At 39.5% G+C, this 72,089-nt stretch overlaps 1 pseudogene across 1 annotated transcript; it reads left to right on the top strand.

Moving 5' to 3' along the window:
* The first annotated feature begins 33,472 nt into the window (after positions 1-33,472).
* Positions 33,473-53,759, top strand: LOC309619548 (transcription factor Spi-C pseudogene; annotated as a pseudogene). Its single transcript has one exon. The product of its transcript is annotated as a transcription factor Spi-C pseudogene (transcript).
* The last annotated feature ends 18,330 nt before the right edge of the window (positions 53,760-72,089 follow it).

Genomic DNA, 72,089 nt, shown 5'->3' with positions numbered 1-72,089 from the left:
TCCAACTTTCCCTAAATACTTGTGGCTGAATATTCTTTCAGTTCTAGGAATGGAAAAAAACGTTGGGAGAAGGAAGAGCCCTTTGACAGAGGACAGGCTTCAGGTGATTGCATTGCTTTAAGGCAGTTTGCAGGTTGCCTTCCTAGGTGAAATATCTAAACTGGAGCCCTTTAAAAGGTGGAGTTGCTAAAACCGTATATAATAATAATAATAAACAAAAAGGAAGGTCAATTAACAAATTACTGAACTGAATGCTAGACAAGGTACTAATCAGACCTTTAATCTCCAGATATAGTTGCTGTCAAAAGTTTCTGATAAATTCCTTGATAAAGCTGTTGGTACCTACAAGTGTATTTGCTGGGCATGGTTCCCCATTATGAAATATTAATATCTTGAAAAATCGAACATGCATGTGAAAATGCACCTATGGTCCCATTTTCAAAAGAGTATGTTAGTGAGGAATAAATATAAAAATCCTTAAACAACTGGAAATTGGGGCTGAATAGAAATAGAAATAGACTGCATTACTGTCTGTACATGTTCTATTTGTGCAAAAGCATCTATTCTTCCATGTTTCCTTTTATAAAGTGTAAAGTGCTGCAGGATAGTAAGTTGCATTTTTATCTCCATGTTGAGTGAAGTATCTGTAAAGTCTAATGCCCAGTGGCCATTCAAGAGTGATGGAAAGAAAAGAGCTTCAGAGAAGAATCTCCTGTTTTACTGAACCTCTCGTTACGTCAATTTCCATGTTGATTATTTGTGCAAACCCGTGGCTAGTTTTAGTTCATTTCTTCTAAGGCTAGTACACTAATATGTGAAAAAGCATTTAAAATCCCCAAGAGAAAGACATGAAATAAAAGATGTGTGGTATTTATATTAATGCCTCTGTGGTTATTGCTATTATTGTCTCATTCCCATGGCTGTGGGAGGATTGAATATAAATGTTGATAAAGCACATACTAGCGTCCTGTGCAATAGGAATATTATACAATGATAATTATTTCCTTCCTTGTGATCATTACTGAGGTTGTCACTAGTCAGGAACGGTGAACTCTAAACTTTTTTTCTGCAGCTATCTTATTAAAAGAGCTTTTGGATTTTTTTCCCAGGCTGGAAACAAAGAAACCCACAGAAGGCCGCTGAAAGGGAAATTTTTTAAAAGCATAGTTTTGTTTTGTTTTTTTAGAATAATCAACTCTACGTTGAATAATAAATAAGATTCACATTAAAATCCCCTTTTGGGCTAATTATCTGGATGTTTTCGCTAACTGGCCTGCAGCCATTACATTCTTGTTTTAGCAAGTCAAGAATTGCTCCCTCATTTTTGAGAGGAAATAAAGATAAGGGAAGAGAAGCATAAAGGACTGCTATGGAAGATTTATTGTATAATGTGCACTATGTTCCCCTCTTTCCTGTGTGTGGTTTCCATGATAACCTTGTGAGGTAGATATTACGATTCCCAACTGAAGGGTAAGAAAAAGTTTCAGGTTAAGCGCCTGACTTTCCAATGTCATACAGCTATTGAAAGAGGCAGGATTTTAACCCGACATTTGAACTGCCTAGTTCCTAAGGCTAAGTTCTTTTCCATACATCATGCTAATTACTAAAAAGGTGTGAGATTGACATGTGGAAGTTACACGGGTATGTAAATGCAAATGCAACAAGGCAGAGACTAGAATGTCCTCTGGCCCTGGCAAGGGGCAGGAAACACAAAGTGATGGATCTACTCTGGTCCTAGACTTAAGTGCTGCTGTAATTTAAAAATAACTATTTAGGTTTGCTTTTTTGTTTCCTATTTACTAAGTCCCTTCCCCATTCTCTGGCTAAGGGGTGTGCAGAAGTGGCTCTTTGTGATATATTATTGTGTTTGTGTGTGAATGGATGAAAGGCCACATCAGTGATAATGTAGTGTTTACTGCTTTGCTATTAGCACAATGGGCTGTCTTTATGGAGTGTAATATTCAAATCTATGCACCAGTGCTCTTTCAAATACAGAATCCGCTTCCTATTTTCACTTAAAACTATCTTTTATTTTAATTAACAGGGATGCAGTTTAATCATCTGTCTTTACAGCTAAGGGAGTTTTACAACTTATAATACTGTCAGATTCTGGGGTATATAAATGAGAAATAGAGAGACCATTTTAGGGAAGAAATGGATCTTTCTCGCTTCCTCCTTCCTTCTCCCTCTGTCTCCTCCCTCCCTCCCTTCTTTCTCTATGAATAAACCATTCTACAGGCTGGCAGGTCTCATAGATAGTGTGTGATTTCACAAGCTGGATTCCATCTCAGAACATCTGTCAGATTCAGATCTTTCTGAAGCTTCATTCCAATGTCATTACCCCAGCGACCCAGTGATGTGTGCACATGTCTTTAAAATGGTAGGAGAAAGGATTTGTACATGTATCTGTGGATTGGAATCAGTGGTGTGCTGGTTTAATGACCAGCTCTTCAGTTGGAGTTGGGGAAACAGAAGAGTGGGTGGGAGGCAAACCTTGATTTCTAATGTTTGACAAATTCTGTGGTGTCAGTACTTCTACCATGGCCAACTTCAAGGTTATTTTTTCCCATTACATTTCAGTAAGGCCATATAAGATGTTATAAGGAAGATAGCAGTGATAGGAACCCGTGTAGTTTAACTGATACTCACTTCTGACTTGAGACTTTATGCAATTCAAATAGCTATTGGTTTAAATACCCTAGTGTTGTTTCTTCCAAGAAATATTTTCCTTCTTTCCTAAAGAGATAATAAACATTCATGACATAATTTAGGAGATATCACTTTTTCTTCTATCATTCACCTCATCATTAATGCTTTGTATAAAACTAGATTTGTGAAAAGACGCAGAGACTTTATATTTATTATATCCTGTTGGTTTGAAAATGAGATGCTTATTTTGCTAATATGTTGTCCTGGTTAAGAAATTGAGGCAGCAGGCTATTAAGAGTTTTGCTCAAGGTAATACAATGGTAGACCAGAAGTTTTCAAATTAAATAGTGGTAATTTCTTAGATCTGTTCATAGGCTATTCAAAAACAAGATAAAGCACAGGTTTTTAATTTTTCATGAGTCCAAAACACAATTACTCAAGGGATTATTTTACAAATATACACATTTTTTGAAAAACATAGATTAGCTAATGAATGTAACTTTGTCAATTTAAGAATTAGAAAACAGGATAAAAGAGTTTCATATTCTGCCAAGGAACTGTGACCAGCTATAGGTGGTTTCTTCTGCATCTCACATCTTATTACTTATAGGTTCTCCGAGAGAGGAGTCTTTTTTTCTACCCTGCTCACTGTCACAATCTCGGTCTCTACATGGTCACTATACATAGAAGAGACTACAAAGTTTTTATAAGCAAATTAATTTAAAAGAAAAGGTAGCACAGTCAGGTCTTATGCATTATTTCTATAACACTGGTTAATTTTAAGTATAATTATTAAGTAGGAAGTTTAGGAACTATGTTTACTGGAAGTGATTTAAAAGCTCTCTATAGGCAAAAAATATAAGTTGAAGTAGTTCATCTTCAAGTTAAAGGCCTCCAGATGTCTGAATGCCTTCTGTATATGTGGACCAGGCTGTGCCAGAAGATGATAAAAGGATCTCATTGTTTTGATTAGTTGAGTTGTTCTTCAAGGAACCCCTACCCCTGCCAGTTCTTACACGTGGTATTTTATTCATTCATCCATCCATCCATCCATCCATTTATTTAAGAAATATTTTTTGTTCCAAGTCCTGTTTAAGTAGTGGAGATATCAGAGCAACCAAGACATCTACAAGAAACCCTCATTACCGAGGAGCTTACATTCATGAGAGATTAAAATTGTACATGAAAGAAAAAACAGTGTTAATAAGTATGATGCCGACAATTAAAATAGGATGTGTGACCTGAGAATAACTAGAGGATGATTTTAGATGGTGAATTTGAGAATGTAATGCACTGAAAATGATATCTGAATGACAAGAAAGAACAACCCTTGCAAAAATTGGGGGATGTGGGAAAGGGTGGAATTTCAAGGGGGGCAAGCATCTAACATGATGACCCTAAGGCTGGCTTGACTTTCTTTCTGTTTCTGAATAGACAGCTTGGAGGATAACGAGTAAGGAGAAAGCTGGTATAAGGTGAGGTTGGAGAGGGAAACAGGGACAGATCATGGGGCTTTGTAGCTTGGCTAAGGAGTTTGCATTTAATTCTAAATGGAACAGAACACATTTTGGCAAGTAATGTGACTTGATTTGAAATATTAAAGCATCATCTAATGGCTATGTGGGAAATGGATAGAAACTAGTTAGGAGACGAGTTAAAAGACTGTTACAGAAGTCCTTGTGGAAGGTGATGGTGGCCTGGTGTTGGGTGATGGTAGTGGAGATGCCAAGGAGATTCTGAACAAGTTTTGAAGTCAGAGGAGGCAAGATTTACTGATGGTTTATGGTACTGGAGCAAAGGAATTGAAGAGTAACTCCAAATTTTTCAGCCCGAGCAACTGAGTAGATGGTATTAGCATTTACTAAGATGGCCAAAATTGAGAGAAGAGTGTAATTGGAAAGCAAAATTATTAGTTCTACTGTGGCCATGTTCATAATTTTTAAAATATTTTTGTTTTATTTTGTTTTTTTTTGGCCGCACCGTGCAGCATGTGGGATCTTAGTTCCCAGACCAGGAATGGAACCTGTGCCCCCTGCACTGGGAGTGTGGGGTGTCAACCACTGGACCACCAGGGAAGTCCTGCCATGTTCATGTTTTGAGATGTCTATTAAATATCTAAGTGGAAATGTCAGATGGGTAGTTTGTGATACAAGTCCCTAAGCACATGTTTTCTCTCTCGTAATGCAGCCTACCTGCATGTGCAGATGTCACCTGGCCCTTTACACGTTGCCTCTCAAGAACTGGAGGTCAGGGAACCAGAACCAATGCTGACAACCTGACTGGTGCTCTTGTTATAATAAAAGTCCCCGGTCTCTGACCCAGAATCTTTTTTTTTTTTTTTCTTTTTTTCCCGCACCTTTATTGGAGTACAATTGCTTTACAATGTTGTGTTAGTTTCTGCTGTATAACAAAGTGAATCAGCTGTATGTATACATATATCCCCATATCTCCTCCCTCTTGTGTCTCCTTCCCACCCTCCCTATCCCACCCCTCTAGGTGGTCGATCACAAAGCACAGAGCTGATCTCCCTGTGCTATGCGGCTGCTTCCCACTAGCTATCTGTTTTACATTTGGTAGTGTATATATGTCCATGCCACTCTCTCACTTCGTCCCAGCTTCCCCTCCCTGCCACCCCATGCCTTCAAGCCTATTCTCTATGTCTCCATCTGACCCCGAATCTTATGTCTCCTGCCAGCATCCTAGAGACAGTGACAGGTTAACTTGGCAAGAAGGGGAGGGTGACTTCTCAGATCCTTCCTGGAGGTAGGTGGTAGACAGTTTTGACTGTCCACGTGAGATCTGTGGTTATGGTGGCATATTTTCACCAGCCCAGCCATATTCAGTGCCTCTGGTGCAGGCACGGTATGTATGGATGGTTTTATATCTCAGGTTTAATATGAGTGGCTTGTCACAAAATCACATAGCTCCTTTCGGCTACTGAGAGTCCCACACTACTGGGCTGTGCAGACCAGTAGTTGAACACTACCAGCTAAATAGCTGGCCAGTGTTCCAGCATATTTAGATATTTCAAAGAGGCACTAAAATGGTAAATACTTTACTCAATCATTGGTCACAGTCAAACTGTATATTCTTCTGCATAGGTGACAATTCATATAAAAGAATTGGACCTCATGTGTTACCCTTGTATTAGTTGTACTTGACTAACTCACAGACTGTGAACTGCCTTTAATTAATAATAATTAGTTAATACATCATACATTCTCAGGACATATAAAGAGGTAATTTCATATTACAGAGACATGTAATCTATCTCTGCTTTATTAGGTTGAGAATCAATAAACATTTTTTTATGTGATTTCTATCATGAATTTTTAATTGAATTGAGGGAAGTTCTTTTACCACTTGGTTGCCACTTTCTCTCTTTGTAGTATGAGGATATCATCCTACAGAGCAGTTAACTACATATTTGTCTGTAAAGAAATTTAGTGGAAATGATATTGTCTGTGCGTGTATACGCACTTGCATGCATATATAATGTAATGAGGGATTCCAAATATTTGACAGTCTGTTTCATCTACAGGCAGTTGTACAAAGGGAGAGCCATCTGCAGATCCAGTCTCTGGTTCTAGATTTTACCTCCTCTCCTCCACCTCCTCTTTCCATGATAGCCCCTGATGTACACAGGCATCCTCATCTCTCAAGTGCCGGTTGCCTGTCTCCGTTTGGGTACCGGAAAATTGCTTTCCCTGCCTTCTGAGTGACTCTCTGCTGCCGCAGGCCAGTCAGTGTTTATTCAATTCTAGTCTGAAACCTCTTGCTCATTCCTAAATGTGTGTTTTGTACGTAGTTCTTTTGCCAGAAGCAGCTTTACATTACAATCGTCTTCTTAGGTTTGCTAGAAACCCAAAATGTATCCTGTGTTTGCTGGAATGCTTTTGAGGTTGAAGGATCTGGAAGCAGACAGTAGAGGCTTTTAATATTGTGGAAGGATGTCCACTGTCCTGTTGGAGGGAGAGGAGGGGCAGAAACCCCCTTTAAAGCCCTCCTGTCACCCCCATCCCTTACTTCTCCCCTCTGCTACCTATTCAACAACTATGCCTGACTTGGTAGAGCCTGACAGCAGCCACTCAGCATAGTTATGACAATAGTGAGTGGACTTAGGGAGGACCTTCAAGATGGCGGAGGAGTAAGGCGTGGAGATCACCTTCCTCCCCACAAATATATCAAGAATACATCTACATGTGGAACAACTCCTACAGAACACCTACTGAGTGCTGGCAGAAGACCTCAGACTTCCCAAAAGGCAAGAAACTCCCCACGTACCTGGGCTTGTGGCTGACAGGGTCTTGGTGCTCCGGGCAGGTGTCAGGCCTGAGCCTCTGAGGTGGGAGAGCTGAGTTCAGGACACTGCACCACCAGAGACCTCCCAGCCCCACGTAATATCAATCGACGAGAGCTCTCCCAGAGATCCCCATTTCAATGCTAAGACCCAGCTCCACTCAACGACCAGCAAGCTACAGTGCAGGACACCCTATGCTGAACAATGAGCAAGACAGGAACACAACCCCACCCATTAGCAGAGAGGCTGCCTAAAATCATACTAAGTTCACAGAGACCCCAAAACACACCACCGGACACAGTCCTGCCCACCAGAAAGACAAGATCCAGCCTAATCCACCAGAACATAGGCACCAGTCACCTCCAAGAGGAAGCCTACACAACCCACTGAAGCAACCTTACCCACTGGGGGCAGATACCAAAAACAACGGGAAGGGGACTTCCCTGGTGGTGCAGTGGTTAAGAATCCACCTGCCAGTGCAGGGAACACAGGTTTGAGCCCTGGTCTGGGAAGATCCCACATGCCACAGAGCAACTAACCCCGTGTGCCACAGCTACTGAGCCTGCGCTCTAGAGCCCACGAGCCACAGCTACTGAAGCCCGTGCTCCTAGAGCCTGTTCTCTGCAACAAGAGAATCCACCACAATGAGAAGCCTGCGCACCGCAATGAAGAGTAGCTCCCACTCGCCACAACTAGAGAAAGCCCACACAGCAATGAAGACCCAGTGCAGCCAAAAATAAAATTAAATAAATAAATAAAATAAAAACAAAACAAACAAAAAAACAATGGGAACTACGAATCTGCAACCTGCGAAAAGGAGAACCCAAGCACAGTAAGTTAAGCAAACTGAGAAGACAGAGAAATACGCAGCAGATGAAGGAGCAAGGTAAAAACCCACCAGACCTAACAAATGAAGAGGAAATAGGCAGTCTACCTGAAAAAGAATTCAGAGTAATGATAGTAAACATGATCCAAAATCTAGGAAATAGAACGGAGAAAATACAAAAAAACATTTAACAAGGACCTAGAACTAAAGAGCAAACAAACAATGATGAACAACACAATGAATGAAATGAAAAATTCTCTAGAAGGAATCAATAGCAGAATAACTGAGGCAGAAGAACGGATAAGTGACCTGGAAGATAAAATAGTGGAAATAACTGCCAAGGAGCAGACTAAAGAAAAAAGAATGAAAAGAATTGAAGACAGTCTCAGAGACCTCTGGGACAACATTAAATGCACCAACATTCGAATTATAGGGGTCCCAGAAGAGGAAGAGAAAAAGAAAGGGTCTGAGAAAATATTTGAAGAGATTATAGTTGAAAACTTCCCTAATATGGGAAAGGAAATAGTCAATCAAGTCCAGGAAGCACAGAGAGTCCCATACAGGATAAATCCAAGGAGAAGCACACCAAGACACATATTAATCAAATTTTCCAAAATTAAATACAAAGAAAAAATATTGAAAGCAACAAATAACATACAAGGTAATCCCCATAAGGTTAACAGCTGATCTTTCAGCAGAAACTCTGCAAGCCAGAAGGGAGTGGCAGGGCATATTTAAAGTGATGAAAGGGAAAAACCTACAAGGAAGATTACTCTACCCAGCAAGGAACTCATTCAGATTCGACAGAGAAATTAAAACCTTTACAGACAAGCAAAAGCTAAGAGAATTCAGCACCACCAAACCAGCTTTACAACAAATGCTAAAGGAACTTCTCTAGGCAGGAAACACAAGAGAAGGAAAAGACCTACAATAACAAACCCAAAACAATTAAGAAAATGGTAATAGGAACATACATATCAATAATTACCTTAAATGTAGACGGATTAAATGCTCCAACCAAAAGACATAGACTGGCTGAATGGATACAAAAACAAGACCTGTATATATGCTGTCTACAAGCGACCCACTTCAGAACTAGGGATACACACAGACTGAAAATGAGGGGATGGAAAAAGATATTCCATGCAAATGGAAATCAAAAGAAAGCTGGAGTAGCAATTCTCATATCAGACAAAATAGACTTTAAAATAAAGACTATTACAAGAGACAAAGAAGGACACTACATAATGATCAAGGGATCAATCCAAGAAGAAGATATAACGACTGTAAATATTTATGCACCCAACATAGGAGCACCTCAATACATAAGGCAAATGCTAACAGCCATAAAAGGGGAAATCAACAGTAACACAATAGTAGTAGGGGATTTTAACACCCCACTTTCACCAATGGACAGATCAACCAAAATGAAAATAAATAATGAAACACAAGCTTTAAATGACACATTAAACAAGAAGGACTTAATTGATATTTATAGGACATTCCATCCAAAAAACAACAGCATACACTTTGTTCTCAAGTGCTCATGGAACATTCTCCAGGACAGATCATATCTTGGGTCACAAATCAAGCCTTGGTAAATTTAAGAAAATTGAAATCATATCAAGTATCTTTTCCAACCACACACTATGAGACTAGATAGCAATTACAGGAAAAAATCTGTAAAAAATACAAACACATGGAGGCTAAACAGTACGCTACTAAATAACCAAGAGATCACTGAAGAAATCAAAGAGGAAATCAAAAAATACCTACAAATAAATGACAATGAAAACACGATGACCGAAAACCTATGGGATGCAGCAAAAGTAGTCCTAAGCAGGAAGTTTATAGCAATACAATCCTACCTCAAGAAACAAGGAAGATCTCAAACAACCTAACCTTACACCTAAAGCAATTAGAGAAAGAAGAACAAAAAAATCCCAAGGTCAGCGGAAGTAAAGAAATCATAAAGATCAGATCAGAAATAAATGAAAAAGAAATGAAGGAAGTGATAGCAAAGATCAATAAAACTAAAAGCTGGTTCTTTGAGAAGATAAACAAAATTGCTAAAGCATTAGCCAGACTCATCAAGGAAAAAAGGAGAAGTCTCAAATCAAAAGAATTAGAAATGAAAAAGGAGAAGTAACAACTGACAGTGCAGAAATACAAAGGATCATGAGAGGGTACTACAAGCAACTGTATGCCAAAAAAATGGACAACCTGGAAGAAATGGACAAATTCTTAGAAAAGCACAACCTTCCGAGACTGAGCCAGGAAGAAATAGAAAATATAAACAGACCAATCACAAGCACTGAAATTGAAACTGTGGTTAAAAATCTTCCAACAGGGCTTCCCCGGTGGCGCAGTGGTTGGGAGTCTGCCTGCTAATGCAGGGGACATGGGTTCGAGCCCTGGTCTGGGAGGATCCCACGTGCCGTGGAGCGGCTGGGCCCGTGAGCCACAATTGCTGAGCCTGCGCGTCTGGAGCCTGTGCTCCGCAGCAAGAGAGGCTGCGATAGTGAGAGGCCCGCGCACCGCGATGAGGAGTGACCCCCGCTTGCCACAACTGGAGAGAGCCCTCGCACAGAAACGAGGACCTAACACAGCCATAAATAAATAAATTAATTAATTAATTAAAAAAAAAAAAATCTTCCAACAAACAAAAGCCCAGGACCAGATGGCTACACAGGTGAATTCTATCAGACATTTAGAGAAGACCTAACACCTATCCTTCTCAAACTCTTCCAAAATATAGCAGAGGGAGGAGCACTCCCAAACTCATTCTACAAGACCACCATCACTCTGATACCAAAACCAGACAAAGATGTCACAAAAAAAGAAAACTACAGGCCAGTATCATTGATGAACATAGAAGCAAAAATCCTCAACAAAATACTAGCAAACAGAATCCAACAGCACATTAAAAGTATCATACACCATGATCAAGTGGGGTTTATCCCAGGAATGCAAGGATTCTTCAATATATGCAAATCAAAAAAAACTAAAACACTAAAAATAGAATTACCATATGACACAGCAATCCCACTACTGGGCATATACCCAGAGAAAACCAAAATTTAAAAAGACACATGCACCAAAGTATTCATTGCAGCACTGTTTACAATAGCCAGGTCATGGAAGCAACCTAAATGCCCATTGACAGACGAATGGATAAAGAAGATGTGATACATATATACAATGGAATATTACTCAGCCATAAAAAGCAACAAAATTGGGTCATTTGTAGAGACGTGGATGGACCTGGAGACTGTCATACAGAGTGAAGTAAGTCAGAAAGAGAAAAACAAACATCGTATATTAATGTATATATGTGGAACCTAGAAACATGGTACAGATGAACTGGTTTGCAGGGCAGAAATAGAGACACAGATGAAGAGAACAAATGTATCACACCAAGGGGGGAAGGTGGGGGTGGTGGTGGTGGTGTGATGAATTGGGAGATTGGGATTGACACATATACAGTAATATGTATAAAATAGATAACTAATAAAAACCTGCTGTATAAAAAATATATACAGTAAAATTCAAAAATTCAAAAAAAAAAAAAGGATCATACACCATGATCAAATGGTGTTTATCCCAGGGATGCAAGGATTCTTCAGTATACCCAAATCAATCAATGTGATGCACCGTATTAACAAATTGAAGGATAAAACCATATGATAATTTCAGTAGATGCAGAAAAAGCTTTTGACAAAATTCAACACCCATTTATGATAAAAACTCTCCAGAAAGTAGGCAAAGAGGGAACTTACCTCAACATAATAAAGGCCATATATGACAAACCCACAGCCAACATCATCCTCAATGGTGAAAAACTGAAACCATTTCCACTAAGATCAGGAACAAGACAAGGTTGCCCACTCTCACCACTATCATTCAATGTAGTTTTGGAAGTTTTAGCCACAGCAATCAGAGAAGAGAAAGAAATAAAAGGAATCCAAATTGGAAGAAGAGGAAGTAAAACTGTCACTGTTTGCAGATGACATGATACTATACGTAGAGAATCCTAAAGATGCTACCAGAAAGCTACTAGAGCTAATCAATGAATTTGGTAAAGTAGCAGGATACTAAATTAATGCACAGAAATCTCTTGCATTCCTATACACTAATGATGAAAAATCTGAAAGAGAAATTAAGGAAACACTCCCATTTACCACTGCAACAAAAAGAATAAAATACCTAGGAATGAATCTACCTAAGGAGACAAAAGACCTGTATGCAGAAAACTATAAGACACTGATGAAAGAAATTAAAGATGGTACAAACAGATGGAGAGATATACCATGTTCTTGGATTGGAAGAATCAACATTGTGAAAATGACTCTACTATCCAAAACAATCTACAGATTCACTGCAATCCCTATCAAACTACCACTGGCATTTTCCACAGAACTAGAACAAAAAATTTCACATTTTGCATGGAAACACAAAAGACCCCGAATAGCCAAAGCAATCTTGAGAAAGAAAAATGGAGCTGGAGGAATCAGGCTCCCTGGCTTTAGACTGTACTACAAAGCTACAGTAATCAAGACAGTATGGTACTGGCACAAAAACAGAAATGTAGATCAATGGAAAAGGATAGAAAGCCCAGAGATAAACCCATGCATATATGGTCACCTTATCTTTGATAAAGGAGGCAAGAATATACAGTGGAGAAAAGCCTCTTCAATAAGTGGTGCTGGGAAAACTGGACAGCTACATGTAAAAGTATGAAATTAGAACACTCCCTAACACCATACACAAAAATAAACTCAAAATGGATTAAAGACCTAAATGTACAGCCAGACACTATAAAATTCTTAGAGGAAAACATAGGCAGAAAACTCTGTAACAGAAATCACAGCAAGATCCCTTTTGATGCACCTCCTAGAGAAATGGAAATAAAAACAAAAATAACCAAATGGGACCTAATGAAACTTAAAAGATTTTGCACAGCAAAGGAAACCATAAACAAGATGAAAAGACAACCCTCAGAATGGGAGAAAATACTTGCAAACGAAGCAACTGACAAAGGATTAATCTCCAAAATATACAAGCAGCTCATGCAGCTCAATATCAAAAAAGGAAACAACCTAATCCCAAAATGGGCAGAAGACCTAAATAGACATTTCTCCCAAGAAAATATACAGATTGCCAACAAACACATGAAAGGATGCTCAACATCACTAATCATTAGAGAAATGCAACTCAAAACTACAATGAGATATCACCTCACACCCGTCAGAATGGCATCATCAAAAAATCTACAAACAAAAAATGTTAGAGAGGGTGTGGAGAAAATGGCACCCTCTTGCACTGTTGGTGGGAATGTAAATTGATACAGCCACTATAGAGAACAGTATAGAGGTTCCTTAAAAAACTAAAAATAGAGCTACCATACGACCCAGCAATCCCACTACTGGGCATATACCCTGAGAAAACCATAATTCAAAAAGAGTCATGTACCACAATGTTCATTGCAGCACTATTTACGATAGCCAAGACATGGAAGCAGCCTAAGTGTCCATCGACAGATGAATGGATAAAGAAGATGTAGCACATATATACAATGGAATATTACTCAGCCATAAAAAAATGAAATTGAGTTATTTGTAGTGAGGTGGATGGACCTAGAGTCTGTCATACAGAGTGAAGTAAGTCAGAAAGAGAAAAACAAATACCATATGCTAACACATATTTATGGAATCTAAAAAAATGATTCTGAAGAACCTAGGGGCAGGACAGGAATAAAGACACAGATGTAGAGTATGGACTTGAGGACATGGGGAGGGGGAAGGGTAAGCTGGGACGAAGTGAGAGAGTGGCATGGACATATATACACTATCAAATGTAAAATAGATAGCTAGTGGGAAGCAGCTGCATAGCACAGAGAGATCAGCTCGGTGCTTTGTGACCACCTAGAGGGGTGGAATAGCGAGGGTGGGAGGGAGGGAGATGCAAGAGGGAAGAGATATGGGAACATATGTATATGTATAACTGATTCACTTTGTTATAAAGCAGAAGCTAACACACCATTGTAAAGCAATTATACTGCAATAAAGATGTTAAAAAAAAAAAAGAAAATGATAAAAAAAAATAGTGGACTTAAACTTAAGGGCCAGTGTACCAACGGGCTAAATAGAATATATAATTGTTGCGCTGAGGACAGAATGTGTCTGCACTCTTTTTTTTTTTTTTTAATTATTTATTTATTTATTTATTTATGGCTGTGTTGGGTCTTCGTTTCTGTGCGAGGGCTTTCTCCATTTGCGGCAAGCGGGGGCCACTCTTCCTCGCGGTGCGCGGGCCTCTCACTATCGCGGCCTCTCTTGTTGCGGAGCACAGGCTCCAGACGCGCAGGCTCAGCAATTGTGGCTCACGGGCCTAGTTGCTCCGCGGCATGTGGGATCTTCCCAGACCAGGGCTCGAACCCGTGTCCCCTGCATCGGCAGGCAGATTCTCAACCACTGCGCCACCAGGGAAGCCCTGTCTGCACTCTTCATGGGAGTCCTTATTTAAGCCCAACACCCAAGAAAGACAAACATCTAAAGCTCAGCATGGGGTCCCTAAGGCAGGGGAGTACAAGCAAAGCATTTCTCGTAGCACTCTCTCATAATTCTGTGTCTTGGTAAAATGTTCCCTCTCCTATGCCCATTTCCACCTGGTGAAATCACATTCATCATTCAAGGTCAAGTGTAAAGGTCTCTGAGGAAAGTCCTGTTCACCCCCATCCTTCCCCCACCCCCACTTCCCAGAATGAAAGAGCCTGGGAAAGAAATCTGCTTACTGACCTGGTGGATGACAGGGAATGGAATGAGAGAGAGAACCATCTAGCACAGCCATGAAACACGGATGAAAAGGAACCCATGTTTTCCCTGACAAATCATAAATTATTATGAAACAAAATGAGATGTTATTGAGAACCTTTGGCCTCTGACAAGTGGTAAATGTGAAAAAGAAATACCGTTACAGAGTATGGAAATACATGAGGAATGTTAATATGTACCTCAGTGTTTTTGGAAGTATACAAATGTGTTCACTTAGCTTGAAAAGGTAAGATTTGCAAATAGCAATATGAGAATTCCTGCTTGTGCCACATGGGTAATGTATGATAAACTCTTGGTGAAAAGAATCATGTGGCTTATTTTGGGGATACTACATATTTTCTAAGAGAAGTTCCTCATTTGCAGAGCCAAAGGTGATCCCATAAGGTAGCTGAGATGCCCTGAATCATGGACTCTCAGATTCAGTAGCTATAAGTTTTATGTCCATGAATGCAGTAAGAAGGTCTTCCCCCACATGACACACTGACTCAGCTGATAAATGTCTGAGGGACCCAGGGCCTATGGCTGTTTCTATCAGGAAATATTCCCTTGCTCAAGAAAGCAATTACTTGAATACTACAATTCCGGAATTTGTATCAATAACCGTGAAGGTCAGGGCAGTCCTTTATGTAGGTGGATTTCTCTCAGCTATACTGAGCCATCTGTTTAATATCTGTGATATTGTCAGGCAGTGGTGCATCATTTGTTTCCTTTCATGCAGCAACTCAACCAGTACCCAAAACCTACAATCATCTGAATCCTTTCTCCCTATCCAACTTTATTTTTCCTGCTCTGAAGTATAAATCCTCTTTCAGGCAGGCAGATATTTCTCCTGTCACCCTCAATTACTCTGCATTACTCATGTCTTTCTCATCTCCTGAAATGTTCTTCCTCTTCCTTTTAGCTAATCAAGTACTTCAAGGCACCACTGGAGTCCCATCACCTCCACCTCCATTCTTCTGAGCATTTCAGCCCCACTTATCCTTTCTCTGAACTCAGAACTTATATTCTTTTTTAAAAAAAATTTTATTGGAGTGTAGTTGATTTACAGTGTTGTGTTAGTTTCTGCTGTACAGCAAAATAAATCAGTTATACATATACGTATATCAGCTCTTTCCCCATATAGGCCATTACAGAGTACTGAGTAGAGTTCCTTGTGCTATACAATAGGTCCTTATTAGTTGTCTGTTTTATATATAGTAGTATGTATAAGTCAGTCCCAATCTCCCAATTTATCCCTCCCCCCCGCTTACCCCCTGGTAACCATAAGAACTTATTCTCATCCACACCTTTGAGCCCTTGAGTTCATGCTCTGGCATGTGTGCTCTCTCTCTCTCTCTCTCTCATCCATCTTTTTCTCTCTCTCTCCCCCTTCCTCCCTCCCTTGTTCCCTCCCTCCATCAATTATTTTATTCTGATAGTTGATACTTTTGAGCACATTTCATTAATATCCTAAACTCTTTCAAAACAGGAAATCTGTATTTTGCTTCTCATGGGATCCTTGAGAAACTTCACACAGGGATCAGAAATATGTAATGATGGATTGGTTGGTAATAAGTAAAACGGGGACTCAAGAAGGTCAGTGGGCCATTTTAGGACATGGTCAAGGAATGTGGTACCAGGGCAGTAGCAAGCTACCAAGGAAAGAGAAAGTAGTCATTGTACAGACCTGAGGAACTCAGGCACAACAGAGATTTTCCTCTAATTCTTGGGCATTATTAGCATAAACTAGAGAAATGTTATAAGTTAGTTGCTATTTTTTGTGAAGAACTGCTAATGTGCTCAGGAGACCTAAGCCATGTTTCTCTTCTGTCTTTTATTTCTGAAGTGAAATTTTGGCCTGTGAAACCTTTACTAATGTCCAATTTTGATGGAACCATTTATCCAGCCTGTGTCTACAGATGTGTTATTTGTCAGATACAAGATAGTTGCTTGAGTTTAGCATATATGTCTGTGTATGTAAATATATATCCACATATCCAAGCTGTTCATGACTTTTCCACTAATCACTGAATAACATTTGAAAAATTGACAACTGACTCTTCTCGCTGAACATCAGCATAACCATTTCATTTACTCCATGGAGATCTGTGCCAATATCTTGCCCAGCTCCAGGCATGCTGCACAAGAAACAATTAAAAAAAAAACTTCATATAACTTCAGCTAATGAAACTCATTGCTTTTCCAGTTTGAAAACAAAGAATGGCTGCTTGGTTTCCATGAGTAGTATTCCCAATGCTGGGGGAAAAAAAAAATCTGTTCAGGGGAAGTTCCCATGGCTGGAGGTTTGCTAGTAATCTTCAGCTCTGTGTGATATCTTTGGACTCTGTTGCCATCCCTGAAAGTGGCTGTCCTCTTCCATCAGTTTCCTGGGCAGGGGATCAAACCAGCTATTAGGTGTCTATTTGCACTGCATGAAAACAAAATTTCATGTAAAGAGACTTATGGCTTCCCTATACATACAGCCCCAGGAGCCTCATTCTGCCTGACATCAGGCATTCTTTGAATTGATAGATGAATGGATATCCAGTGGGTCTGATTGACCAGATCATCTTAGAATGTTGGAAGTCATAATGACCACTGCCTGGGGATGGTGAAGGCAACTTGAATGTGTATGTATTTTCCTGCTTTTTTATTATTTGCAATCATGGGATATTGGGTTAGTTGTCCATCCTTGGGGCATGAGGGTTGATAACATTTATTAATTCTCAGACTTCCTAGGCTGTGTAATCTCCCCGAAGAGCCCATCAGCACATTTGCTTTGGAAAATCAATGTTTGGCATTATTATTCCTCCACTCATGTGTCATTGACCTTCAGAGACCACAAATAGGCAAAATCTACAATCTTCAGATTTCTAAACACATGTTTTGTAGGGAGAATTTCTCTTTCCTAACTGAGGAATGCCAGCTACTGGTCTGGTGAACATCTGCCTAGCAAATTGGAAGGGGCCAGAGGATTAAATGCTATTGAGATCCCCTTTGCATTTTTTTCTCCTTCTCACAGTATTGGAGAAGTAGAGCAAAAGAAGAGCAAAAGAAAGCTCTGGTGTTTTGCTTGTACTTATAAATTATTCATTAGACCAATGAGATAATAGGAGAATCTGGCCTCTGAGAAAGAAATAAATGTTTTTGAAATAGGGCAAGCACAGATGTACAAATACAGAATTATATCAGGCACGTGTTAGAATATGGATCAGGTTTCTAAACGTGTATTTATGTCTCTTAGGCTTAAACCAAAGGTTTGCATATATCTTAAGAAGAGTCTTAGTGTGATGAATGTGAAGTAAACTAAAGCCACGTTACATCCTTTGTCGTATCATGAGGGCCCCAGACAGAGGTCCTTACTGTCATGCATGAAATGCAGACTTTCAGTTGTCAGTCAGAACCTGGAGTCTACTGGTCTACCAGCTTCTGAGTTAAGGCTCTGACAGCTTTGGGACAATGGGAGCCATGTGATTATCTGTTCTTGCCTCTGATTGGGCAGACCACCGAGTGGATGGGCCATGTCTAGAGTCTAAGTTGCTGTGGCTTTTCATAGGAGGAAATATTTATTTGCTTTCCAAAGGAGTTGCCTCTGTGCTAATATTCCTGGATTTTTTGGTACTAATAATATAACGTACAGTATATGAATAAATTAAAGTCAATTAGGACTAAAAATCTCCTGATACTGGATTGTTCTGTATTTAAGTAGCTTGCGCTAACAGCTAGAGTAATGGAAATATACCAGAAATGCCGTTTGTTCGCCAGATGGTGAGCTCCGTGGAGGTGGGGGCCATAGTTGGAAATACTATTTCCCAGTATTTCCACTGTGCCTAACACATGCATAGCAGACTCTCAGCGCCCCGTTGAGTGGAAATGAATTAGAGTGGCATGAACTGAGTTGTTCATCACATATGGACAAGCATGTTTCTCAGGAGACTTCTCTGAGTCAGCACAGGAGCAAGGTGATGGAAGGTGGGAAGCAGTTACCTGAGCCTGGTCTCTTCTTAAAGCTATAGTCCCTGGAATTCCATTCAACACTGCAGTTACCTTCTCTTCTTTCCAAAGTCAACAGATCTTACCCATTGAAAACACCCATGCTCACACACACAGCCTCATACACCCCTGCACGCACCCGCTCTCATAGATCCTGCTGGTTTTTAGTGTCTTTGGGAGTGGTAGCAGTTTGCTGAGAATCACTGCATTGGCTCATCAGCATAGACTTGACTACACTATGCTATCACATCTTGCTGTGGGAGATGCTTTTAGTCTGCAAGTTTCCCTTCATCCACCTGCCTTTCCTGTGCAATTCTGTTTGGTGTCCATTTCCCCTTCCATGAAGCCATTGTCTGCTCTGTGAGGAGCTGAAGTGGGAAGTACAGCTGGAATGATGTGGCCGGTTGGATCCTGCTCGGGAAGGACAGCCATGACAGGCCAGTCAGTGACGGAGATGGGGTGGTGCTTGTCACACAGAGGTACCTGGTGACCGAGAGAGACAGAGGGGCAGGGAGGTAGGCAGACCAGGATCTGCTAGAAGCTTCTTCAGTCATAAAGCAAAGGATAGTCATTCTGAATGACAATGTCAGAAAAAAGAGAGGAAATAAAGAAGAAGGTATGGTACATATATACAATGGAATTTTACTCAGCCGTAAAAAAGAACAAAAGAATGCCATGTGCAGCAACATGGATGGACCTAGAGATTGTCATACTAAGTGAAGTAAGTCAGACACAGAAAGACAAATATATGATATCGCTTACATGTGGAATCTTAAAAAAAAGGTACAAATGAACTTATTTACAGAACAGGAGTCACAGATGTAGAAAACAAACTTATGGTTACCCGGGGGGGAAAGTGGGGGAAGGATAGATTGGGAGATTGGGATTGACATATACACACTACTATAAAATAGTATAATATTTTATAATATAGATAACTAATAATAACTAATAGGAATCTGCTGTATGGCACAGGAACTCAATACTCTGTAATGGCCTATATGCGAAAAGGATCTTAAAGAAAGTGAATATATATATAACTGATTCATTTTGCGGTACACCTGAAACTAACACAACATTGCAAATCAACTATACTCTAATAAAAATTTTAAAAAAAGAAAAAAAAAATGGTTGGGCCCAGAGTTGCCTTTTTAGTCCTAGAAGTCACAGATGGTGATTACTCATAGTTAAATATCTGAATATGAAGAAAAGCTGTGTATGGGAGGCTGTGTGTGTGTGTGTGTGTGTGTGTGTGTGTGTGTGTGTGTGTGTGTGTGTGTGGTGAGGGAGACCTGTGTGACTGAGTGTAACCCTAAGCTGACATTCTTGTTTCATCTTTCTGCCAAGACAGAGGTTTGCCTAGATTCCCATCAGTGAGGTACTATTCTATGCTAAATACTGTTGCTGGCCTGCCTGAGAAGTTATTCATTATCAGTAAGCAAAGAGAGCTGTCAAGGGTACATACAGGAATTTCCTTTATTGACTCAGAAGATGGGTACCATCTTTAAGATTTTGCTGTTCATTTATTCCCTTATTTTTGGTCTGGATTTTCGTTTTAATTTTTCCCCATTTTGACTTTTTAAATTTTGGTTTGAGTTGTCCTTTATTTTTTTCCCAATGAGTAACCTTGTTGTATTAGCTAACCCACAGGTGAAATGGGTTCTAGGTGAGGACTGGGGCCCCTCCACTTCCGTCAACATGGTACCGGTACACTGACTAGTTGCTGACCATTTAGAACAGAGATTACTTCTCTGGAAGCCCAGGGACCTGTAGGAGATCGATGCTTAACCTCTGCAAAATTGTATGCAAAACCATTTTCAAGTGTATGTTTAGAATTACTTTTCTTTGAGAAGTTGTATAGTTTTCAATGAATTCTCGAAGGGTAACCTGACCCAAAAAAAAGGTTGAGGGCAACTCCATTCAAAACAGAGAGCACAGGTAACAAATATCCAGCCCTTGGATGTCTTTTCTTTGGCTTGTTTGTTGGGAATAGTTTTCCAACTTTTAAAAGTCATGGGATTTCCCATAAAATAATTTTTTTCTCTATTAGGATGAATGCCATTCTTACATGCTTAAAATATTTTTTCAAAACAAACAGATATACATATGAACAAATAAGTTATATTGCCCGTAAATACATATGAATCCAATTCCAGTTAATCCTGAATCTAAGTTTTTGTTCCCCAAGTCCGATGCTCAGTTCAGAACATGTGATTTTTTTCTGTAATGCTTGCAGGGCTGCCATAAATGATCATGCTGTATGTGTACTGAACAGAGCACCCAGTCAAGGGCTGAAATCAACTAGCGCTCCTTTTATTAAGTATTAGCTCCAAGCACGGGTCTGTGTCTACCCTAGAGGACATGCCTTTTCCGATTCTCATAAAGAGAAGGTACACAAATGACAGAATCACCTGACTTTAGAACATGAATGGACTTTAACGTCATGAATGCTGTCTCCCATGCATGGTGTTCGGGTGTTTATTATCTTTAACAATATTGGGAATACAGGCAGTTGATGGCTTTTTCCAATGCCCTGTCTGCCTTAAAATTCAACTAATTCCATACAGGCTTTGGAAAGTGGGTGCAGCATTTCTGGTCTTTGGGGTTTTTTGGGAAGGGGTACAAATCATAAGGTACCAAACACCCTTTTAGGGACTATAGTTTTATGGGGGTCAATACATGGTAGCCCAGGTCTAATGTAAACCTCATGTTGGGTCAGAGTCTAAACACCTAGCAATTTTAGGTGCATATCAAGAACATGGGAGTAGCAGGAAATCTATCTGCTCTGTGCCTCTGGAGCAGAGTGCAAAGTCAGAACTTGAAGTTGTTCACCAGGACATTTGTGTAGGAGAGGGAATCTCTAACTCTACGGAAACTGTTTCAGGTATATATCACTGATGACCTCCTAGTAGACCTTGTGAAAAGTGTAAAATGTTTATTACATGGAACCAAAGCATAATTTCCTACTGACTAGCTTTGATGGTTTCACTTCCCTTAGGGAAAAAGATAGACCTTGACAAAAGAGGATTAATCATATTGATAGGTTTCAAAGTATATCCTGGAGTCAAGTTTGGTCTCCTGTGTCCTCCTTATCTACATAAAATAGTGTTCAGAATGATAAACCCAAGGCACATTAAAGATACCTAATCAATGAAAATTTTTTCAGTTCTCTTCCTTATGTTGTATTTACTGTCAGCCATACAGACCTATAAATGTTAGATTTTCCTCAAAGAAAATTGCCACAAAAGATTTGAAACTTTTAATTAGTCAGGAAATTACCCATTCCTTGAACCTTAATTGTTTGATGTCACTAGCAAAGGCCTGGTGAAAGCATGTTTAAGCTTCATGATTTGGTGGAAAAAAAATTTCTTGTTAATCTTACCAACCATACCTTTGTTTTCTGAAAACAGTGTCATTTGATGCTTCTTCCACCAATTAGTGGGAAGAAGCTTTTAAGTTGTGTAGAATAACTTTTAATTTCTTCAGAAAGCTGACTGAGAAAAGAACAGCATGAAAACACGTGGCAAAGAAAGGGGAGGGAATAGGAGATTGAGAGATTATCATGAGGATTTAGTAAGAGAATTACATGCCTTGTGAGATGTGTGGTGCATATAGAAGCAGTAAACATTAATTTCCTTCTTTCCCTCTACACTTTACCTCTGGACTTCTCCTTCCGTTCTCTGCCAAGCATTTTGGCCAGAGCATAGTGGGTGGGCCAGACAGATTGGTTAGTCCCCAAAGAAAGGAAACCTATGGTCTCATGGGTCCCGGAGTCCAGCCGACTCCAGCCACTGCTGTCTCTTTTAGAACATGCCCATTGCAATCCTTGCAGAAGTGCCCCCTGAGTACATTACTGTCTTGGGTGAGAAATGTCTGTGTGTATAGGGGGAAGGGTCTACACTGGGGAGGAGGGTGTCATGAAAGAAGTAGAGTTGGGGCATTGGTGACCTACCTTTATTCCGTATCTGTTGTGCTGAATTTAAATCTCATTTGAGGAAGTAACTAAATTGTGTAGAAGAGTCTAGAGTGCTTGGCAGGCTGTGTCCTGTATTGTGAGATAAGTGGAGTTTCCCTTAGATGTAGTCTTACAGTTCATCTGTCTGTGACTAACTCTTCCCACATCAGCACTAACCTGTGCTATCAGCTTCATTTCTTTGGGGCTCTGAAGGTGGGCAGTTTGTTAAGTCGCTCCACACTGCCACTGGTTTTGATGTGTTTATTATCATAACAAGGAATGTTTTGTATTTTAAAAAGAGAATTTTAGATGTATAATATTTTAGTCCCAAGGTATACATTTCTTGATAGTTTTCAGTGGCAAGACCCGGAAGAAGAGAAATTTTTGTTTGGGAGGACTTTCAGAGTTGTCTCTTAAACATCATCCCATTTGGCTCTTTGTTAAAGGAGTCCAGCACCTGGGTAATTTCTTCTTAACCCTCTGGAATAGGGCTAGGACCAAAGATGTGCTGTCTGTGAAGAGTTTGGACTTTTGTTTTACTTTTTGTCTTTTTGAGAGATAATGCTTTAAAATCATAAATGAGCAAAACAAGCATTGGGCCAATGGGAAAACAATGTTCTCTCCAGTTTCCCTACTCTAGCTGTGTGACATCATGTGAGTTACTTAACCTCTCTGAATCTTCATCACCTGTTCTATTTTTAAATGGACATATTAAAAGAAAAATTTTAAAAGAGCATTAGTACCCAGAATTGGCAAAGACAGATTGATAAGTGATAGACACGCTCCTGTTTTGTTGATGTGAGCTTCCACTGGTGCAGCTTTTATGGAGGACAGGTTGACAGTGTGTATCAAAATGTTTGTTCTGTTACCCTTTGGCCGTGAAATTTCCCCTTCCTAGAATTTTTCCTGAGAAGATAATTGAATAAATGTAAAACCAAATGTCTTTATAAAGATATTCAGTGCAACCTTACTGAAAACTATGAAAAAAGTTGGAAACAATCTAAGTGTTTGTCAATATAAGGATAGCTAACTGAGGGACATCCCTGGCATTCCAGTGGTTAAGACTTCATTCACCTTCCAATGCAGGGTGCGGGTTCGATCCCTGGTCGCAGAACTAAGATCCCACATGCCTTGTGGCCAAAAAGCCAAAACAAAACAAGCAATATTGTAGCAAATTCAATAAAGACTTTTTAAAAAATGGTCCACATCAAAAAAAACCTTAAAAAAAAATAGCTAACTGAATTATATATAAAAACTATAAACATCATGAAATACTATGTGGTCATTAAAAGTGTTAACGTACAGGTATATTGATTGGCATGGACAATTATCATAGTATACTAATAAGTAAAAAAAGTATCACAGAATGGGCGTGCTCCATCCTAAATAAATGCCCCAACAACCAGACCTTTTTTATAGGCAAAACCCACAAATTATCTCTGTCCCCTAATCTTTCTCATCTTCCGTATCTAATCCATCATGAAGCCTTTTAACTCCACATGTCTTTCAAACCGTCCACTTCCCTCCAACTCCACCCTCCCCACATCTAAGCTTGGTGTTCAGTTAATGCTTGTGAAGCGAATGCTGAGTATGGTACCGTTTGTGACATAGCACGTCTATTACACATGTGTGTGAAGAAACAGGTGCCTGGAGGGGTGTTCACCAAACTGCTGGCTGTGGTTTCCTGTTAGGTGGTGGAATTCAGCATTAGTTTTACCTTTTTGTTTGAATTTTCCTGTGTTGTTTGAAAAATTAAAAAATAATAATGTATAATTTACTGCCTTAGCCAACCCCCCAAAAAACTATTACGAAATAGGGCCAATAACCATTCCCTTACCGTTCTCTCTGAATAAACGTAATGTTCAAATATACTAGTACATGTGAAAATTTTTATAATATGAAAACAAAGTTACTAATATGGTTACTGTGAGCCATCATAATGATAACAATAATTTTTTAAAAACCACAGATGCTAAAATTTCTTGAATACCTGTGCCTAGTGTTTTAGGCGTATTAACTCATTAAGCCTGTGATGCTATTAATATTCCCATTTTAGAGGTGAGGAAACTGAGGCCGAGCCAGATTAAATAATTAACCCTGGCAGACCCAGCTGGGAGAGTAGAGCCGGGATTTGAACCAGACACAGTTAAGCCCCAGGGTCTGAGTACTAACCACTGTGCCATAATCATAACACACTGAAGACGCAGCAGAGGTAGAACTTATCTCCAGTGTATCAGACTCTCCCCACTGTGAAGCCCTTCAAGGGAGTTTCATACACTTTACCACCTCTGTTAATTTAGAAAGACTTTCAGGCACTGCTGAATGATTTGGGGAGTGAGGCCAAGCCACATGACCACGGCTGGAAGCAGTTTCATAGATTACACATTTAAATAGTAGAGGCAGATGACATGGGGAAGAAAGGAGAAACTAATATTTGGGGCACGTTTGTTTTTATCCGCAAGGTACTATGTAGATACCATTGTGTTGAATCTTCACAACACGGCAGAAGGTGTTATTATTTTCGGTTTGCAGTCACTGATAAGGTAACTGAGATGTGGATTTATGACATAATTTGCCCAGGTCTTCACAGCTATTAAGTTGGAGAGGAGGAAGCCCATCAAGACTCCCAGTTTCACTCTATCCACCTCTGTTATTCTAATCACTTAGGTCTGAAGCGGTGTCCTTCTGTTATCAATGTCCATAACACTGAACAGGCCATTTAATATAAATTCCCTTGGAGGTTATATATTTTGTTATGGATTTACGTGTTTTCTTTAAACATAGCTTACTAAGTCATTGAGGCAAGAGCATGCTTTTTCATCCCCAGAGAGGATAGCACAGGAGACACTCAGTACATAGTTGTTGATTGTTTTGACTTTAGAGAAAAAGGCAAAAGAATAGGATAAGGTGGCAGGAACTTCATAGAATTATCTCAAGTCCAATAAAAAAGTAAAATGGTTTCCTGACATTGGTTGCAATAGATGAAACTTTCCTTCCCCAGATCTCAGGATCCCAATTTGGAAAATGGAGTTTGGCCATATCTTTTGTCTACCAGGTTTGACATAAAAAAACCTGATGAATGGTTGTAAGCTCTTTGGAAACATAAAATGGAAGGGGAATACTAAGTAACAGGACTGATCGATACAGAGTTCAGCTTTAAAATTCTTTCATCTGCTAAAGCTGGTTTTCTTGGCAGTACCAGCAAGATCTGGAATTTTTTAAAAAAATCATTCTTATAAATGTATTGATTGAATGTATTAAGATGCTTTATTACCATATCCATTTGCTTATAAGAAGGCATCCGTATATGTCAAATATAAGCCTCAAAAGACAATCAAATAAATGAAAATAATGCAAAGCAACTGAGGTTACACAGCATTACAAACTGCATTTTGTTCATTTTATGTACATGAAAGAAAAGAACAAAGGGGTTGAAAGCCTTCTAGAATAATAAATGCCACATTCAGTGGAGAAGACACATTTTAATTTGCAAACATCTCCCACTGAGAGTGTGGCAGAATGAAAAAGAACCCTGTCCTGTAGGTACCTTAGTATCTCACTGCCTTTGAAGCTCTAAGGGGACTAGATCTTCAGTTTCCTCCCCTGTGCAGGTAATAGAGAAAAGGGTGAATAAAGAAGTGTTCCATTCCCATATTTATTTCAAAGCATTCTCTATCCTGTTTCCTGATGTGCAAAAGCCAAGTTATAAATTTTTAGTGTACTTTTAACATTCCAGTGTTTGTCAACCTACTGTTAACATTTGCATCAACAAAGATGGGATATGAGGTGTTATCTTTGCCGTCTTTTCAGCTGTAAACTGGAATGGTGGCCAGAAAAAAAGAAAAAATTAGATTGGGGATTTCTTAGGAAGAGATGTAATAGCTAAGTACCTTATAGATATGAAAATGAAGTACCTTATATGAAATGGAGTACCTTACAGATAAGAGGAAAGACAGCTGGTGAAGAAAAAAAAATTATACCTAATAGGAGCTGCCCAGGATCCAGGTATCAAGGGGAAAAATGGCATATTTATAGCCCAGAGAGATTTCTAAGAATTAGAGATTGGGGTATATTATTTCTTGACATGTCTGGAGGCTCCCTGGATGGAAATCCTGGAACATATCTTAGAGAAAGCAAAAAGGCCTCAACAGAGAAGCTAAGAATCAGGCTGTCATTTGGACAAAAAGAAAACCCATAGATATAAATGAAACAACATGAAATAAAATAACTTCCCAGGTAAAAGGGCTATTAGTACACGATTCTGCAAGTCAAAAGAAGGTTTGGATCAGGAAGGCAAGTCTGGGGTTGAGGGAAGGGGAGGTAGGGTCAGGTATAGTTTAGAGCTGTATTGAAGTCAGGCCAGGGGAAGGCACTAGAGCCCAGTAAATGAGAGCCTAGGAAGCATGACTTCAAAGGAAAATGTGCGTGGTACACAGGGGGACCCATGAAGGTCAGAAACCTGAGTGTCAATACTTGCTGGGGAAGTGGGCAAGAAATGAAAAGGAGAGAGCCAGGTGAAGCAGCTGGAATCAGGAATCTGGGCAGGAGGACCTGGCAGCAGCCAGTATGAGCTGGAAAAGCAGGAGGAGATTTGAAGCCAGACTTACTTCTCAGGCCCCAGACTTTTAATATTCCTCCTGTGGGGACCAGCGCCTTTGAGTGACGTTCACAGAATTTCAGTGTTGGACAGGATTTCAGAGATCATCCGTGAAGTCCCCTCTGTAGGCACCAAGCCTTCTGCAGTATTTCCAGTGAGGGAGGGGAACACTTAAAGGAAGTAGGGAAGAGGGGAGAGAAATGGATACTTCTAACCCAATCTATAAATGCCTTATCAGTGAGCTAGGCCCCATGAAGCTAAATTTAAAAATAAGACTCTAATTATTTGTAAGTTAGCTATTTATTTTGTATACAGAGAACTCCACAGCTACATTCAAATAACCTTTTGCACCCTAACAATCTTAATTGTTCAGGTAGTGTTCAGACATTCCATCAGAGAGAAACATTGCTTACTAAGTAGAAAGGAAATGCTATTTTTTCAAAGTCATGTTTTTTTTATATGGTCATAGAGCTTCACTTTGGGTGTTGGTGATGGAGACTTACAAGCTGTAGGGGACACTGGTGGCCCTGATATCTGAAGAAACCCCGATGGCTTTATCACATATTCCAAGTTTAACTTTTAATTTTAAAAATAAATGAATGGATAAAAGAAACATGTTTGAAAAAAGACACAAAACCCTAGTTTTAGTCATGTGTAGGTACTCTATTTTAAGGATGTCTAATTCATACTCATAACTCACATAATGTAGGGGGTGATCAATGAATATGAGATAATTTCCCATAAGATTTCTTTAAATAGTAAACGGCTTTGCTGCCTGTAATTCACACATCAATTTATGCAGAACTATTTCCGCATAGTTCATCTCCAATTTATGAGAAAATACTATGTTTCAAAGCAGATTTTAAATGAGTTTTTTGGAATCCAGAAGCAATTGTCCCAAAGAATGAATTTCAACCCAGTTAAGTCCACAGGTCAGCCCACAAAAAAAACACACTTTGCACTAATTAATCTGTGAGGCAAGTTTGCTTATCCACTTTTATTCCTCTTTTTCTTTGTGTTTCCTGCCTCGCCGCGCAGCTTGTGGGATCTTAGTTCCCCAACTAGTGATTGAACCCGGGCCACCGCAATCAAAGCGCCAAGTCCTAACCTCTAGACCACTAGGGAATTCCCACTTATCTACTTTTAGATCAAAAAAAATTTTAAGCAGATAAAAAGCTATGACTACCCCATCTAAATAAATTCACCTGCTATGACTTAGATACACTTGCACACAAAAATTGGTATACAATTTGAAGAAGTAAAAGAGCCCATTCAAATTTGCTCAAAGGTAGGGAGTAATCATATTCAATAATTCTTTGGGAAAAGGTATATGTATTTTGCTTTCAGGTACTTACTAGGAGAGAGGGGATTCTCCATCCCCCGTGTGGCTAAATGTGAGATCCAGGGGTTTCCCATAATTCTAAAAGTTCAGTAGAATCTATGGTGTGGCAGAAGTGCTTTTTGTCCGCTCTTAGTTCCAAGGAGGACCAGCATGCTTTCTAATCAAATGCCTCAACCGATTGCTTTTTTTTTTTCCCCTCAATTTTTTATTTTATTTATTTTACTTTATTTTATTTTTTAGCATCTTTTTTGGAGTATAATTGCTTTACAATGGTGTGTTAGTTTCTGCTTTATAACAAAGTGAATCAGCTATACATATATCCCCATATCTTCTCCCTCTTGCATCTCTCTCCCACCCTCCCTATCCCACCCTTCTAGGTGGTCACAAAGCACCGAGCTGATCTCCCTGTGCTATGCGGCTGCTTCCCGCTAGCTATCTGTTTTACATTTGGTAGTGTATATATGTCCATGCCACTCTCTCACTTTGTCCCAGCTTACCCTTCCCCCTCCCCGTGTCCTCAAGTCCATTCTCTACTAGGTCTGCATCTTTATTCCTGTCTTGCCACTAGGTTCTTCTGACCATTTTTTTTCTTTTTTTTTTATTTTTAGATTCTGTATATATGTGTTAGCATACAGTATTTGTTTTTCTCTTTCTGACTTACTTCACTCTGTATGACAGACTCTAGGTCCATCCACCTCACTACAAATAACTCAGTTTCGTCCCTTTTTATGGCTGAGTAATATTCCATTGTATATATGTGCCACATCTTCTTTATCCATTCATCTGTTGATGGACACTTAGGTTGCTTCCATGTTCTGGCTATTGTAAATAGAGCTGCAATGAACATTTTGGTACATGATTCTTTTTGAATTATGGTTTTCTCAGGGTATATGCCCAGTAGTGGGATTGCTGGGTCGTATGGTAGTTCTATTTTTAGTTTTTTAAGGAACCTCCATACTGTTCTCCATAGTGGCTGTATCAATTTACATTCCCACCAACAGCACAAGAGGGTTCCCTTTTCTCCACACCCTCTCCAGCATTTATTGTTTGTAGATTTTTTGATGATGGTTATTCTGACCAGTGTGAGATGATATCTCATTGTAGTTTTGACTTGCATTTCTCTAATGATTAATGATGTTGAGCATTCTTTCATGTGTTTGTTGGCAATCTGTGTATTTTCTTGGGAGAAATGTCTATTTAGGTCTTCTTTCCATTTTTGGATTGGGTTGTTTGTTCTTTTGATATTGAGCTGCATGAGTTGCTTGTATGTTTTGGAGATTAATCCTTTGTCAGTTGCTTCATTTGCAAATATTTTCTCCCATTCTGAGGGTTGTCTTTTCGTCTTGTTTATGGTTTCCTTTCCTGTGCAAAAGCTTTTAAGTTTCATTAGGTCCCATTTGTTTATTTTTGTTTTTATTTCCATTTCTCTAGGAGATGGAAATAAAATTTCCGTTTTTCTTTCTCAAGATTGCTTTGGCTATTCGGGGTCTTTTGTGTTTCCATACAAATTGTGAAATTTTTTGTTCTAGTTCTGTGGAAAATGCCACTGGTAGTTTGATAGGGATTGCAGTGGATCTGTAGATTGTTTTGGGTAGTAGAGTCATTTTCACAACGTTGATTCTTCCAATCCAAGAACATGGTGTATCTCTCCATCTGTTTGTATCATCTTTAATTTCTTTCATCCGTGTCTTCAACCGATTGCTTTTAAACTAGGTTTTCCCTTCATTGTCCACCGGGAAGGAACTTTCTACCCTTCAGAATAAATGAATAAATCTGTTAGCAACAGTGAGAAACCAGTGAGGTATGAAGCACTCTCTGGCACTTTCTATTTTGTCTTTTCTTAGATTCTGTGGTAAAAGGGAGAAAGTACAGAGAAATTCCAACACTGAGTACATGAAGCTTTAAAGTAAGGCTCAAGTGAGGCTGGGCATTTAGGGGATTTCTTCCAAGTGGGTCAGAGGTCTAGGCAGAAGGGATGTATGAGGTTTAGAAGGAAGGGGGCATGAACTGGGTGGGGTTGGGGGACATTGCCGGGACAAGCCAGCTCTGGAAGCAGAGGAAGAAGAAACAACCTGAGGGTGACTGTATCCTTTATGTTTTCCCTCTCCCCTCACTATTGACAGCCTTCCCTTCATGATCTGACTCTTTGATAAAGAAAAGGATGATGAGATATAGAAAAGAAGGAGAGAAAGAAAAGAAGTAGATACCAGGTTGTACTGTTGAGGAAGAGAGTGAGAGAAAAACAAATTCTTGCCTCCGTGGTCTACCAGCTGCCGTTACTACTCATAATGTTAGGTGTGCAAAGAAAGTATGTGTTAGGTATTTGTAGCCAACCAGCAACTCCCTGACAGTCTCTCATCAATAGCAAAATATTGCATACCGCTTGTTTTGTAAGTCAAGAAACCCAGTGAAAAGCTCTAAAAGAATCTTCCTTGGATCTGAATTCACATACATTTCTGACTTCTCAGAGAGCCTTAAGGTTGGAAAGCTTCAGAATCCATGGGTACACTAAGGAAGAAAGTGATAGTAGTATTCTTCAGCGGATATGAAAAAATATCTAAGAGGACACCAGAACCAGAAGACCATGGGTGGTCTGAAGAGTAGGATGGGAGAACATAGTAACCGTTTAGTTCTAGGGATCAAACAACCACCCTGGCTGCAGAGCTTCCTTCCAAGGCAGCATGATAGACATGATGTGCTTCAATCCAGGTGTTGGGACCAAGTCCTACTGAACATGTGCTTTTGTGCAAACAGCAAGCATGTTCTTTGGTGAAGCTTTGTTCACCTGAAACACTTCTCTCGTTCTCTCTTGGCTGCTTCATCTTTCGGATGAGGAGAATGGAAGTCTGTGTAATTTAGATTGCTCAGTCAGCAAACAGTGGAAGAATCGAGACTTCCAAGTAGGTCAGCTAGCTCGGAACCAAAGCCCTATCTCTAGACCGTACCGAGGGAAGTCAGCGCAATTTTGCCATCTTTCTCTCTCTCCTTCCCTCCTCTTCCTCCACTTCGATCTTCCCCTCCCCCTCCTTCTCCCTTCCTTGCCCTCCCATTTCTCCCTCCAGTGGTAGATTAGTAATACCTGGGGGTATTCATAATCTTCCTGCTTTCCTCCTTCCCCACTCCCATCTCGACTTCTGTCCTCCCTCCCTCCCTCCCTCTTCCTTCCCTCCTTCCTTCCTTCCTCCCTCCTTCCTTCCTTACCAGTTTCCACCCATTTTCTTATGTAAAGCACTTTTGAATTCTAGCCATCTGTGAATACAAGGCAGTGAAAAATATTGAAGTCACATCAAATTCCACTTGCTCTGCCAGTTAAAAATACAGATGCTTCCTGTTTTATGCTTTCCTCTCACTTTCTCTGGAGTTTAAACATGAAAATATGTTCAATGATAAAAACCAGCACATATTCCCTTTCACCAGGAAACATATTGCAAACAATGAAAGGTAGAGTTATTTTCCCAAGTCCAGCCGGGGTATTAAGATGTTGGAAGAATCATACATAGAACCATAATTTCATAGAAGAAGAACATAATTATTCACAACGATCACATTTTATAGGTGAAGAAATTGAGATCACAGGGAATTGTTGTAATTGTTCTCATATGTGGTCCTCATGGACTTGCCAAAGTTCACATCCGCCTACGTTTTCACCTAGCATAGCTGGGTCTCAATTGCTCCATGATGCTTTTTTGCTATCCACCACTTTCAAATAGGATTCTTTGGCTACTGGGAGAGGCCAAATCCTTGAGCAATGAAGCGTTAGCTTGAAACTCAGTTTATGTGCTGGAGTGAAAAAAGCAATGCAGGACTGAGAGTCAAGACAACTGGGTTCTAGTTACACCTCTGTTGCTACCTATCAAACCTTGACAAAAATTTCTACTCTTGGCCCACGAAGGGGCTAGGTCAAATGATCTCTAAATTTCCTTCCAGCTTTGAAACTTGATTATTTTTTCTCCCTTTACTTTTCTGCTGACTCAAGAGTATATGACATTGGCCACGTTATTAACTGCTGTAAATCTCCATTTTTCCAAGTGCAAAGGGAGAGGAACACATTCCCATATTTTCCTAGCTTATACCTACTATATAATCTTGAATTAAATGGACTGTTTTTAGAAATCACATTAAGTCTTTTATATCTATAGATGTTCTAGCTTTCGCGACTAATTAAATAAGACAGTGGTCATACCGCTGGGCAGTATCCTTCGCTGTAAAAACACTGTATTGACCACGATTCTCACCCCTCTTGGCTTCCGCCACATCTTCTTATATAAGCTGTTATAACCCTTGTAGTACTATGGTGTAGCACACTGTATGTCACTGTGTTCTCACCCTCCTGTCATATCTGGTCCTATCCTAGCATTTCCTATCTCAATGACTAGATCCTCACCCGTTTTACTAATGCGTGATAGATACTTTCTCACTGTATATTTCTCACTTCCTTATATCCAATGATTCACCAAGTCCTTATTGATCTTATCTCCCCTATGTCGTTCAAATTCATCCACTTCTCCTTCTTTCTCCCACTATGTCCTAGTCCAAGCTACCGTTACCCCTCCCCTAAACTACTCTATTCCACGTAGAAGTCAAAGGATTATTTCAAATCGCAAATCTAACCATATCACCCCACTGCCTAAACCCCCCAATGGCTTTTCACTACTACTTTTTTTTTTAATATTCAATTGCACATGTTTTTATTGGAAAGAATTCAGGTTTTTCATTTCATCACTAGACTGCTGTACAGAAAAAAATTTTGTTGAATGAAGAGTTTATAACTGTGTTATAAAGTTATATATGCATGAGCTATGTTTTTTTCCTCTATTTTTAAAAAATGTAGTTGATTTACAAAGTTGTGTTAGTTTCAGGTGTTCAGCAAAGTGATTCATTTATTTATATTTATATATATTTATATATATTTATATTTATATTTATATATATATATATATATATATATATATATATATATCAGTAAAAACTGGAGTTACCAGGAAAAGCTCCCAAGAGGCTATGCTTGAACTGTGCTTTGAAAGTTAATTATAGTTTGAACAGGGAAGTGTGTGTGGCTTGTTTCTTTTCTTTCTTTTTTATCTTTTTCAAATTTTTCTCATTTATTTATTTATTTATTTATTTATTTGGCTGTGTCAGGACTTAGCTGCGTCATGCAGCGTCTTCATTGCGGCATGCGGGATCTTTCGTTGCGGCACGCGGGCTTCTCTCTAGTTGTGGTGTGCGGGGTTTTTCTTCTCTAGTTGTTGGAGCCTGTGCCTGGAGCCCTGGCACAGGCTCCAGGGCGCATGGGCTCTGTAGTTTGCAGCACACGGCTCTCTCGTTGAGGTGCACGAGCTTAGTAGTTGTGGCGCACGGGCTCAGTGGCCCCGTGGCATGTGGGATCTTAGTTCCCCGACCAGGGATGGAACCCGCGTCCCCTGCATTGGAAGGAGGATTCTTTACCACTGGACCACCAGGGAAGCCCCTGGCTTGTTTCTTGAAGATCTTTCTACATGATGACTGTTCCCCATTTGCTCTTTCTCATACGCTGTCCGCCTGGCTCCCCCAAAACTCTGTGTCCTGGGATGCTGGCATCAACAGACTCCCTTGCCCTCTGTCTTCAAGTTGGGTTTCCCCAAAGGGAGGCACCGGCAGGAGGTTGTAGGGTGGAAGGAGAGAATCCTAGGCATTCATTTCCCCATGAATGCTCCTTACCTGGTCGTGGTTGGCAGTAACTAATTCCTCTTCTGAAGGCCACAGCTCCTGTTGGATGCCCCCTTCTAACTTACAGCTACAGTTTCAGTGGGTTACCCCTTCAGACCTCGGGGTGATAATGGCTTTCTGATGCTCTGATCCCCAGGATACACTTAGACTCTGTATTTATTCATCGTGGGGTTGTCATATGTTTCCTGCCAAAAATGAGCGAGTGGGATTAAAAAAAAATTGGTAAAGAAACTGTCAGCCTGTCAATGGGAATTCTTCTCCAACAAAATATAGTTGTATTTTTCTCCTCTTGTTTGTTCAGTTCAGATGATACATATGCTTTACCTCAAAACAGATCACCAAGCAGGCATCACTTTAAACTGATTATCACAAGCTGACCAGCAGAATGAAACGTGGGTCCCTAAGTAAAACAGAATAAAATGGGCCAATAGACAATAGAACACCTGCTCCCCACTCCCCTTTCCCCACCACATACACTTACTGCACTGAGTGGGTCTTCAGAGAAAATAAGCCAGTAAGAGAGAAACCCCCATCTCTGCGCCCCTCCCTAGGTATCTACATAGAAACACTCCAGTTATTCCTAACATCATGGACTCAGGAAAGAGGAAACGTGAGAGGCCATCCCTGCTGGAACGGTTGGGAGCTAAGGGTGTGGGTAGGGAGGAGAGCACAATTAAAGTACTGAGGTTTGAGCCCAGATAAAAGCTGCTCTGTCACATCCATCCTGACTGTGAAATCCACCCATCCAAGACATACCACCCTAGATAGACACTCACTCCTCCTGCAAAGGAGATTGGCAGGGGTCAGTGGTGCTTACCCATGGTCCAGAGGGAGCTGTTGTCACTTCATCTGCCATCATTCACACCTACTGAGAGGAGAACAATGGCCAATACACAGAAGCCTTCCTTGGGACCAACTTTTGAGTTGTATAAGCAGTAAAAGCAGCATTGATCTTCGCTTATCAGCATTTTCATCAGTAGCAGGAAAACCAGTAGCTTAGCCAGCATTGTGTAGAACTATAAACTTTAACTTCTGAACTACGTCGATTGGTTAAAAAAAATTCAGCCTGTATGTGGCAATTGGGAATAGAATGATTTCCTCTAAAATTATTCCAAGTATTTTTAAAATAAATACTTGGTTGATGAAAAATATAGAATATGTGTGATAGTTAGGATAACTGAATACATTACATAATGTCCTTTGCCAAAAAAAGCTTATATTATTACAATGGTTAGGAGGGAAATTAATCTGAGTAATCTTAATATAATAGTGCTAATAATCATAATGGAATGAATCACCCTATATTGCAATTATGATTCAGTAATATATATTTTTGGAGATCAACTCTTTCATGACATGTTGGAATGGAATGCAGTAACAGGAGAGCAGTGATTTTGGCTAACACCTTAAATATTCTGAAAAAAGCTAGCACAATAGAAGAATCCATTTTCTCCACTGAATTATTAAATGCCCAAAGAAGTATCATGGGGCAGATAAAGAAGTATATGAGTCTGGAAATGTTAGACTGGCCTCTGATGGACAGAATTGTCAATTTATTAATGAAGCATGGCTTGTGTTGAACAAGACAAGCTGGGTCAAGCATTTGAAGATGCTTTTGAAGTACTGAGGCAACATTCAACTGGTGATCTTCAGTACTCCTCAAATTACAAAAATTACCTGGCTTTCATCAACCACTGTTCTCATGTCAGAGGAAATTCCAGCAGCTATGGTGTGCTGCCTACAGAGGAACCGGTCTACAATTGGAGAACAGTAATATATTTATATAGAACAGTGCTGCGGACCTCTATTTTGAAGGAAATATTCATCAGTCTCTGCAGAACATCCCTGAAAACCAGCTGGTGCAACCTACTCTTCTCCAGCAAAAGGGAGGAAAAGGCAGGAAGAAGCTCCGACTGTTTGAATACCTTCATGAATCCCTGTGTAATCCTGAGATGGCATCTTGTATTCAATGGATAGATCAAACCAAAGGCATCTTTTGGTTTGTATCAAAAAACGTAGAAAAACTTGCCCAACTTTGGGGGAAAAGAGAAGGCAACTGGAAGACCATGACTTACCAGAAAATGGCCAGAGCACTGAGGAATTATGGAAGAACTGGAGAAGTCATCAAAATCCGGACAAAGTTAACTTACCAATTCAGTGAGGCCATTCTCCAAAGACTGTCTCCATCTTATTTCTTGGAAGAAGAGATCTTCTACTCACAGTATGTTCAACCTGATCAAGGATATCTCAGTTTAAATAACTGGAATGCAAATTATAATTATACATACGCCAATTACCATGATCTACGTCACCCTGATTGCTAAATATACTCTTATATATCAAAATTTTCTGGCATCAGAAATCCCTACAAGTTTTAGGATTTTTCTCTGAAAGCAAATACTGAAAAACAAAACAAAAAACCCAAACTTCATTATTGCTATCTTTTATGAAGTAGCGTATAATCTATACTAACTTGGTGAAAAATTTTGCCAGTGAACAACTTTAAAATGATCAAGTCCCATTTGAAATAATAGACTAAATGTCCTTCCTTTTACTATTGTCTATGTAATACTTCCTTCTAGATTAATAATGCTAGTGGAGATACTTTGATTTACATATTGATTTAAGCATTATTTTCCTGTCATACACTCAGACCAAAAAAAAAAAAAAAATCACTCTAACATGTATCCAGCAGCTTTAGCAACAAAACAAAAAACGATTGCCTGTGATAGTGTTCCTGCTAAATTACATTCATGGCTTTAAAAATTTCAGTGACTAAAACTAGAACTACCATATGATCCAGCAATTCCACTCCTGGGTATACATCCAAAGAAAATGAAAACATTGATTTGAAAAGATATATGCACCCCAATGTTCACAGCTGCATTTTTTTTTTTTTTTTTTTTTGGCCACACTGCACAGCTTGTGGGATCTCAGTTCCCCGACCAGGGATTGAATCCAGGCCTCTGCAGTGAATGCGCAGAATCCTAACCACTAGGCCACCAGGGAACTCCCATAGCAGCACTATTTATAACAGCCAAGATATGGAAGCAACCTAAGTGTCCACCAACAGATGAACGGTTAAAGAAGATGTGGTAAATATACACAATGGAGTACTACGCAGCCATAAAAAAGTGAAATTTTGTCATTTGCAACAACATGGATGGACCTAGAGGGTATTATGCTTAGTGAAATAAGTCAGGGAGAGAAAGACAGATACTGTATGTTATCATTTATATGTGGAATCTAAAAACTGAAACAAATGAATATAACAAAATAGAAACAGACTTAAAGATATAGAGAACAAATTAGTTACCAGTGGGGGGAAGGAAGGAGGGAGGGGGCAAGATAGGGGTGGAGGATTAAAAGGTACAGACTACTATGTATAAAATAAATAAGATACAAGGGTGTAATGTACAGCACAGGGAATATAGCCAATATTTTATAACAGCTTTGAATAGAGTATAACCTAGAAAAATACTGAATCACTATGTAGTACACCTAAAACTAATATAATATTGTACATCTGAAACTAATATTGTAAATCAACTATATTTCTATAAAATAAATAAATAAAAAGTAAAAAGTAAAAACTTAAAAAAAAAAAAAAAAAAGAAGTATATGAGTCTGGCAGAGGAAGAGTGTGTGTTTCTTCTCCTAGGAGGCATCTTGTGGAAGCCAAGTGTGGAGAGAGAGTGGGATAAGGAAGTGTGGGCTGGAAGAATTCTCAAGGCAAAGCACAGATACCCACAGAATGTGTTATTCAGGCCTCGGCTCCCATGGGCCAGCTGGATTCACTCTAAGGGACTAAGAATACGACCAATTCACATATGCAGATGAAGGGTAATATAGATAGCTAATGTTTGTGAGCACTTGCTGTATGACCAGGAAGTATGCTAAGTGCTTCCCCAGAGATAATTCACATTCACTCTCACAACCACTCATGAGACAAATCATTATTTTTATCCTCATTCTTCAGATGAGGAAACTGAGTCAGTGGTGTTAGGAAACATGCTCAAGGTCATACCAGTGGTAACTGTGGGGCTGGGATTTGAACTCAGCCTGACTCCAGAGCCCATGCTCTTAACTATTAAGTGAAATAGGATAGCATCATGTTCAGGATGTCTTTAGATGTGTATATACACCCAATAAAATATTTGGAGGCAACAAGGCCCTGTGTCTGGGTTGGTGCTAATGCAAAAATACTTATAGATGCCTCTTTCGGTTGCCAGCTTTTGGTTGTAATTAAATTTCTTATGTCCATATTATTAAAATAGATTAAAACTAGATTAAAACATGCCAGACATTTTGTGGATTTTATAGAGCATTTCCATTCACAAACACTAATCCAGTTAGATAGATTCTTCTCTTAGTTCTCTGAGTGGTGATTTCTAAAGTCCTGTAGAAAAGCCTTTAAAAAAAAAACAAAACAAAACTCTATGGACTTGAATACCTATATTAGTATATTAATGCCTGTGTCTTAAGGTTGTTCCTTACTCACCTTGAAAATTGATATATTACATGATGCCCACTTTACAGATAGAGAAAGTTGTGGCTGCAAATGATAAAGCCTAAAATATAGCCAAAGATAATTAAATCCACACTTTGTTTCCTTTTATTGAGCCACATTGATGTCTTTAAGCATCATCAGAGGGGGGAAGTTAGCATTCCAGGTCTTTAGTTTCTTAGCATAAAGTAAGACTGAAGAGAGTAAATGTAAATATACTTCATCTCATGGTCCCCTGGACCAGAATTTCTGGAGTTCTGAGTTCTCCTCTCTTCTACCCCTCATTTCCTCATCAAGCATTGTTTCCTTAGAAAGGGTTAAAACAATTATTATATGTCTAATCAAATAGCTGATATGACTTAAAATTGGTAAATCATTAAATTATAATTGCAAATTCTGAAAGAAAATAAAAGACATCAGAAAGTCTTAGGCAGAGACTCACTGAATCAATTAAGGATGGAGAAAAGGTTGTAGTACAAGCTGGCAATATTGCTTCTACATTGCCTCATGTATTTAATAAAAGAGTGACTCATGAACCTGAAATTATAAAATTAAGTGTGGGAGATATGTAATATTAGATCATCCTCAAATGAAAAACAGTGTATTATTTATATCAAAAATAGTATGCCACGTAACGCATTTTATGTATAGGCATTTTGTTGGTGTACTAGTACATGCAAACTTGGAAAAAAAGAACACTATTATTTTTATGATTTAGTTGGGGCATGACAACTGCTGTTTAAAAGAAGAAAACAGGGCTTCCCTGGTGGCGCAGTGGTTGAGAATCTGCCTGCCAATGCAGGGGACACGGGCTCGAGCCCTGGTCTGGGAAGATCCCACATGCCGCGGAGCAACTAGGCCCGTAAGCCACAATTACTGAGCCTGCGCGTCTGGAGCCTGTGCTCCGCAACAAGAGAGGCCGCAATAGTGAGAAGCCCGCGCACCGTGATGAAGAGTGGCCCCCACTTGCCGCAACTAGAGAAAGCCCTTGCACAGAAATGAAGACCCAACACAGCCATAAATAAATAAATAAAAATTAAAAAAAAAAAAAAGAAGAAAACAACTCTTAGTGTTTTAATACAGTAAAAACTTACATCTTACTGACTTAGATTCCAGCACAGTTGTTCTTGGTTGGGTTGCTCCTCTTAAGAGGTGACTTGGGGATCTTTTTCTCCTGTGCTGTAACAGAGGATGATGGCTCCTCCATCTTTGACACTTGGCTTCAACGTCACTCTGGCAATATACAGCCAGTATTGTAGGCAGAATGAGAGTGTCCAAAACAGGACATGTGCACATGGACACACACATACATACACACATTCTTAACTGCCTTGGTTTGGAAGTGGCACTTCCTTCTGCTCTCATCCCATTGGTCAGAATTAGTCACATGACCCCCACCTAGGTTTAAGCAGGCTGGGAAATGTAGTTTGGTTCTGTGCTTAGGGAGAGGGAACATATTTGGTGCTCATTTAATCACTCTCTCTGACAGGACTGGTTCAAAAGTCGTACCAGTAAAGATAAAAATAATTCTGTTCATTGCACTCCACAAGATGAATTGATTAAAGTAAAATATGTATGCATACCCTTGTACCCTTACTTTGCATAGTGAAGCACAGTGCAAAGCATATTCCTTAAGCTACTAATTTCAAGACTTGCCATTATAAACTATAGGCATGTGTCTCTAAATTGATGTGGAAGAAATATCGGATCTCAGAAAATATATCATCTGTCATCATGTTGGCAACCTCATCTATACCTGAAGATTGCTGAAATATTTGGACCAGAAGAGAACTGATCAGTCATCTCCATTTTGTGAGAGAGTGTGTAAGTGTTTCACCTGGGACTCAGTTGAGTTAGTATTTCATAAGCATAGATATAAATTTGGCTAAGGGGCACAGCAACAATGCAGCAAAAGTCATGGGAAAAAAAATCATTGTATTTTCAGACTAAAAATTAAGTGTGAAAAAAATTTTCTAAGAACAGAAGTACCTCAGGTAAATGACATTTTTAAAAAAGTAACTGAAAGATAAAACAGAACATATAACAGAAATGGTAATAAAAAGTCTCAGTTCCATGGGAAATACTTGCCAATTACTCTTTTCTTCAGCCATACTTGAGTTCTGAGATAAACTCAAGACTCTTGAGTTATGACTAACCATATATGTTTTGTGAATTGGAGAGTGGGTTAGCAAATTCAGGGTTCAAAAAAATTGTGGGATTTACCACTCTGCTCTTTTGGATTATACATTTGGAAGAAAGTTGCTGCCTAGAAATATGTGCTGTGTGTAATTACTCCCACCTGCTGGGTAAAATCTTTACTACATGGGCATTGAACTTCACTCCCACCGCAGAGTGAGGAAGAATGCAATATGACCCAACCACATCACAGGGTTTGTGAACAAGATCCTTTGTTCACGGTGGCTCTTGGCCTGAGGGTCACTTCCAACTTCCAAATGTAGCTTAACTTAGACTGGAAACCACAAGGCAATGCTTATCCTCTGAACAGAAAGATTTATTTCTCCCCTAAAAGAAAAGCAAATGGAGGGGGAATGGAATGACCAATGGACCTGCCATATTTATCCAATAGGTGGTTAAGCTCTAAGGGAAGTGAGACAGGAAGGGAAACGGTTCTAAGTTCCCGTTTTTCAGCTAATGGGCCCAAATGGCAGGAACTTATCCTTGGTCATTGGACACCCTACATGCACTATCCCTCAGATCTTGGTGTGTGTGAAAGTGCTGAATTCAGAAACAGAGATGAGTTTCCAACCCTTAAAGTTACACTACACTGTTGGGTAAAGGGTAGTGGGAACCCACAAGACTATATTACAGTCTTTGATGATCTGGGCATCAAAACATGGGCAGGCTTTTGTTTCTAAGTGGAAGGGAACTTTTCTGGGGATGTAAAACCTGGGCAAAACATGGGTAAGCATCTATGCTACAGTATTAATAACTCCTTTCACCCTTGGCAGGTGAGGAGAGGCTTAGGAACAAATATGGTTCGGGTTTTCTTTTCTTTTGCTTTGCTCACCACCACTGCTACCCCTCCCCACCAGTAGTTTAGGAAGGAGAGTTCCAGAAATGTAATCCTCTTTTGTCCCCAGGAATGGGTCACAATTGGAAGTGTATAACTACTCCTTCTTAACTAATCTCCTCAGTCCTGGAAGAAGACAGACATAGTTAGCAAAGGTGAAGACACTGGTATGTCAGGAATATAATTCATGTTAGGGCTCTTGGCCTTGAGTTTGGCTCTTGTGTGACTGACAAAGCTGAAGAGCTTCCTTTTATGCTAAGAAGTCTTTGGTTAAATTACAGGCTTGGTTTTCTGTCCTTCAGCAACTAAAGTAAAGAGAAATCAGTGGCAACATAGAACTCACGAACCACTGGCTCCTGTAACTGGCAATGGCAATTGTGTGTGTGTGTGTGTGTGTGTGTGTTTGTTTCTTGTTTTTCTTTTTATTTTTATTTTCTCACTTTACCCCACCTCAACCTTTTAATCACTCTTCATTCTGTATGTTTTGTTGCCTTCATGTCTTCCTTCTCTTGGTTTCCCTATTCTACATCCCTTTTTCCTTTACTCTTTTAACCTCACTTATAGTCACGCCATCAGCTGTAAACACTATGGAAAACGCTAGTTTCACTGTCTTCATGTGAAAAAAAGAAAAATTCCACCAAGGGAGAGGCTGAAAACATCTATCTTTGAATTTAGAGGGCTTTCTGCCAAGAGAATTATCTTCTGAACCTCCTTGGATCTTGCTGTCCTCATGAAACACACCAGCCAATAAGCTGCCTCCCGACATGAGCTTGAATATCTGGGTTGACTTTGGCTGTGAGCTGTTCCAGCCAATGAAAGCAGACACCCTAAGCCAGTGTTTCCCAGATAGTTAGATTTTATGGGACAGTAAAATCTCCAAAGAAAAAATGAAGAGACTGATATAGATTGCCTTTTATTTAGATTTTAACAAGTAAAACGTTTTTAAAAACTCCATTGTCACCATTATTTCACAAAAAGGGGCATTTTAGGAAAGATAATCTCAACATAAGTTGAACAAATTTAGCCGATGAAAAACCCACTGCCTTGCCTTTATTATCTCAGTTTATCAAAGACTGGGTATGGATATCAACCAGCAATGATACAACTTTAGATCCTTGAGTCCAGTAAAATTGTTCCTTTTCCCATACCAGTGGTTAAGCCTTTGGGCTGATTGCCTCTCAGGGGTCCTTATATCCTGCTGCCTTTATATTGAGGATCTCCATTTCATTCTTCGAGTTACAATGCCCCAAAGAGGCTAGTGGTAAATTCTTAGCCCCGATGTATAAATGGAAGCGTAAGAAATAAAATGAATTTGACCCACACAGAAAAGCTAGGGAGTGGGTCAGCTTTATTTCTACATTTTTTGGGGGGGAAGGGGAGCTCTGTGCAAGGCAGCGTGGTAGGAGCCCCAGGCAGGGGTAGGTAGTGGGAGAGAAGGTACGGGAGGAGTGAGGAGCTGAGAAGCACAAAGATGTGGCCCTATTCTTGAATGATTGCCATCTAAAAAGACATAGATACGTACCCAGTTCATAACACAAGACAGACATTAGTCAATGCTTAATAGATACATGAGAAAGTACTATTGAAGGGCAGAGAAAGGAGTAATTCCTTTCACGGAATTAGTACTTCAGAGATTACCGAAGTAGTATTATGCGTAATTATGTAATTGCGTGATTACTTGATAATTTCTCCCCTTCACGGCTACAGTATAAGCTCTATGAAGGCAATATCCCTATCAGATGCGACAACCTCTATATCACAGCTCTTAGCATAGTGCCTGGTATCTAGTCCATGACCTAAAATATTTCCTGAATGAGTAAATGAGTGCCTACAATGGTAGGGGCTATGAAAGATACCAAGAAATTAAGGTTTCATTCATTGCCTTTAAAGCATCTGCAAGCCGATAGGTTTACAACATGACAGATGTGCTCAGTCAGTTCTTTGCTTGTGTAGGAGATCACAGATGGTCATAGTAACTTACTTATTTCATTCTGAAATGGAATTTCATCTCCACTCAGCTTTTCCTTAGGCATGGTCTCCGATGCCATATTTATCACGACATCTACTTGGAAGTGGACTTCATACTGTGTAGACCATAACAGACAAATGTGATAGCCTCTTGCCAAGTATTGATTTATGCTGGGCAGTCGCTTAAAAGGCTGATTTTAGTCACTTTATTTACTATATTCATGCACTGCTTGGGGAAGGGGGCCAGGTGGGGTGGCAAACTTTTTTTTTTTTAAGCTAGTAATTATTTGCAGAAGTCCATGGGCAAAATGCTAAGCTCATACCTGGCAACAGAATCCTGGGTTAGACGGTGGCCTTGGTGATATTATACATCTCCAGATTGTGGTTTGCCAATTGAAATGCAGACATGTGCAGAAATAGCCTCATTGTCATTCTTTGTTTTTGTAATCTCATCCTTGGCTCCACAGATTTATTTATTTTTCCTTTTTCTACTGTCAACAGTGTTTCAGCAGTGAGTTATATTATCCGGTGACATCAGAGGAAGCAAAGTTACATATGTCAGCTTGGCAGGAATTGTCCATTTACAGCAAATTTGTGATAAGTTTCATTTTTCTACCATTTTCACCTTGAGTGACGAAGTATCCACAGTTTAAAGAGACACCATGGGGCCTCCCTTGATGCTAGCAGTGCTCTAATTGAGCAGCTATTGCTTCAGTACTGGAGGGGAAGGAACCTGTGATCTTCGGGTAATCCTTCCCTATGAATAGTGGGAACGTATTCCCAGAGTTGATTGCCTGTGTCTATAGGTAATGGAGGCTTAACTGCCTTAAAAGTTATAGCCAGTTTCATTCTCATTAAGTTTAATGGTTTGTGTAATGACCGTGTGTGCAACTAATGGAATAACCAAAAGAACAATTCATGAACTGTTTATGGAAGAATACCTTTACCGTTCAAAATGGACATTAGACTATGGCTGGTTTCATTGCAAGGCAAAACTTCCCTTCTTTATTTTCTAGTTAGGTTTATATGCAGCCTACAGGGTATGGTGTGAACTGTATCTCAGGAGAAAGGCTGAAGCTTTCAAGCTAATGAGTTGGGACTTTGAGTGTTTTCTATTATTATTATTGCTATTATTTAAATCAATGTGATATATAATGCGGAGCTCATAAAAATTAATTTAGATGTAAGACAAATTAATGGAAGTTAAAGCCAAAAATCCAACTAGGGAAAGCCAAATACGCACATTAAAATGACAGCCTCTGCCCCATCCCTTGATGACCCACAGAAAGTAGGAAATTTTGGTTAAGATGGCACCTCATATTATGTAAACTAGAATGTAAGTGCCATGAGATTAAGAATTGTTTCTGCTTTATTCACTCCTGTATCCTCAGGGTCTAGGAAGTTGCCTAGGATATAACAGGTACTCAACAAATATTGAACATAAGTGGTTGATGAATATATAACCCATCTTGGGTGAGATAGCTTTGTTTCATTTCCGAGGGGGGTGAAATTTCTTTCAGAAAAAGAGTAGAAAAGAATGATCTCTACGAAAGAATTCAGCCCTGAACTATCTTTCTTCACAATGATCTTTTCCTGAGAGCAAACCACAGGGATTTGTGGTCGTCACCATCAGTGATAGGTTTGGGGTATGATAAAGTGTAGAAAACAGCTAAGTAGAAGAGAATACATGCTTTATAAAATATAATTCAAAATAATAGCTATCAGCAGCAGAACTTTGTAGGAAGCGCATGGTGGGAAAATATAAACCCCACCCTGGTGATGGCATCAGCTACAAATTGAGAAATGAATTGGACAACCAAACGGAATGTGTCTTCAGCAGCCCTTAAGATCAAACGACCAGAGATGACCATGGACCTTTGGAGCCTCCACTTTCTTCTTTCTAAAACAGCTAAAATCAGTAGGGGAATGAAAGGGAAATGGCTTTATTATCTGTGAGCAGTGTGTCCCTCCCTCTGGATATCCATCTCTCCAAACATGCATTTTTATATTTCTTGGGAGTTCTAGCTAATAATTCCATTTAGAGAAAAATGTGCCCCTACCTTCCAACCTTCCCCATTTTTACATCACTGATTTCTCATCATTCTGGCACATTCAGTAATCTCACATGTAACTCAGCTGCAAGAATAATCATGGCCCAGTGATGTGCTGGCATCATGGAGGGTAAAGAAAAATAGAAACTATGATAATTGTGGAAGAAACAGATCTCAAGTGGGAAAATCAATCCCAGTGATCAGTGAATGGTCCAGGCAAATGGTGTGAGTTCAAGAAATTCAATTCAACAAAAATATATTGAGCACTGGGATATGTCACAGAGCAATGCAATGCTCTCTGCTCCCTGGCGCTTATGTTCTAACATCTAGTATGGATGCTCTCAACGACATTGTAAGTCTTATTGAGCTGGAACCATGAAGTTCTGCAAGAGGGTTTCCTTTAGATTAAATTATCACCATCCCTGTAGAAATCTAGAGCTGGAATAAACAGGGAAGTGAGGGTCCTGTTGCCTAAGTCCTGCTGGTTGAATTTAGCTTTTCACTATGCAAGTCAAGAGCCTAACTTTTGTCTGCATCCTGAGGAGCTTTCCAGAAAGAGTATGTATTTTGACAATTAACCAAGACTTCATATTTTTGGAAAATGAGATGTTTTAAAACATGAAATCCATGGAGAGAGAATTATAAAATCAAAGGATCCTTTATGAAGGAATAGGAATCAACCGGCTTAGAACTTCACTTCCTTTATATTTTGGCTCAGGTGTGACCTTTTCAGCAAGGCCTTCGTTGACCACCCACCCCGTCCCTCCTCCTGGTACACCCCTATAACCTCCCTTACCTCTCTGTTGGCTTGTACCATCTGACACACTATAACTGTCCTTATTTATTTGCTGATTATCTGTCTCTTCAGTCTGGAATACAAACTCCATGGGGGCAAGGACTTTTCCATAGTTGTTGCCAGGTGATGGTAGGAGACTCCCATCTAAGACTGAAAGGCATCTCCTTTTCTGGATCTGTGATCTTTGGCATTTTCCTGTCACCACAAAGCCTAAGATTCCCTGTGGTCAATGCTGGTATCATTGTCATAGATGACTTTAGGCTTTTAAAATGGTTAAATCAGATGTTTGAGTGGATTACTATGTCACCTATCCACCTATAAGGGACCATCTCCGGTGGATACCTGAAACTTGATAGACTCAGTCTTCAAGTCGCAAGACCAAGTGATGGGTCACTGTTTTAAGACATCCTGCTTTCTCTGTCTATAGGTGTGTCTGGGTGCTCTTCTCCGGATACCAAGTCATGGTACAATTGGTTTTCATAGAACTGACTCTCTAATTCTGCTTCCTATAACCACCCATGAAGGAACTTTGAAAGTTTGTGGTGATGAAACATGTAGGCATTTGAGATTTGTGAGTGTGAACACATAATTTGAGAGTAGGGCCCAAATGACCAAAAGAAAATAAATTCTCATGTTAATAACAGTTGTTAGGAATTCACTAGGGCCAGGAATTCTGGGGTTGAGATACTAGAAGTTGATCGTTTGGTGATGGGCTGCTTGACGTTGATTAGTGAAAATTAAGTGTATGTAGTTTGAGAAAGTGGTGGAAATTAGAGAATCATTTGTAGTTGGTGAAGAATGTGGAGGGATGGAACACAGTGGAAACTCGGGACTTGATTTCTCCATACAATTCTAACTAAGTTTTAACTTTCTGGTCCAAAGATGGAAGTAAGAACAAGTTATTTTTCCTCTAAGTAAAAGATTACACAGAAAACACTAACACACAAACTATGCATAATGCAAAAGCAAACTAGAATGATTTCTTTTATCCTTCATTTATGGGTTGAATTATGTACACTTCTCCCTCCCCCCCCAAAAAAAGATATGTTGACGTCTTTACTCCCAGTATCATGGAATGTGACTTTCTTTGGAAATAGAGTCCTTGCAAGGGAGTTAGTTAAGATGGAAGCATACTGGAGTAGGGTGGGCCCTTAATCCAATATGACTGGTATCCTTATAAAAAGAGAGAAGACAATGTCAATACACAGACACCCAAGAAGAATGCCATGTGAAGAAAAGAGGCAGAGATTGGAGTGGGTCATCTACAAGCCAAGGAATGCCTGGGGCTACCAAAAGCTGGAAGAGGCAGGGAAGGATTGTCCTTAGAGGCCATGAAGGGAGCATGGCCCTACAACATTTTGACTTCAGACTTCAGGCCTCCAGAACTGTTAGACAACAAATTTCTGTTGTTTTAAGCCACCAAGTTTGTGATACTTTCCTATAGCAGTCTTAGGAAACTGATATACCTTCCTAGGCCCAGGTGGTGAAGTAAAGGGAAGACCCTAATTCAAAAAGTGAAGTAAAAGGCTATAGCTTCTCACCACTTGTGGTAAGATGTGTATGCTGTTGGCACAGAAGAGAGTTTGCATTTTCTGGAAGCCTGTAAGGTCCTCTGTCTTGTCTCGTAAGGGGAAGACTCGCTGGAGTATCTCAGCAGGTAAAATGGCAGCAGCCAAGACCAGGTGTCTGTACTATTGCCTTCAGCTGCCTGATGAAGCATCATCAGGCTGACTTTATTTATGATGCCTTTGGGATTAGTCCTGGCTCCAGAGAAGCTGGCAAAGCTGACCCCCCAAATTATTTTAAAATGCATGAATTAAAACCCATCATGCTCTTATTTTTCTGACGTGACACTGATGCCTAAAAATCAGCCTAGTGCATTTCATCCGGTTGCATCAGCTAGTCTTGTATTTGCTATTTATAAGCTTCAGTTAATTGAGGACTAGAATGATGGCCAAGCAAAGAATGTTTCCTTAAAGATGGAAATGATTTGAGGTATCTAGCCCCCTCCCCAAAGTGATTGTCCTAGAGACACTTATCAATTCACTTGTGGCTTCTAGGTAATTTATGTTTTTATGATACCCACAGATCCTCCTCTGCTGTCTTCTCAGTGATAACCAGAGCAGGCTGGGAATCGTTTACTTGTCTCTGGTGTCCTACATTCCTCACACTTACCCTTTCGTAGTTTCTTCCAGTATCATTTACTTTTGTCTATCAGTGGATTTCCTTTACTTCCTGTATGTCTACCTTGTTGGGAGTTTATGGAGGGGAGGAGAGGATGAGTAGATTTTTGTGTGTGTAAAGGTAATCCCAAATCTTTGTCACTTGCTTTCTGTGTTTTAGGGAGAAGAAAAATGGAACTAAATACCTAATAAAGCAAATTTTAAAAATTCTTTAGTTAAAAAAAGGACTTTGTTTCAAGTGCAGCAGTAGAATGTTCAACCTGTGTCACTCATTTAATCCAGAGCGTCAAAATTTATATTTAGTGATTATGCAGATAGCAAACTTGTGACATTTTATTTGACATTTTAAAAGAAACACAGATGTAGAAATATTGTCTGGAAACCATTATGACTCTACCAATATTATTTATTTTAAAGAGCAAACCTCATTACAAGACTATCTGTTCATCTACCCTTTGACAGATATTTACTGAGTGATACAGTGAGAACAGGGACACGGTCCCTGGCCTCCTGGGCCCTGTCTAGTAGAGACACAGACACACAAACAGGTAGGACAAGAGAGTCTTGCTCAGAATTGCTGGTGGTGGAGGGCTCTCTGGAACTGTAATCTGAAGAGTGAGGGCCATTTGTCAGGATAAAAGGTAGGGGAAAGGGGAGGGGAATGAGGTTATAGGAAAAGAAATGGCACATTAAAAGGCCCAGACTTCCAGGAGCCTGCATGTCAGTCGTACCAAAAGTAATTTGGTAGAATGGTTGCTTGGATTGACAGGGAAGGAGTAGTGAGGGTTGAAACTAAAGATAGAATTAGAGGTCATGTTGAAGACCTTGTGTTTTAGGTTAGGGAATTCCTGCTTTATTCTGAAGGGCGCGGAGGGCTTAGACACTGAGCAGTGACTAAGAAAAATCCCTGTGGCTTTTGTGTGAGAATAAGGGGGCATGGACCAGATCAGAGTGAGGGAAGCCATTCAGGAGGCTGCTGCAGTACCGCAGGCGAGCGCTAGGTGGCAGTGCCACCGGAAGTGGGAGTGGAGATAAATATGTGAGTTATAGGAAGGCTAGGTAGGACTTGATGATTATGAACTTTGGAAGCAGAGAAGAGGGAGGGGTCAGGGCTGGCTTACACGTGAAACATATGGAACTTCTTTCTATCCTAGGAAAAAAAAATCACTGTCATAGAGCATGATAGTAATTGTTGGACATAAGTAAACAATCAAGAGCTCAATGTCAGTGCCACGTGGAGGAATTGTATGCCCTTGAAATGTTCATTTCAAGCAGAGGTGTACATTTCGTTTCTGAAGACTCAATCCGTAACTAAGTTATGATTTCAGACCCATAACTCTGGAAGGTGGGTTCATCCATAGCCTGCCACTCAGCGGTGCCAAGGTCTCATGGTCGTAAAGACAGGAGGAGTGCTCACATCCAGCGAGGATGGGGAGCGGTGCAGAGAGGGGTCTTTCTGATGCCGACGTGGAAAGAGAAGGAGCCTTAGCTTTCTGACGACAACTCATCCATTGACTTTATCAGTATATTTCAGTCTGAGGGCATCTGCCCCTCGGGAAACGCTACAAGGTACACATCTCTCAGGAGATCTCCATTCATTTTTATCACTGAAAAGGTTTCTTATGTGTCTGTTTATTTGAGGAAAGTGAGAAAGTTTCTCAGGCAGTAACTGCCACAACTAATCATTTATCTAGGTAAGAAACTTGGGAACTTTTGCCAGGACTTTCTTCTGGAAATTGATTGCCCCCTGCAGGCCCTCCTCTTTCAGCTTCTGAGCCAGCTGTGTGTATGTCCTGCACCATTCCTCTCACTGGCTGGCTGACCATGGGCAAGTTATTTACCCTTTATGCTTAAAAGACCAAGCACCCAGGAGCATAGGAAGTGCTACGAATGCAATAAAATAGCATAATATTTATTATTAAGTAAGTTGGCAAAATATCTTGAAGCTTTAAGCTCCTTGCTTTTATTTTCTGTACATTTATTGCTGGCCCTCTGTGTCCTAGGGGGGCACTTTTCAACTTTCAGTGATGTTTCTCTCTTATCAAGTCCCAGCTGAACAGACTACCTTTCATATTCAGAAAGTGTTTGGTGCCCATTAGCCATGACCGTCCAGTCTGACCAATGACATTGACAGTGGACCTTGATTTTTCTTCCTGTCAAACACAAATGCTTTGTAGCCCTTGGCTTTCTTCTATTCATGATCCCTCATGTTGTTGTAGTGTTTTAGGCCCTACTTTTGGCATTTAATCCCAGCATCTTTGTGGTTCTTTATATTTTTTCAAGGACTACATATGAAACTTCGAATACCCACGTGCAACTAGGGATGCATACAACCTCACACAAATCTGCCTCCATTCTAAGGCCAATCATATGCTGTAGTTCTCCTTGCTTTTTATATCTGAGCACACATTTTCATCTTGAGCCTTTTTCACCCTTCTTTTGTTAGTACTGTCTATTAAGTTTTAGTCGGGTAAGTTTGTGTTTTGCCTTGCCAAAGCACTGTCCAATTTCTTCTCAGATCTTTTTGATATATTCCTCCTGCATTTCTTGGATTGGGGGTTTTTGCAGTCCTCTCTGAAGGAATTTTGGCTTCTCTCATACATTTCCCTCCTATGCTTTTGCAGACTTCTGTAAATACATTCTATTTGTGCACAAATTAACCTTCCTATTTTCCGTCTGGTTGAGTATCCTCTGATCCTGGTAGTAAATGTTTTTGGTGTCATGGACCTTTTTGGCATTCTGGTGATGCCCAGAGACCCTGCCTCAAGATGGAGTCTTTAAATATCTGTGGAAAATATATCATATTACAAATAAGCCAATTAAATTGAAAGATAGTTAAATATTTTTAAAATTGTGATATGGTAGTAAACAAGCTTCTTAATTGGTGCATGAAGTAATAAGAAGTAATGTGATGTAGCATCAGGGCTAATGACTATGATTCTTTCAGAAAATCTGCAATTTCTTTTGCTGAGGAAAATCACAGTTAATATTACTATGGTTTGTCGCTTACATTTGAAATCAATGGAAATGCTAATTTTCAGCTAGAGTTCAGGGAAAAGGAATATATGAACATTTTCTTCCCATCCAAGTTCATGGGTCCCCTGTATTCTCTCCACAGGTGCTAGAGGGAGTATCTAGATCACAGGTTAAGAACTCCAGCTAGTACTCCTTTGTGATTTCAGACTCAGCTCAGATAACCATCTCCTCTGTAAAATTTTCCCTAAATTCAGTAGACCTGCTTCTCTATCTATTCCTGTACTATCTTGTTCATCCTCTATTATGCAGTATTCATTTATTATGATGATTACTATTATCCTATTTTCCTGTATTTATTTCCTCTTTGTAAATATCTCTCTATATAAGTATCTCTGTAAACAAGTATATAAAATATACTTTTATTTCCTTGGTGTCCAGGACAGGGTCTGATCTAGTGCAGGCACTCAATAAATGTTTGTTTAATAAATGATTGTAAAACCTTGGCCAGCTTCTGGTAAGTTTTCCCAGGTCACAAGTAATAGAAGGACCTGAACTTAATTTATTCCCTTCTACAAGGGGCACAGTATACAAGCATTGAACTTTAATAAGAGGTGTGCTTTCACCAAGGGTCTTCTTGGCCAACTCTGAACCTTTCACTCTGCATTAATATACACCTAATTGCTCATGAAGTCACAGCTATGGACTTATAACCGAGTCTTCAAAGTATTTTCATTCCTTAAGAACATACAAATGGAAAAATTAATTCCCTTGTTAGATAAAAATATATTAAAGATTACCAGCAAACAAATAAATATGTCTATTTATAACCTGACAAAGGAATATTAGTTGTTCACAAGGTATTTATTCTGAGTAATGTTCTGGGAGATTATAAATAACCTTAACTCTCAGTAAAAAATGTGCTTACAGAATAATTTATTCTAATTAGCCTAAATGTATTAAACTTCCCACTAAGGAGCATGAATTAGCTACTATTTAAGTGTGAACTTTTACTTCCACAGTGCCTAATTCTGTTCTATATAAAGTCAGACATCAAAGATGAGCTAAGGTTAACTATTAAGATGTTTTAGTCGTTATTAGAAGGTGGAGTGGGCACAGTCTCTGATAATAATAATGACATGAGTACAGAGAATCATAAACAGAAAAATACAAGGAACTGGAGCCAAAGGAGAGTGATCTATAAGCATCTTGTACTTGGCCTTAAGCAGGCTCTCAGGAGTGCTGGTGTAGTTAGTCTAGAAGCTAATTCTCTCTTTCTCTGTCTAACACACACTTTCTACTTGAACTCCTCCCTCCTGTGTTGTCCTGGAGGGAAGGGTAATTTTCAAGGTGACTACAAAATTCTTATAATTATATAGTTTACTCTGTATAAAATATTTACCAAAAAATATTCATTCCGGCCCACAATGAATTCCATGAAAAGATTTCTCCTGTGCTTTAAAAATACTCTTTATGTAGAAGATCATTGAGATAAAAGAATATCAGTATTGGTGAAGTAAAAGCCATTCCTGCTTCACTGCTTTAAAAATTTCAGTGTTTTTTATTTTTTTAAAAATTTATACTGAGTACACAGGGAGAGAAAAATTACAATGAGACGCTGTGAGGATAAATAAGGTCATATGACCATGAAATGTTTGGAAAAGAATTATAATTGTTTTTTTTATTTATTTTTATTTTTGGCTGCATTGGGTCTTCGTTGCTGCGCACGGGCTTTCTCTGGTTGTGGCGAGCGGGGGCTACTCTTCGTTGCGGTGCGTGGGCTTCTCATTGCGGTGGCTTCTCTTGTTGCGGAGCATGGGCTTTAGGTGCGCAGGCTCAGTAGTTGTGGCTCGCAGGCTCTAGAGCTCAGGCTCAGCAGTTGTGGCGCATGGGCTTAGTTGCTCTGCGGCATGTGGGATCTTCCCGGACCAGGGCTTGAACCCGTGTTCCCTGCATTGGCAGGCAGATTCTTAACCACTGTGCCACTAGGGAAGTCCAGTTAAGTCCTTTTAAAAAAAAAAAAAAAAAAACAAAACATGGTTAGAGTTCCAGTTTTAAGAGAGAGAGAGAGAGAGAGAAAAAAAGAACCCCATGTAGTTCTAAGGAGGCCCTGGAAGATTATATTTCCACCGCCATCTGTGAATAACGGGTGGAATTCTCACATCCCTTTCTTGTAGAATGTGCATTCTAGCTTCAGGAGAATTCTTTGTTACAGACCCACATTGAAATTTGTAAATCACACAGGCTAAGATTTTCAACCTAACCTCCAGTTGGATGGGGCTTTCCACACTGCCAAGGACTCAGGTCAAGTCTTTTTCTTCCTCTTTCCATCTCCTGTCTTCTTCTTTTTTGGTTCTAACCAGAGAAGGTATTCCAGTTTTTATTTTCTTTTTCTATTCAAGCCCTACAGCTCTGCCCAAGGCAAGATGCTGCAGGGATTAGAAAGATGAAGCAGCAAAGTCAAATCGATAGTGACAGTCAGTGAATGCAGATAAATTTCTACAAGCGAATGTTCAGCATTATCTCTTGGGCCTCCCACCAACATGAACATCACTCAATTTCCTGATTTAAGATTCTCACAAAACAAAAATCAAATCACTAACGAAGTGCCAGCCACTCAAAGCCTTCAGGTTAATGAGTTTGATCTTCATTAATCTCAATTTAGAGGTCTTGAGTTGACTCACCTTTGGGATAGATGCTCCCACCCAAAAAGGAGTTTATTTCCCATCAATTAAGCAGAAATAGGAAAATATTCCTCCAGCTCTTGTTAGCCCCTTCAGATATCTTATCCAGCTCTTTAACAGTTGGATGGTATGTTGTGGGAAGACGAACTGGGAATTGAAGCTGCTGATGCAAGAAACAACCTAACTCAGCCCATCTCTCCTCTCTGGCCATTCACAGTGATTTCCTTTAAACCTTTGTGTTCATTCAAGTCATGATTTTCTTAGACAAATAGGATGTGGAGTTTAGAAGGTGGTGGGATCTTGAAAAAATATTTAGTTAACTCTTTAATTGTGTATTGTATGAATGTATGTATGTGTACATATTTTGTATTGAATCTATTTTTCACTTTGTTTCAGTGATTTTCAGGAGTGGTACAGAAATAGCAACACTTCACATGATGTGCTATAAAAGTTTTTTTTGACCTTTTCTTATAACTCACTGAAACTAGTCAAATTTTTCTATTTTCCTGAAAGTACGTTAAGACACAGTCTTAGAACCTGATACTTTGATGTTTTATTTTTGCTGAGGCCAAACAAAATCAAGGCCCAACCTCAAAAACATTTTCACTTGTCATGAATTTCCTATGAACTGGCACTGAGTTTTATTTAGTCTGTAACATTTCAGGGATTTTGATAAACATGATTCCTAACATGATAACATTTAAACTGGGATAACTACTGTTTTCTCAATATATGTTAAATTTTATGGAAAAAGTCAGAAGAGCATCGGGTGACTGAACAAATATCTAGTAGAGGTAAAGACATTTTCCTCAAAAGAAATGTCCTTGGTTTTTGCATTAATGGTTAGAGCTATTACATTATACAGTACCATCTACACACTTCTCATTTTTATTCCTAGTTGGAATAAAACTTAAAGACTTGAGAGTCCTTCCTAAAGAATGTGCATGTATTTAATTTTCAAAATGATAGACTTAGTTGTACATTAAGGTAAAATACCAAGGAGGTGGGTTTCCAAGGATACTTTCTTGGGAAGTCTTCTTTTAAAAAACTTTTTATTAAAATATAGTTGATGTACAATGTTGTATTAGTTTCAGGTGTACAGCAAAGTGATTCAGTTATATATATATAACTCTATTCTTTCTCAGCTTCTTTTACATTTTAGGTTATTATAAGATATTGAATATACTTCTTTGTGCTGTACAGTAGGACTTTGTTAGTTTTCTATTTTATATAGACTAGTGTATATATGTTAATCCCAAACTTCTAATTTATCCCACCCCTTTCCCCTTTGGTAACCATAAATTTGTCTTCTCTATCTGTGAGTCTATTTCTGTTTGGTAAATAAGTTCATTTGTATCATTTTTTTAGATTCCACATATATGATATTTGTCTTTCTCTTTCTGACTTACTTCAGTTATTATGATAATATCTAGGTCTATCCATGTTGCTGCAAATGGCATTATTTCATTCTGTTTTATGACTGAATAATATTCCATTATATATATTGTATAGGTATAATATATGTATACTATATCCATTATATATATGTATATAATGTGTGTGTATGTATATATATATATATATATGTATGTGTGTATATATATATATATATATATATACACACATAAACACACACATACATACCACATCTTCTTTATCCATTCATCTCTTGATGGACATTTAGGTTGCTTCCGCGTCTTGGCTGTTGTAAATAGTGCTGCTGTGAACACTGGGGTGCATGTATCTTTTCAAGTTAGAGTTTTCGCCGGATGTATGTCCAGGAGTGGGGTTGCTCTTGGGAAATCTTTAGAAGTTGATTTTAGTTGACTTGATGGCCTCAAAGGAAGCAGCGAGCAGTGGAATTCCCAGCAGCACCCTTCTGTGTTAAGATCTTCTATTCTAGTAGATGGCATTCCAGAGACTTTTTGTGTGTAAGTAAATAATTGAAATTCCGCAGAATATCTTTCACTTTTCCTAAGCCTGTTTACTCTGGCTGGGGAAAAGGTAAACAGGGAAGAAGTTTTCCTGGGGAAAAGGTTGGTCTCTTTCCATCCTTCTAAACTCTTATTTTACATTCCCATGAGTGTACATGCGTGAGTGTGCACACACACACAGACACACACACTCAGCATTTGAGGGACTAGGCTGTGAAATAATAACACAGCAAAGGTAGCAACAAAGGCATTTATTTCTGTAAACAGGTAATAGGATGTACTGATATTACTCTGTTATCTCTGATTTCCTTCTCCCTTTGGTGAGAGATTGGGGCAGCAAATCGTATCAGAGCCATCTTCTGTTCAATATGATGTAATAAGTCCTTTTTTATGCCACTGTTCCAAATTAGATTCCAGTGGCTTTTAGGGGTCAAACCTGGATATAAGGTCAGAATAGTGTGATTGTTCACAGGCAGTCATTCAGAGTTACAGCATTGCAAAGTAAAGAAAGAGTTAATCTTATGCTTATATTACACATGGAGAAAACTGAAGCCTCCATAGTCGAAATGCTCTGTCCACTGTCACAGATGAGCGAGGGTAAAGCTGTCAGTGTAATTCAGGTTGACTTGGGTCCAGTGGAATGCTCATTTGACCTCTGTTCACCTTTCCCCGTGACTCTCACTTTTTTACCCATTACCTTCTTGGCCTGCTCTCACCAATGGAAACTCATGGGAACATTTAATGATTTAATGACCAAGGCTGTTAGGATTGTCTAGCTATAGTTTCTCCAGTGGTAACATAAAAATGCCTTCATAGATATATGAGGAAGGTTGGTGAGCTTGATTGCAAGCCGCTTTGAATTTCTTGTAGGAGGGACTGTATAGTCATAGGCAAATTCTGCTTTAGATAGTGATCTCAGAATGCTCCCATTTCTGCAGTTATTGTTCTGATGTCAGTTCCTACAGAAATTACTCCATGAGAACCCAAAGAATGCCCCTCACGATGTGGAGAACTAGCCTGGCTTTAACCAAAAGCTATAAGGGAAAGCCTCTGGCTACCACACTTAGTTCTGGTACCATCGGGTATGTAAATTTACCTGAAAAAATTTGATTTTTCTATTCTAAGATGAAAAATGAGATGGTTCGAGGTGGACAGCAGAGTCACAAATTTTAACACAAATTACAGTGCAGCTTCTTTTCAGCTGCCAGGGATGCTACAGAGATGCAGACCCTCATCACTCAGAGTGTGGTCCTTCCTGGGAGCTTGTTAGAAATGCAGGATCTCAGGCCCCGCCTAAGATCTACCGAATCAGAATCTGAATTTTAACAAGATCTCCTGGAGATTCTATCTGTATGGAGAAGCTTGATAAGCACTGCTGGAAACAATCTGAATTTGGTGCGATCATCTCAGTCTTGGTAGCTGGCTTTGCATAGACCTTACTACAGACCCGACCCCACTCTGTCCTATTTAGGATACGTCTGGTGAAGTCCACTGTCAGAGCCTTAGCTATTCCTGTGCCTGGCCTATATCACATTCAGGGCCAAGGCTGGTGCTCTTTCCTCTATGCTTTGCTGCCTTGAATGATTGTTCAAATGGTCACACGGTTTTGCTTGCTTACCAGGACGTCCATGGCTGTAATTTTCAATAAAACATAGAGTGTGATCATTCAGATGGCAATGGGATTGGAGCAGATTATTAAGTTAATTACTTGCATTGTGAAAACCATCATGTTTTTAACATTCTTGTTTAGTTTTCATGAATACCTACCAGGGGCTACAGGTGGGTGTATTAGTGAACTGGAGTTTGCCTTCCTGCCGGTGTTATTTGCAGTTTTCATGACACAGTGCTTTGGGGTCAGACTGCATGATGTGTTAAATATTGCCAGGGACCCCAGGAATGGGAGAGTCCTTTTCTTATGACATTTTACCTTGAATTATATATCTCAATTTTAAAAAAGAGCAAACAGTTTTAACTTTGTTAGCCTGTGCTTTCCTTTTTTCAGTTATTTTTTATTTATTCATTCATTTAAAAATGTTTTATTTTATATCGGAGTAGAGTTGATTAACAATGCTGTGTTAGTTTCAGGTGTCCAGCAAAGTGATTCGGTTGTATCAATACATATACATGTATCTATTCTTGTTCAAATTGTTTTCCCTTGTAGGTTATTACAGAGTGTCGAGCAGAGTTCCCTGTGCTATACAGTAGGTCCTTGTTGGATACCTATTGCGACCTCCACCTTGAGGACAGATGACAAACGGTCATCCTTTGAGTCAGGACATCACCCTAGGCTGCTGATGGAGAAGTCTCACTTGCGGTTTGCTTTCTGCACAGTGAGACATAATCTGGGGTTCATGGGGCTTCATCCAGTTTCAAAAGTCTGTGTGCTGCCCTTAGGCTAGAGGCACTGCAGAAGAATAAGTGAGTTACTCTCAGGAAAGAAAGGGATAGTTTTGCTGGGGAACAGGAACGTAGCAAAGTAGGGAAGACAATAGGCGTAGTTGTCACCGACCGTGGCATAGAATTGCCAGCCTGTGTTGATAGTAGAAAGCAGACTGGCTTTTAGGCAGGTTTATTCTTGTTTTAAAGTCTCTGAGGACAGTGTGCCTGCCCTGGGGCAACATCCTCCCCCGACCACCTCCTCCCTTGAGATGCACTTCAGGAAATGTGTTCTTAAGTTTTAGGAGGTCACAGGCCAAGCACACATGTAATCCGTCTCTGAAGGTCAGCACCCTCAGGCAAGATCAAGAAATGACTGGGGCATCGTAGCTACAAGCGAATGTCTTGTTCTGATGCCTTTACGTTAGGATGATGAGTTTTGACACTTAGTTTGGCTGGTGTAGTGGGCACAATCATCACCCCACGTGCCCCTGCCAAATAGGTCCACATCCCAATCCCCAGACCTGTACAGGCTACAGGCAAAGGAGAAGGAAGGCTGTAGATGGAACTAAAGTTGCCAGTTAGCAGAAAGGAAGATTGCCCTGGTTTATCTGTGTGGGTCCAGTGTAATCAGTGGAGTCCTTAAAACATGGAAGTGGGAGGAAGAAGAAGAGATTCAGAGTGAGATGTGACTAAGGTAGAATGTGTAGAGAGATGCGGCTGACGTTGGAGGGGGAGGAAGGGGGCCATGGGCAGAGACATGGGAGGCCATGGAGAATTGTCTCCCAACACTGGGTTTCTTAGATGGCAATACATTCTTTTTTTTTTTTTTTAATTTTTATTTTATATTGGAGCATAGTTGTTTAACAACGTTTTCTTTTGGTTTTATTTTTTATGTTAGTACGAATGCTGCAGTGTGAAACATTATCGTAGTCTCATGTCTTGTTAAGCCTTTTTCCCATAGAGAAGAATCGACTAGGCTTCCCTAGCAGAATACAGGTTTCAGTTATGTGATCAACCTGTTTGGATCAACCAGGATAAAAGGTGAATCAATATTGTTTTGTATAAATATGACAGATATTTAGCTGGGCAGGTGGTGGGGATGCCAGAAGGGGGATGGTGCCCCCTGTAACAGAGCCTTACCCGTTCCGCGGCCCTCTGCTGCCCGTTTTAATGTTGTTGATTAGCAGCCAGGAAAGAGAGGCAAGGAAGGTCCAGAGGAGCTCAGACTTGGAGGCAGGAGGGCATCAAGGAAGCTCCCAGAGGCTGAAGTTGTCAAACCTAATCAGACCTATCACCAGAACACAACACAATCAGGTCTTCAGCCATCAGGGCCATTGATACCCACACTGGCCTTCTTGCTGTTTCTGGAACACACCAGACCTGATCCCACTTCATGCCCTTTGCCTTGGTTCTCATCTTCCCCAGGGAGCCCAGGGCTCACCTGCTCACTTCCTTCAAGCCTTCCTCAAATGCTACCTTGGCAGGGACCGCTCCCCCGAATTGCGGTCACTTACACACACACACACACACACACACACACACACACACACACACAAACACACACCCCACAAAACATTCAATCCCTTGACCCTGCTCTATTTTTTCCATCTTCACATATACTCTACAATTTATTTCACAAGACTGTAAGCTTAATGGGCAAGACTTTTTCTTTGTTTTGTTCCCTGATGTTTTCTCAGGCACTTAGATCAGTGCCTGGACCATAAATCAACTAAAATTTTGAGTAAATATTTTCTGAATAATGAATGAATGTCAACACTGGGGGTTTTCGTTGTTATTTGCCTTATTCCTACAAAGATAGGCCCACTCATCTGATGTACCGTTTTCGAAACAGCACAGCCTAGGCTGGATCCTCTGTTTGTCGGTGTGAAATAGTAATAAATGAATGAAGCCGAGTAGCAGTGACCCTGCTGATGATAATAATGAATCACATTGATAAAGTGCTTTTCTCCTTTTACCTTTTTTTTTTTGGTGGAATTTCCCTCAGTGTCAGGGTGATGGATAATCCCCATTCTTTCTAGGAAAATGGCTATTCCATCTTAATGCAGGCGTTTAGAAATGAAAAATAATGCCTTCTGCAATCAACTTTTAATTATCTACACTAATGGAGTGCTGATGCTAAAGAAATAATCCCCAAATCATTTACATTTGACTTCAGGATGCAACCAGGGGCTTATACTCAGGAAAACAACATTAGAATATCAGATGCAGTGTGCAACAGTGGGACCAACCCTAGTCTGGGAGTTGAGAGACCAGGTTTGGTAGAGACTCAGTGTTTTGGGTTGAGCTGTGTTCCCCAAAAAAGGCATGTTGGAGTCCTCACCCCCCAGAGCTGAGAATGGAACCTTAATTGGAGATAACATCTTTTCAAAGATAATCAAGTTAAAGTGAATTGGTTTGGGTGGGCCCTCATCTATTATGACTGGCATCTTTATGAAAAGGGGGAAGTTGGATGCAGAGACAGACATGTACATGAGAGAATGCCGTGTGAAGATTGCAGTTCTTTTGCCACAAGCCAAGGAACCACCAGGAGCTAGGAGAGAGGCCTGGATCACATCCTTTGCTAGCACCTTCAGAGGAAGCACGGCACTCCGGACACCTTCATCTCAGACTTTTAGCCTCCAGGACAGTGAGATAAGAAGTTGCTTTCACTGAAGCCACCAGTTTGTGGTATTTTGTTATGGCAGCCCTAGGAAACTAATACACTCAGTGGCTCAACTCTTACATACTCATTGAACGTGCAGTTTCTTCTCCTCTCCAAGCCTCTATTTCCTCATTTATAGATAGAAACCTAAGCCCCTTGCTGCTTTAAGGCTCTATAATGAAAGCTTCCTACGTAAAGTCCACATCAGCCCTGCTTTTCCCTTCTTAGCAGTAACTTTCTCCCCATCGTGTTGTCCTCTAAACTAGAGAGTGACCCTAGAAGAGAGTTCCATACATAATCTGCACAGCAGAGAAAATGCATGCAGAAGCGACTCTCTTCAAATTGGAGAGTTTACATTTTACCTCTCTCTGGGGAACTCAGAGTTTTAGTAGTGTTACATAAAAATAGCAAGGGTGACATACAATGTTGTAATAATCCAGCTCTCATCTTATTTCTGTTGGCAGAATCTATTCATGTACCCACCTAACCCCATCCTTCTTCCATGTGCCATTAGGTCAAGTAGACCTAGGTATTCCCCAGCCCCTGGAATAATAAAGTCAGCCTGATCCACGGCTAGGATGAGAGTAAGGATCTGATTTCATCCCCAGAATGGTGCATTCACAGCCACCCCTCCCCCCCAGAATTTCTTCTCCATTGCCTCGTCTAATATTTGGAGTAAATGCACGTAGTACATGCAGCTTTTACTCCAAAACATGTAAAAAGTAAGAGTCATGGAAAACGTTCTTCCAAAACACATTCTTATTTGGGAAACATTTTAAAAACAGTCACTTCCTGTGATGTGCCCTGCTTTATACACTTCTCTGAAAAAAAAAAACAAAACTAGACGATTTCCTACAGACACTACTGCAAGTATGGAAGTTGTGCCCAGAAGAAAATCACACCCATATGATAAATTTTTTAATTAAAAAAAAAGTTTCCAAGTGTTCTGATAATGTCACCAACTTCTCAGTAAGTGTAGTCCATTTCCAGGAAGTACCTGGGAGGATTGGTTAACCAGTGTGTAAATTATTTAATATGATTAAAGTGGAAGGCATTTCATCATCAACACTGTCATCATCAACAGCATTTTCAGTAACACCTTGGACTTGGAAAGGTTACTTCTCTGGGTACTAGTTATAGTATGGAAGCAAGAGGTGTAGGTATCAACATCCCCTGTATGGTTAAAATAGGCCAACTTGAAAGCTCATGAATTCTGGCTTTTAGTCAAAGTCTATTTGTACCTGACATAATTCTAGTATATTGAACTGTTTGGTTTACCAATTCACATTAGAAACCTAGGACAGGAATCAGAAAATCTATTAAAGGAAGTCAAAGAAGAAAAAAGCATAACAATGTTAGCCCATTACAGATATCTGGGTACAGATAGCCTCCCAAACCACAATAGTCTCTGAGTGTACCACTGACAATGCTCAGCCATCGAGGGTAATTATGACCTTGAAATAAATCCTAGGACAGACATCAAAGACTATGTTTTATAACTTAAAGAATTGGGTAATATATTTACCAAAAATATTCCAGGCAAAGTAGTTGATTTGGTCTTAACAGTACCAGTTAAGGTTATGGGATCCTAGAATAACTCAGCCACGTGGAAGACCTCATTCCCTGAGTGAAAAGTTACTATGCTAGTGCCTGTACAAAGAATGTGCAATAAAAACCGTGCCTGCTGTTCTTGGAGCCCCATAGAGGAGAGGATGGATATATTTGTATATATAATGTGGGTTTGTGTGTGTCTTTTGGAAAGCAGTTGATCTGTCCGTATTCTTTCAGTTCATTACACAAACTTTTGGACGCTACTGCATGTCTTACATTGGCTTTGCTCTTGGCAGCCATGATGGATGAGAGGGGGCCACTGGCATGAGGAGCCCCCAGTCCCAGAGCAGTGACAGGGGGAGGACAGTCATGCAAGCGTGTGGGTATAGGCTGGTGAGAGAGCGGGCATGAAGGGAAAGTCAGCCACAGGCTCTCCTGTGTTCACCGGGGAAGGCTCTCTAATAAAAGAAAATTTTCATCATCTGTGCTTACATCTTTAGATTCAGAGGACTGATGGTGAGTGGAAAAGACTAAATAAAGTAGGTTGAGAAAGAGAGATGGCGCAATTCATACAGTGAATTCATTCTCTGCGTAAGTCTGGTGCTGGCAGAAGCAGACAGGCCCCCAGCAGAGAGCCCTGGGAACAGAGAGAGAAACAGCTCTTATTCAAGTCTTAGTTTCCAAATGATGAATGCCAACAAGAAAATGGTTTAAAATGTCAAGAGAAGAAGTTTTCACCTTTCATAGTTGTGGGGAGCGCTGGCTTTGCAAAGGACATTCAAGCGAAGTCAAGGACATTCAACAGTATGTCTCAATAAATAGACTCAGGGTCTATGGACCAGAGGCGTGTCTGTAGTCTTCCTCTTATGTTCTAGCGTGATATTATTCTAGTTCGTCTTTTTTTGATATGCTTGCTCCCCTGAGATTTTTGGAATGAGATTGCTGGATTGTATGTGTCTAAAGCTGGTTTTCTACCAGGTGTATTATCAGACCATTCTTACTCTGAGGGAAAAAACCATCACAGCGTTCTACAAATTCTCTTGCTCACACACAAGGACAAAGTGATCTGTTCTCAGCCTCCTCTCGTTATCTTCACTTCCGGGAGGCTGCCTTGGCTTTGCATCCATTGCTTCACAGTCTGTGTTAAAGGCTGACTCATGACTGAATTTGTCATGTTGTCTACACACTCCTGGAGCTAGCCTTGGACAGATGTGCCCCAGAGTTTGCCCAATTCCTTGCCTTGGGTATAGTTTATCACTTCTGAGGCCTCACTTTCCTTACTCAGAAAGTGAGACCTTGGACCAGATCATCTCTGAGGTTCCTTCCAGTTTTGACCTTCAATCATAAACATCTGGGATAGATTTATTGGTGGCTTATTGTGTAACTTTGGGCCAGTCATTTCAGCTAAACGACCTGAAAAATGGGTGCTGGGGCAGAATCAAATCTTAGAAGTCTTCTTTTCTAATATTTTATGTTTCTTAAATCATTTTCTGTTTCCCTTAACTTCTTCCCTTTGTATATTTGTACTCGTGGAGCCCTCTGACATTTGAACGGAAGGTTGCAAATGCTTGTCTTAATGCTTGGCCATGTCCCAAGGAAATGATCTACACCTTGTCACATCCGAGAACATTTCCCCTGTACTTTGAGATCACTGAGTGCACGCGTGTACATACACACACGCACACGCACCCCATCCAGGACTCTCCTGAGGATGAATGAATATTTCTAGGCCAAATATTACATGAGGATTTGGGCAATATTTTGGCAGGTTGAACAGCGAACACTTCTCATATTTATGCTCTTTGGCAAGACCATTGCTTGATCATTCTGTTCTTGGTGAAGGGCATTGCTTTCTAATCAAGATAACTTAGCTACCCTTGGGGTGACATTTCACACTGCAGTTGCCTGAAAATGTCATGTTTCCTAATGGTTCTTTCTCCAGCATCTAGAAATTTAGATGAAGTTGAAAGAAGGAGCAAGATGAAATATTTACTGTGCATCTATTTTCTGATTTTACATGTCATTTGATTTTTCCATAGATTTTCTGAGGTCAATATTACATCCATTTGATTGGCAAGGAAACCAATGCTCTAATTAGTTTAGCAACTTGAAATTCATTCATGGCAGAGCTCTCTTACTCTTGAGACTGTGTTCTTTACCCAAACCATGTTGCTTTCCTAAAAAAAGTATTACAAATTTGAAACTAGATTCTGAGCCTTTCCTGGATATTTTTTCAGCCAAACTTGCTTGGACCTTGTCTGCTGGTGCCAGGCTGAGGCTTCCTCCATTTTCATTAATCAGCTGCCACTCAGATGCCTGTCACTTTATCCTTCACAAGATTGTTAAAATTCTTATCCATTGGTAAGTTTCCATTTGTTTGCTTTGTCCTTGTGAGTTTATAATCAATTTTAATTTTTTATTCTCATTTTATTGGCGTTTCAAGAGGGGTAGTAAATAGAAGTGTGTGGTCCATGCATCGTATTCAACCAGCATCTGACCTGAACTGTTATTATCCCCACGGCTGGTCCCGGGTTCCACTGTTGAAGCTCTAGATAGACTAAAATTGCCTTGTTTTTAAATGAAAAATATCATGCCATTTACAACAGTTGCCTGTTCTACCCAATTCCATGGAATCAGAGTCAAAAGAATTTGGTGATCATTTATCCTAACCCTCTCTCCGATGCCTAAATTATATCCCTAATAGGTGATTTTTACAATCTTCAGTTGAATCTCTCCAATGATGAGGAAATTACTTTCACATGAAATGGTCTATTACATTTTCAAGTCCTGTTGTTGTCAGAATGAGTGCTTCGAAGTATCCCTGTTAACTCCTAAAATCTGAGTCCTGTAAATAACAGTGACTCACTAATTAAGTAATGCCATAAACAGTGTGGGGAGCGGATTCCGATTTTACCTAATTTAAATAGAGCATAGAAAAGGATGATGTCTGGATTTGTCAAATACATCAAATTCAACGACTTATGCACCACTGGTATATTTATCATCCAAGTGCTGCCATCCCAACCCTATGGCATCAGTTGAAGGGACCTGAAGAAATCCACCTGGATTTCACAGTAACAAGGCTGATGGCTTCCTTACTGAAAGTTCTATTTGGTTAATGAGAAATATTTATAGAATATTTTCAGAGACTTATTTCTCATATAAAATCTCTCAGGTTTGAAGGAGGTTTATTTGCTGCAGATCAATCAACTTGTAGAGTGTTAATTTCTCATGGTTCTGGTCTGAGTGGGCAAAATGCGATCAGCTAGAATGAAAGCAAAGAAGAAAGCTCCTACCAGATACTTTTAAAATTATTTTTTATTTGTAACATGGAACACCAGGGTAAAAGGATATTTGTCCATCTTTCCACTTTGTAATAAAAAGGTTTGAGGGCCCTTCAAGTTACTTTTGTTTGTTTGTCTTTCAATTTTTTTTTTTGTCTTTCAATTTTTTAATTGACATATAACATTATATTATTTTCAGGTATAACACATAATGATTTGATATTTGTATATATTGTGAAATGATCATCACAATAAGTTTAGGTAACATCTGCACCGTATAGAGTTATAATTTTTTTTCTTGTGATGAGAATTTTTAAGATCTATTCTCGTAGCAGCTTTCAAGTATGCAATACAGTGTTACTAAGTATGGTCACCATGCTGTGTGTTACATCATCGTGACTTATTTATTTTATAACTGAAAGTTTGTTCCTTTTGACCCCCTTCACCCATTTCACCCACCCCAACGCCCATCTCTGGCAACTGCCAGTATGTTCTTTGTATCTATAAGCTTGTGGTTTTTTGTTTTCTTTGTTTGTTTAGATTCTACATATAAGTGAGATCATATGTTATTTGTCTTTCTCTGTCTGACTTACTTCACTTAGCATAATACCCTCAAGGTCCATCCATGTTGTCACAAATGATGAAATTTCCTTCTTTTTTATGGCTGAATGATATTCCATTGTATCTGTGCCACATTTTCTCTATCCATTCATCCATCAGTGGACCCTTTGGCTGCTTCCTTGTCTTGGCTGTTGTAAATAATGCTGTAACGAACATTGGGGTGCAGATATCTTTTCAACTTAGTGTTCTTGTTTTCTTTGGATATATACCCAGAAGTACAATTGCTGGATCATATGGTAGTTCCATTTTTAACTTTTTGAGGAACCCTCATACTGTTTTCCGTGGTATCTGCACCAATTTATATTTTCACCAACAGTGCACAGACATTCCCTTTTCTCCGCATCCTTGTCAACATTTGTTCTATTTCTTTTCTTTTTGGTAATAACCATCACAACTGGTGTGGGGTCCCATCTCATTGTGGTTTTGATTTGCATTTCCCTGGTGATTAACGATATTGAGTACCTGTTCATGTATCTGTTGACCATGTGTATGTCTTCTTTGGAAAAATGTCTATTCCTATCCTCTGCCCATTTTTTAATCAAATTGTTTGATTTTTTTGTTTTTGTTGTTGAGTTGGATAGAGGTACTTTAAACTTGTTTTTCTCAGCAATCCAAAATGTCCTATGAAGGCCACTGATATAGCTGATCTTTTTAAAACCCTCCATGACTCTCAAGTTACAAGTGACAGTGTAGTTTAGTGTGTCAAATACTGGAATTTGGCTTCTATCACAGGCTCTTTCACTGCTTGTGGGGTCCTGAGTGTAACCCTAATGTCACGTGTGTTGATGCTTTGGGGACACTGTGACGGAACCTGTTCTTTTTAAAGAACTAGATGGAGGGGAGGGGAAATGTGAGACAATAAAGTAGTTAACAGAAATAGAGAGGAAGAAAGGAAGAGAGAACGGAAAGTAGGGAGTATTGAGGTTTTAGGGGTGAATTTCGATATCATTAATATAACTTGAGTATCTTTTTAGTTCTTTCCTATTTCATTCATATATTAAGCAAGTATTTATTGTGTGCCTGCCATGGGCCATGCATGTTTCTATGAGCCAGGAATGTAGCAGGGAATGAAATGGTCATCTCTGTTCTCATGGAGCTGTATTCATATACCTAGAACCCTAATCAGAAGCAAGAACTAGGAAGAGATGACATTAGCCACTCATTCAGTAATTCTCGCCGAGAGTTCTGTGATAGGGCCACAGAGGAAGCAGAAGGAAAGGGGGATAAGGTATATCAGGGTACAGGGAGTGTTGAAGTTTTCAACTGGGAGATCAGGTCATGAAGGATGCGATCTTTTTAGTAAAGATTTGAGGGAGCTGAGTGAGTAATCAGTGTGGACCTGTGGAAGACGGCCACACTGGGAGGAGAAACAGCAAGTTCAAAGGCAGGAATGGGCACGGTATGTTTGAAGAAGAGCTAGCAGGTTGGTGTGGCTGCAGCACCCTGGGTGAGGTGGCAATGAGATCAGGAAGGTAAGAGTGGGCAGTAGAGATTACACTGACTCTTGCTTGCAATGACTTCAACTGTTGGTACAAGGTGGCAAACCTTGAAGATGTTCTGCAGAGGAGTGACATGATCAGACTTATGTTTTAACAAGATGGCTCCAATTATTACATCAGTAACAGGATGGTTTTACATGAATGTATCATTTTTGCTTAGTCTGTGTATCAGAACTAATTGATGGAAAACAAAATAGGAGCACCTCTGTGACAGAGGTACTAATTACATTTATTGTCACAGAGACAGCTCATGTCAGTCATATACCAGTCACAGGAGCTTTTAGTCCCAGTTGCCACAAAAACAAGTGCCTCTGGTTGTAACTGGACTGTAGTCTACTCATTTGCAAACTGGGGGTAACAGAATCTATATAATAAATTTTATAATATATTATGAGAACCAAATGATAAATAATACTTGTAAAAATATATAATAGTGCCTGAGATGCTGGAGGACCTTTACAAATGTTAGCTGTACCCTCAGTGAATTGTAAGAATGAGTTTAAACTCATTGACGTCAATTATGGTTAGGGTGAAGATTTTAATCATCTTGAATATATTCTTTTTTGTGTGTTCTCTCATGAAAATTTTGCAAATCATCTGATGTTTCTCAGTGAGAAATCGAAATATTCACACCAGCAAACATACTTTTTTTTTTAAGAATGACTTTCTTAATCAGAGATGTGTTCAAAATTACATCTGTAAGGATGATCACCAAATTGGTAGTTTTATTATGGAAAACACACGGAAACAAATATAAAAGGAATGAATGAATTTGTGGTGCATAAAAAATGAAATACTTTTCGATCTTTAAATGCCACTTTTTAGAACAGTCACTTGAGAATGTACATATGGTATATTATAAAGTAAACAAACATCATCTTAATAGCTTAGATACTTAGAAATATACTGGAAGGAAATATATTAAAATGTTAATAAGGATGGTATCTCTGGTGCAGTTAAAAATTATTTTTATTTTCTTTTTGATCGTTCTTTATTTTACAAATATTCCTACACTGATTCTTCATTACTTATGTAATCAAAAGTGGCCAGTACATATTATCTCTTAAATCTTGATGGAATGGAGTAACAGAGAAGATTAGAAGGAGTGAATGGGAAGAACCTCACCCAGTAACTAGACATAAAAGTTCAACGGTCATTTTTTTTTCTCAGTGATTCTCTGACCATACATAATTACCACCTGGAGAGCAGAACTGTAATTTTATAAGAGGTTTGTGATTATAAAAATTTTTTCACACAGAAATCTGAGATAAGGAGATATAAATGAATTTTTTTAATGAGAAATCAAATACAAGGGTATTCACCAAAATTCTATTCTTTGGCTCCATCACCTTGGCAGAAAGTAGCATGACCACTGCTGCATTGTAAAGGAAAAAAGGAACAAACTCAGAGAGTCATTTTCTGCACTAGATGGTCCTTTAGAAAAATCAGACCTTTGCCTAGTAGTACAATTCACCCTCTTTACTTTTCCTGAGGAAGGCAAGAATAGCAGTGATTGAAGACTGATGAAATGTGGACTGTTAACTTGCCAGGGTGAGCATTTCCCGATTCAGTTTGTCAAGATCACACCCTACAGACAAGGTTTCAGGAGAGAAAGAGATAAAGAATGCACAAATTAAATCTAATGCCGAAACATTAAAACTAAGGTGGTTTTAAAATAATTAGAACCAGTCTTATTGGGAGGTGATGGAAAAGTACTTTGTGTTGTACCTCTTGGTAGCAGAGTTCACAAATGCTTAGGTGCCTCAACAGCGTCTCTGAGTCATGGGTTATCCAGTGGTCCTTCAGGCTTCAGTGACTCTTGTGAATCCATGCAGGATACACAGCTAAATCAGGTATTAATTAGATGCCTGTTGGATTAAAAGGGGGGCATGGAAGGGAAAATGGAAATTATTGATTATCAGCTGCCAAGAACCTCTATAAATTCCCACCAGTTGTTTGAACGCTTTGTTTTTAAAGCTATAGGTCTTAACTATCTAAAGAAGACTGAAGATGCTTTTGTTTTTTTCTGAATATGGGCAACTGCCTTCTCTGTAGCCAGTTGATATTTTTCTTACTATCAAGACAATACTTCTCCCTGACTAGAATTATTATCTTAATTATTGGGAAAGGAAAACCATGCCTGGCTGAAATGTTGGAATCCAGGCTTCTACCATAATCTATCTCTTCTGTTAGTAAATGCATATTACTTAGTTCAATGCTATCTTCAGTATTATAAATACTACCATGTTCCCCTTTTTCTACTTAATACGTAGTTGTCAAAGGTATGGGAAGTGACATTTTGTTTTTTTAAATAAACATAACACTTTTTGGAGGAAGAAATCCATTAAAACAGGAAGGTCTCTGGGATGGGATGTGAAATTACAGGTAATTTTAAATGTTTTTATATTATTGTTTTCCAATGTTTTATAACAAAATTGTAATACTAATATTACAAAAATGTAATACTCATGTCATTACAAAAAATGACAGAAAAAACACCTACCTGTAGATTTTAGAAGATGTTTGAATACCAAGGCTTAATGCCTCTTGTTTTTTCCGTCCAGGAATTTTAGTTTCTTCAGTTGTAGCAGAGCAGGATCCCACTCTACCCTGTCAAACACCTCTGCCCAGTCTGAAGCTACTACTCTGTTCTTACCAGTTCTGTTGGAAAAAAAAAAAAATCTATCTCCTTCTTCATTTTTAGCTAATCTTTCTGAATGAAATGTGACTAAATCTAGCAAAACTATGGGAGCATCCTACCAGCATATGGGGGACCTTCCTGTAGTGCCAGTTTGCTATTTCCATCTAATAACAGATTTAAAAAATCCAATTAGACGGTTTGAAAAAAGGAAGCCCAAGTTAAAAATATCTGACTGTTTGACTCAACGCAGCGGGGGATGGTTTATAGGCCAATGATTCATGGTGAATAGGCTCTCAGTGGTGAGAAACTCACTTCTCCAGCCCATTAGAATAATAATTTCTCACTCCTCATACCGCTCCTAATGCTTCCTACTTAATTATACCACGTTAAATAGCAGACATTCTCTCTCCCTTTATGGGAAGGAAAATCACGTTGACTTGCCCACACAGTACCGTCCTCATGTGTTAGGGGACTGGAGTTGACCTCATGAGAAGACAAACAGATGGGTTAGGAAATGAGACATGATTTGTCACAGAGTAGTTATTGCGCAAGAAAAGGCATGCCCGGGTCTCTGTCTAATGTCTACATGTGCTCGTTGAATAATTCTTAAATAAGCCTATTTGGTTTGATTTCTTAACTACATTAGAAATAGATGAAACCATTAAGAAATCATTTTTCACTTATCATATTGGCAGATGGAATAAAATTGTTCAGTGTAATCAAGGTTGTAAGGAAATAGGCACTCTCAAGCATTGCTGGTGGGCGTATAAAGTGGTTTAGTTTTCCTTTTTTTAATTGTTTGACTATGAAAATAGAGTTATTCCATAAAATAATCTGGCCTAAGTAGTATCATCAGAGATGCAGTAAAAGATCGTGTTTATAGATGCTCATGGCAGTACCATTTATGATAAGGAAAAACTGGCTTCCCTGGTGGCACAGTGGTTAAGAATCCGCCTGCCAGTGCAGGGGACACGGGTTCGAGACCTGGTCCGGGAAGATCCCACATGCCGCGGAGCAACTAAGCCCGTGCGCCACAACTACTGAGCCTGCGCTCTAGAGCCCGTGAGACACAACTACTGAGCCCGCATGCCACAACTACTGAGCCCGCACGCCTAGAGCTGGTGCTCTACAACAAGAGAAGCCAC

Source organism: Balaenoptera borealis (genome assembly GCF_965194805.1).
Source record: "Balaenoptera borealis genome assembly, chromosome: 21".
NCBI lineage: Eukaryota > Metazoa > Chordata > Mammalia > Artiodactyla > Balaenopteridae > Balaenoptera > Balaenoptera borealis.
The sequence above is the reverse complement of the archived record's forward strand: the minus strand, read 5'-3'. Positions and strand labels throughout refer to the sequence as shown.